Below are 72089 nucleotides of genomic sequence, written 5' to 3' on the forward strand. Positions count from 1 at the left end.
GAGACGGAGGAGAGGGAGCTTCACTTAGCATTTCCTCACTCGCTCCTTACTCTCCCCCCCCCCTCTCCCTATGTTTGTGTCATCTCTCGCTCCTGCCTTCATATAGAGAGGAACACATCTATATCCAGGTCCCAGAGGGTCCTGTAAAAAGAGAGCACTCGATGGAAATGAACATGTGCGCACACACACAGACAAAGACACACACACAGACAAAGACACACACACACAGCTTTATTTTCATTACATTTCTCTTGACGTTTTAGGGAGTAAAAATGTTTGACCGTTAAAAATCCTATTTTCTCTTAACCCCTAACCCTAAACCTAACCCTAGCCCCAGGCCTTAACCTAACCTTAACCCTAATCCTAACCTTAACCCCAAAACCCTAAACATAACCCTTAAGCTTAAAATACCATTTGAACAAATTCAGGACATGAAAAAAGTCCTGACTTTTCAAAAAAGGTATTATTTTCCAGCTTGTCAGGACATTGGGGTCTTGATAAGGTAGGCAAGTGTACACACACAGACTGCGGCTTGAAGACATATTAGAGATTGGGCCTATATAAAACACCTTTGATGGACATCAGCTCTCTTCTCCTAGCTTTAGCATTGAACAGATCACACTAACCAGCATGATGGCACACTAAAATGACTTACTGTATGTCAAAACATATATTCATGTACTCTTACAGCCCACACTGTTGAAACATCACTGGGGAAAGCACTGGCAAACATAGCAGATAGATGCAGGTGCCGAAAGTAGGCAGAATCAGATACAGGGGAGATAGGAAAGTGTAAGATACAGTAGATATTGCAGAGTGCTGCACCATTGTGTTGATAACTTTGGGTTTCCAATCTTCTTTCAATGGTGAGTGTACCATCATTAGACAGCAACCAATGTTATCAAAGTACCAGATACACTACATCACCAAACATATGTGGACACCTATTCGTCGAACATCTCATTCCAAAATCATGGGCATTAACATGAAGTTGGTCCCCCTTTGCTGCTATAACAGCCTCCACTTTTCTGGGAAGGCTTTCCATTAGATGTTGGAACATTGCTGAGGGGACTTGCTTCCGTTCAGTGAGGTCGGGCACTGATGTTGGCCGATTATGCCTGGCATATAGTTGGTGTTCCAATTCATCCCGAAGGTGTTTAATGGAATTGAGATCGGGGCTCTGTGCAGGCCACACCGATCTCGATAAACCATTTCTGTATAGACCTCGCTTTGTGCATGGGGGCATTGTCAACAATGTTGGAAGCACAGGATCGTCTAGAATGTAATTGTATGCTGTAGCGTTAAGATTTCCCTTCATTGGAACTAAAGGGCCTAGTCCGGACTTTGAAAAACAGCCCCAGACCATTATTCCTCCTCTACCAAACATTACAGTTTGCACTATGCACTGGGGCAGGTAGCGTTCTCGTGGCATCCGCCAAACCCAGATTCGTCCATCGGACTGTCAGATAGAGAAGCGTGATTCATCACTCCAGAGAACGCGTTTCCACTGCTCCAGAGTCCAATGGCTGTGAGCTTTATACCACTCCAGCCGACGCTTGGCATAACACATGGTGATCTTAAGCTTGTGTGCGGCAGCTCGGCTATGGAGTCCTATTTCATGAAGCTTCCTATGAATAGTTCTTGTGCTGACCTTGCTTCCAGAGGCAGTTTGGAACTCAGTAGTGAGTGTTGCAACCGAGGACAGACAATTTATACATGCTACGCGCTTCAGGACTCCCAGTTCTGTGAGCTTGTGTGGCCTACCATTTCGCAACTGAGCCGTTGTTGCTTCTAGATGTTTCCACTTCACAATAACAGCACTAACAGTTGACCGGGGCAGCTCTAGCAGGGCAGAAATTTGACGAACTGACATGTTGGAAATGTGGCATCCTATGACGGTGCCACGTTGAAACTCACTGAGCTCTTCAGCAAGGCCATTCTCCTGCCATTGTTTGTCTATGGAGATTGCATGGCTGTGTGCTTGATTTTATATACCTGTCAGCAACGGGTGTAGCTGAAATAGCTGAATCCACTAATTTGAAGGGGTGTCCACATACTTTTGTATACATAGCGTATATCCCCGCTAGACTCTTTCTCTCGATAGTTAACATCTCTGCTCAAATCTGAGATCAACATTCCTCCATGTGGCTGGCTTCTCTTTTATTAACCAGGGTTTTCAGCTTATTGGAGAGAGCGACAGTGTTCCCGACGTCTGGAGGAGTTGATGACCTCCACCAATCAAGGTTTAATTATCAGTGGGCGTTTAATGAGTTTGGTCATCACCCGTGTGATAATTAGAGGGAAGGGCATGCACATCTGTCAGAGCCAGTGTCGGAGTGGTATAGGGAACCGGAGCTATAACACCCCATGGTGTGACATGCTGGATGTATTTGTCTGTCTGCTTGCCTGTCTGCCTATATCAGTTTCTATAACAGTTACATTTCTGCCATGTTTTCTGTCCTAGATCCTGGTCAGTGGCCAACATAGTCTCATCTCCCTGCAACTTGAGGAGACAAAGATTTTTCATTTGTATATGCCCTGTTTAACCCATTCATGTCCATAACGGAAATGTATAATTTTCTTTAGTGCACTTGTTATCTGAGCTGATTGATGGACAAATCTGATAAAAATTGTATCGGCCAAAGTGTTTCTATACAATGTGTGTTGTAACGTTGTACTATATGTGACCAACCTGCTCGATTCGGTCTTATGTAGCAACATTTGAAAAGGTGTTTTTTACATTTGATAAAAGTAGAGACTCAGAGCAAGAAAATGGTATATCATACAGTACAGTTGAGGAACAATGGGAAAGTCATTCTGCTTTGAAAGTTGATAAACTTGTAACCCCACTTTTGAGAAAATGGCCCTTGAATGTTTTGGTACACCTACTGGAGAGCTCTTCTTTGTCTACACCAATTTAGAATCGTTCACACCCTCTTAAGATTTAGTCCCACCCATCTCTTTAAGGATTCACATTTGAGGCCATGTGCTAGACAGAGTGAGTATGGTACTGTACTAAACAACCAAAGATTTTAAGACTGAAGGTTGGTTTATACACTACGTCTATCGACATGTCAGTAGACAGTTGTCGCAGTGACATGACATTCTATTGCTGTCCGACGTTATGGAAAAGTATAAACACAAAAACGACAGGCTGGTGGTCCAAAATAGCATAACTGGTTTATTTTAACACCAATAAACACGCCCATTTAAAAAGGAATTTAGTAAATGTCAATCTAGCAAACCAGGCAACTTCCTAAACAATGTTTTGGGTTGTTTCTAGCTTGTTAGCTAACTAGCTAAAGTTAAGTTATCTGGCTAGCCAGTTCAAATAATGACCATATCATAGCTGACAACATCTTAACTTTAGCAAATTGTTATTTATTATTACAGGAAAATAAATTCACAAGATAACAAATTACAAGTTAATGGTTAGCTAATTACAGAAAATAGCTTACGGTTGTGAGTGTGACGAAAGAAAATCAGGGCATTCTACCAGAGAATTTTAGAACTTGGACACTGTCTTATTGGCCTAATGTTATATCCTAATTTTACTTTGGTGAAGGTCATGTTCTTCACAGTACTGTCTCTGGTAAACACACACTATAAAATCTAAGTTTATTTGTCACATGCAAAGGATATGGATACAGAAGGTTCTAACCAGAATAGAAAGAGGAGTGGGAGGCCCCGGTGAACAACTGAGCAAGAGGACAAATACATTAGAGTGTCTAGTTTGAGAAACAGAAGCCTCACAAGTCCTCAACTGGCAGCTTCATTAAATAGTACCCACAAAACACAAGTCTCAACGTCATCAGTGAAGAGGCGACTCCGGGATGCTGGTCTTCTAGGCAGAGTTGCAAAGGAAAAGCCATATCTCAGACTGGCCAATAACAAGAAAAGATTAAGATGGGCAAAAGAACATACACTGAACAGAGGAACTCAGCCTAGAAGGCCAGCATCCCGGAGTCGCCTCTTCACTGTTGACGTTGAGACTGGTGTTTTGCGAGTACTATTTAATGAAGCTGCCAGTTGAGGACTTGTGAGGCGTCTGTTTCTCTAACTAGACACTCTAATGTACTTGTCCTCTTGCTCAGTCGTGCACTGGGCCCTCCCACTCCTCTTTCTAGTCTGGTTAGAGCCAGTTTGCGCTGTTCTGTGAAGGGAGTAGTACACAGCAATTTCTAATTTCTCAGAACAAGGATAGACTGACGCATTTCAGAAGAAAGTTATTTGTTTCTGGCCATTTTGTAGAGATTCCATGAAAAAAATCAGCCATTTCCAGCTACAATAATCATTTACAACATTAACAATGTCTACACTGTATTTCTGATCAATTTGATGTTATTTTAATGGCACAAAAAATATGCTTTTCTTTCAAAAACAAGGACATTTCTAAGTGACCCCAAACTTTTGAACGGTAGTGTAGATTGTCCACACACACACACACACACACACACACATACACACACACTGTAGCATTGACGTGCATTGGATTTGCTTATACTGTATAATCTACTCTAGGAGTGTGTGTGAGTGTGTGTGGATTTCTTCAAATATTGTTTTTATATATATTGGTCCAGACTTAAGATTTGAACATGTTTAAGATCTGAGAAAGAGAAACAACGCTGATCATGCTGAAACATGAGGTAATGGCGGCGTCTGAATGGCATGACAATGGGCCTCAGGATCTCGTCACGGTATCTTTGTGCATTAAAATTGCCATTGATAAAATGCAATTGTGTTCGTTGTCCGTAGCTTATGCCTGCCCATACCACAACCCCACCCCTACCATGTGGCACTCTGTTCACATCGTTGACATTAGCAAACAGCTCGCCCAGACAACAGTGGCTATGTGTTGTGTGACAAAACTGCACATTTTAATAGCATTTTATTTTCCCCAGCACAAGGTGCACCTGTGTAATGATCATACTGTTTAATCATCTTTTTGATATGCCACACCTGTCAGCTGGGTGGATTATCTTGGCAAAAGATAAATGCTCACTAACAGGGACGTAAAACAAATGTGTGCATACAAATTAGAAAAAAATACGCTTCTTCTCCGTATGGAACATTTATGGGATCTTTTATTTCAGCTCATGAAACATGGGACCAAAACATTACATGTTTTTTATATTGTTGTTCAGTGTATATATTGGTCTGGACAATCTATATAGCAAAAATTATTAAGATCTGATCATTTAAACATGTAATCACATGAATTGATTGATTTGTGAAATGTGTAAAATAACAGTAACCCTATGCGCCCAACGACTAAATATACTACAATACAGAAATGCCTGTAGATCTCAAACGACAATGAGTTTAATCATATATTTGGCATATTTGGATTTAAAGCACATCAAATAACAATACTATATGTTTTTAAACACTTTAATTCTGAAATGTATTTAATATGCTGAAGTCTTCTCAAAATCCCAACTTTGATTGTTGTTCTGCCCTCATGATGTGTGAGGTACAACACTTGGTAGACAGCTAACAAATCTTAATTAAAAGCAATTTGTAAAACTGTAAAATACAGAATAAAGAAAATATTATTAGAAAATGATCTGCGCACATTCACAAAATACAAATGTATAGAAATAATGAATAGCTAATATGACATTAAACTAACCATCAAAGGCTAACAATAGCCCAGCTATGCAGTACAAATAATTACTTGTAGAAATTGAACAAATTGTATGACAGAAAATGTCCCGTTAAATGACTGTTACATAATTACAAGGGTATAATCACGTAACTTAAGGATATCTAAACACTTGAATTAGCTACATTAAAAACACAGAAGCTAAATTGCAAACCCAAAAGATAGATAGCAGGCTAACAGTCAATGCAATCCCTATGTGAATAGTTACACACATTAGCTCAGCATCATCGCAACTTAAAAGGCTAGAAATAAACATTTCAAAAAGTAAATCTTCCAGAAAGCACTGCTTGAATTAACAAAAGCATGTACAAATGACTCAAAAACAAAAGGTGCCTACTTACAGACTTATCTTTATCCAAGGCCTAGTAAGGAAGAAAGATGGAGCTCATCTGAATGTTGACTCTTCACATTGCTGTGGGAATGAATTCTGAACAGGAAGTTAGCTGATTTTAAGCTGTAGTACCCAAGTAGAGGGTACTATGTACAGATAGACGTACAGGTATCAGAACAATTGTCATTATTTATCATACTTCCAGTGTCAATCTTAAAATGTCATTGTGGCCTCTATAGACACTAGTACTAACTATGTTGACACCAAATGTCATGCATTTACACCAAACAGAATTTGTTCAGTGGTGCATTTTGATATTGTACTAAATCCAATAGAAGTACGTGAATGGATTAATCAGCATCATTTAAATGTACCTCAGGTTTTCCAACATCCTAGCCCCTGAGAATCCGTCCTTAATTTGAACTTTGAGCAGCTACAGCTAGTTTTGGAATTTCACTTAACTTTGGGGGCATGTCGGTCTGTTTTTACACTAAATTGAATGAGTTGCTTCCTTAGAGCTCCTTACTATTGGCCCTGGCAGGTCAGCAGCTGGATTCAAACACATAGTTCATTCAAGGGAATATGGAAGGCTGTAATCTGTAGCCTGCTCCCTACACCGCTGTTGAAAGTTTACATTAAAGTGGCTTATTAGCCAGCGAGCCCATCCAATTGCTGATTAATAAAGTATGAGAATACTGTAGCCTATGTGCTGCCAATAGTAAATAGAGCTCCCTAACTGATGTTCTTCTCACTGCTAACCATATTATACTATGAGGGGAGAGCTTTTTGTTGTTGTTGTTGCTCAGCCCTTATTCAATGTGCAGGGGTACTGGAGTGGTTGAGGTAGCTTTATACATAAAAAGTGATCGTTAGTAGGATATACATGTAAACAGGGCTGAAACGTGACTGGTAGCAGGAATATATAAATACTTAAGGTAATATACTAATGGTAGTTGATAAGGGAATTTATATGTTTAAGGTAATGACTAAAGAATTCCACCCTGAAACGTAATTATTCGATTATGTAACATGTATAATGAATAATTAGACAAACGTAACTATTAGTAATTATTAGATTATGTAACATCTATAATGAAGAATTTGAGTGATAAACTTAAGTCCAATAAGGTTTGGTCGAGACAAGTAAGGGAGAGAAATGTGTGTGTGTGTGACTAAGAAAATACAGAGGACAATTAAACTTTTGCAGAAGCTGAGTCTTTATCTAATTATTATTAAACCCAGGGTCTGACAAACCTCGGGGATTGGTCAAAGCTTAAATATTTGTTAGTTATCATCATTGGGATTGAAAATTCTTGTGACAGTAGTACATACATGTAAACAGCAGAAATAATGACCAGTAGCAAGATAAATAGATAGATACTAATGGCAATCAATGAACAGCAGTGTAATAGTAGTAATAAATCGAATCAATAATAATTTTTGCATCAGTGTAGGTGAGAGACGGTGTATGCGTGTGGGTGTAAGTGTGTGGCCTAAGTAATGAGTGTGTGAGTATGTGTGTGTGTGTGAGTAAAAGTGACAGTAAAGGTGTGTGGGAAGAGACCTGTGGATGGGCATGAGTCGGTGTGGATCGTCTGTGGGAGAGGAAGAGCAGTAGTAGTTAGCCATTTAACAGTCTCATGGCCAGGGGATAGAAGCTGTTTAGGAGTCAGTTGGTCTGAGCCTTGATGCACCGGTACCACCTGTCGGACCGGAGCATGGAGGATGGTCCATGTCTCGGGTGGCTGGAGTCTTTGGCAATTCTTCTGGCCTTTCTCAGACACCGGCTGGCATGTACGTCCTGGATGGCTGGGAGCTCGCCCGAGTGATGTGCTGGGCCATACGCAACACCCTTTTTAGGGCCTTCTGGTCGAGGGTGGTGCAGTTGCCATACCAGACTGTGATACAACCAGTCAGGATGCTCTAAAAGTTCTTGAGTATCTGAGGGGCCAAATAGTTTCAGCCTCCTGAGGGAGAAGAAGCACTGCCATACCTTCTTCACGACTGTGCTGGTGTGAGAGGACCATGTGATGTGGACACCAAGGATCTTGAAGCTCTTGACATGCTCCACTGAGCCCCGTCGATGTGGATGGGGGTGTGCACCATTTCATGTAGTCCACAATCAGCCTTGCAAGTGTTGACCAGATTAAAAGCCTTAATCATGTCGGCCTTGGAGAGCGAGATCACCAGTCCTCTGGGACGGTGGGACCCTCATGCATGGCTCTGTGTTGTTTTTGTCGAAGCCTGCATAAAATGCATTGAGTTCGTCTGGTAGAAAGGCATTGTTGGGCAGATCACAGCTAGGTCTTCTTTTGTAATCTGTAATGGACTGAAGTCCCTGCCACATGCTTCAAGCGTCGGAGCCGGTGTAATAGGATTCCACCTTGTTCCTATATTGGCTTTTTGCCTGTTTTGATGTCTCTGTGGAGGTCGTAGTGGTACTTCATGTACGCGTTCATATCCTCTGGGTTGGCTGCGATAGCCCTGTGTGCGGTAGCTCTGTCCTTTAGATTAGCGCATTCCTCATTGGTAATCCAGGGCTTTTGATTGGGGAAGAAGCAAACCTTCACTGTGGGGACAATGTTGGCAATGCATTTCCTGATGAAGCTGGTGACTGAAGTAGTTAGCTCGTCGATGCTATCGGCAGAGTCCCGGAACATATTCCAGTCAGCGCGGAATAAACAACAACCATAATGGAAATGAGTTTCAGTAAAATACTAATTGAAGTCACTTTTCTCTTACATCTAGATGTTCCGCTAGCGGAACACCACTCCAATATCCAATAATTGGGCGTGGCGCGAAATACAAACTCCTCGAAAATCCGAAAACTTAAATTTTTCAAACATATGACTATTTTACACCATTTTAAACACAAGACTCTCCTTTATCTAACCACACTGTCCGATTTCAAAAAGGCTTTACAACGAAAGCAAAACATTAGATTATGTCAGCAGAGTACCCAGCCAGAAATAATCAGACACCCATTTTTCAAGCTAGCATATAATGTCACAAAAACCAAAACCACAGCTAAATGCAGCACTAACCTTTGATGATCTTCATCAGATGACACTCCTAGGACATTATGTTATACAATACATGCATGTTTTGTTCAATCAAGTACATATTTATATCAAAAAACAGCTTTTTACATTAGCATGTGACGTTCAGAACTAGCATTCCCACCGAACACTTCCGGTGAATTTACTAAATTACTCACGATAAACGTTCACAAAAAACATAACAATTATTTTAAGAATTATAGATATAGCACTCCTTTATGCAATCGCGGTGTCCGATTTTAAAATAGCTTTTCGGTGAAAGCACATTTTGCAATATTCTGAGTAGATAGCTCGGGCTAGCTATTTTGACACCCACCAAGTTTGGTACTCACCAAACTCAGATTTACTATAAGAAAAATTGGATTACCTTTGCTGTTCTTCGTCAGAATGCACTCCCAGGACTTCTACTTCAACAACAAATGTTGGTTTGGTTCCAAATAATCCATAGTTATATCAAAATAGCGGCGTTTTGTTCGTGCGTTCAAGACACTATCCGAAGGGTAATGAAGGGTGACGCGCGGACGCGGATCGTGACAAAAAAAATTGAAATATTCCATTACTGTACTTCGAAGCATGTCAAACGCTGTTTAAAATCATTTTTTATGCGATTTTTCTCGTAAAATAGCGATAATATTCCGACCGGGAGTCGTTGTTTTCGTTCAAAGACTGAAAAAGTAAAATGGACTCTTCACGTGCACGCGCGCGCCCGTCTCATTGTTCTCAGATTGACCACTTACCAAATGCGCTACTGTTTTTCAGCCAGTAACTGCAAAGTCATCATTCAACGTTCTGGCGCCTTCTGAGAGCCTATGGGAGCCTTAGAAAGTGTCACGTTACAGCAGAGATCCTTTGTTTTGGATAGAGATGACAAAGAAGACCAAGAAATGGTCAGACAGGGTACTTCCTGAACAGAATCTTCTCAGGTTTTGGCCTGCCATTTGAGTTCTGTTATACTCACAGACACCATTCAAACAGTTTTAGAAACTTTGGAGTGTTTTCTATCCAAAGCTACTAATTATATGCATATTCTAGTTTCTGGGCAGGAGTAATAACCAGATTAAATCGGGTACATTTTTTATCCGGCCGTGAAAATACTGCCCCCTATCCATAACAAGTTAACCTGTCTGGGCTAGGGGGCAGTATTTTCACGGCCGGATAAAAATGTACCTGATTTAAACTGGTTACTACTATTTCCCAGAAACGAGAATATGCATATTATTAGTAGATTTGGATAGAAAACACTCTGAAGTTTCTAAAACTGTTTGAATGTTGTCTGTGTATAACAGAACCCATATGGCAGGCAAAAACCAGAGAAAATTCCAAGCAGGAAGTGGACTGTCTGAGAAATTGTAGTTCTTCTTTCTAGTTCCTTTCGAAACTACAGTATCCGTGGGGTTACGTTGCACTTTCTAAGGCTTCCATTGGCTCTCTAAAGCCTTCAGAAAGCGGATTGAGGCGTCTCCTGTCTCTGGGCAGAGTATACTAGCACAGTTTGTCAGTGGTCTGCCTAGTGACAAAGAGATTGGAGATGCGCGGTCCCGCGACCATGCTGTTTTTTCTTTTTCTCTTTGAATGAATACACTATTGTCCGTTTGGAATATTATCGCTATTTTACGAGAAAAATACCATAAAAATGGATTTTAAACAGCATTTGACATGCTTCTAAGTATGGTAAAGGAACATTTAGAATGTTTTTGTCTTGAAATGTGCTCGCGCATTACCCTTTGGATAGTGACCTGAACGCACGAACAAAATGGAGGTATTTGGACATAACTATGGATTGTTTGGAACCAAAACAACATTTCTTGTGGAAGTAGCAGTCCTGGGAGTGCATTCTGATGAAGATCAGCAAAGGTAATACAATTTTTCTAATAGTAATTCTGAGTTTAGGTGAGCTCCGAAGTTGGCGGGTGTCAAAGTAGCTAGCCGTGATGGCTGAGCTATGTACTCAGAATATTGCAAAATGTGCTTTCGCCGAAAAGCTAAAATCTGACATAGCGATTGCATAAAGGAGTTCTGTATCTATAATTCTTAAAATAATTGTTATGTATTTTGTCAACATTTATGGTGAGTAATTTAGTAAATTCACCGGAAGTTTTGGGTGGGAATGCATGTTCTGAACATCACATGCTAATGTAAAAAGCTGGTTTTTGATATAAATATGGACTTGATTGAACAAAACATGCATGTATTGTATAACATAATGTCCTAGGAGTGTCATCTGATGAAGATCATCAAAGGTTAGTGCTTCATTTAGCTGTGTTTTGGGTTTATGTGACATATATGCTTGCTTTGAAAATGGCTGTGTGATTATTTGTGGCTATGTACTCTCCTAACATAATCTAATGTTTTGCTTTCGCTGTAAAGCCTTTTTGAAATCGGACAATGTGATTAGATTAACGAGAGTCTTGTCTTTAAAATTGTGTAAAATAGTCGTATGTTTGAAAAATTGAAATTATTGCATTTTTGAGGTTTTGTATTTCGCGCCACTCTCTTCCACTGGCTGTTGAATGGAGTGGGACGGTGACGTGCCACCTAGCCCATAGAGGTTAAGAGAAGAGTAGAGATAAGTAAAGCCATAAGACTTGTGAGCACTAATTCCAATGTCAATTAAGGGTCCATCCTATCACCGAGGCTGCATTTAGACAGGCAACCCAATTCTGATGATTTTTTTCAGTAATTGGTCTTTTGACCAATCAGAACAGCTTTGAAAAATATCTGTAGTGAAAAGATCGTAAGTGATTGGTCAAAAGACCAATTAGTATAAAACATATCAGAATTGGGCTGCCTGTGTAAACACAGCCTTACAGATCTAGCTGCTGGGACTCCTGTGGGCTTAGGATCTTTGTTCTGAGACAATAATTCTTTATCCAAAAAAGGCAAGAAAAAGAAACAGCAAATATCAGGTAGCTGCGCTAGGGTGGCATGACTTTGAGAGGATATTATTCAATTTCCATTTCATATTTAATAAAATAATGTCTTCAGAGAGCATCGATTCATCTTCCAGCAAGATTAAACTGGGCCGTACTGGATTTGCAGTTTGCACGTGGAGGAGGGAACAGTATTGACTTTTAGTTTGGTGTGAGACTCTGAGCTGAATGTTAGATAAACACTGTGCTCAAAGCCAGATATTCAAACTAGATGGGAGAAGAAAATAAACATAGCTGGAACTTATAACAGGTGCAAATGAGGGTACCTAAAACTTTATGGTCCTCTGTGCATTGTGTACTGTGGTCATAGGCTACTTAGGTCATACAGTAGGGTTGTGGTAAGGGGGTGTTCACTGTACACCCATTTTGAGATGATGTATTATTATTTTAGATGCACCATGACTTGTGAGATTCTCTCAATATCCTGCTCATCCTGAAAGCAGCAAATTGGAACATTGGTAGATGATCTGTTGAGACTAAAGTAGTAAAGTTTGATATTCCCCCAAATTAACAATGTGCATCGCATATTATGACCATATGCATTTCTCTTGAACTGAGGAAATCTTTGCTCTCTGGGAAATACTATTTTGCTGAATAGACAAAGGCCTTCTTGTAAAGTTATATAAACTCTTCCTGAATTCTATTAGTTATTTAAAAACAGATGCTACGCTTCTAGGAAAACGACCACTAACTTTCCATGTTCCCTTTACTGGGCCGCCAACCCCCTCCCCTACCTTAGCATCAAGGTCTTCATTTATTCATGAGGTTATTTTATAGCAGCCTCTCTCTGAAGGGTTATTGGGATTCTTACAGGGGATAAAACTCATTTGGGATGGGCTCTGCCTGACTCTGTGTTGTGGAAACAAGTAAGAACTTCAGGCTCACTATGATTTACAGGATGTAGGGGAACGGATGATCTCCGCATGTGTGGTTCCCACCATGAAGCATGGAGGAGGATGTGTGATGGTGTGGGGGTGCTTTGCTGGTGACACTGTCTGTGATTTATTTAGAATTCAAGGCACACTTAACCAGCATGGCTACCACAGCATTCTGCAGCGATACGCCATCTCATCTGGTTGAGCTTAGTGGGACTATCCTTTGTTTTTCAACAAGACAATGACCCAACACACCTCCAGGCTGTGTAAGGGCTATTTGACTGAGAAGGAAAGTGATGGAGTGCTGCATCAGATGACCTGGCCTCCACAATTACCCGACCTCAACCCAATTGAGATGGTTTGGGATGAGTTGGACTGCAGAGGGAAGGAAAAGCAGTCAACAAGTGCTCAGCATATGTGGGAACTCCTACAAGACTGTTGGAAAAACATTCCAGGTGAAGCTGGTTGAGAGAATGCCAAGAGTGTGCAAGGCTGTCATCAAGGCAAATGGTGGTTACTTCGAAGAATCTAAAATACAAAATATATTTTGATTTGTTTAACCTCTTGGGGCTAGGTGGGACGCTAGCGTGCCACCCGTGGTGCACTCCATCAACAGCAGGTGCATTTCAAGAGCGGCAAATTTGAATCCAAATAAATGTCAAAATTCAAATTTTTCAAAAATACAACTATGTTACACCATTTGAAAGATAAACATCTCCTTAATCTAACCACGTTTTACGATTTCAAAAAGGTTTTACGGCGAAAGCATAAATTTAGAGTATGTTAGGACAGTACATTTACAAGAGTTGTGTGTAATGTTTTGTCAAGTCAAAGACAGGGTCACCAAAACCATAAAACCAGCTAAAATGATACACTAACCTTTTACAATCTCCATCAGATGACACTCCTAGGACATTATGTTAGACAATGCATGCATTTTTAGTTCTATCAAGTTGATATTTATATCCAAAAACAGCGTTTTACTATGGCATTGATGTTGAGGAAATCGTTTCCCTCCAATAACCGGCAGTCAAGTCAGCGTCACAAATTAAATAATTAAAATTAGAAAACATTGGTAAAATATTATATTGTCATTTAAAGAATTATAGATTTACATCTTTTGAACGCAATCAACTTGCCAGATTTAAAAATAACCTTACTGGGAAATCACACTTTGCAATAATCTGAGCACTGTGCCCAGAAAAATACGCGTTGCGATACAGACTAGACGTCATGTTGGGGAGATCTAAAATCGAAAATACTATGTAAATAATCCATTACCTTTGATTCTCTTCATCAGATGTCACTTCCAGGTATCACAGGTCCATAACGAATGTAGTTTTGTTCAAAAAAGCTCATCATTTATGTCCAAAAATCTCCGTCTCGTTAGCACATGATGTAAGCCAGCCGGACTTCTCGTCATGAACGAGGGGAAAAAATATATTTCCGTTCGTTCAAACATGTCAAACGTTGTATAGCATAAATCATTAGGGCCTTTTTTAACCAGAACATGAATAATATTCAAGGTGGACGAATGCATACTCTTTTATAACATATTGGAACGAGGGTACCCAACATGAAGTAGCGCGCCAGGTGTCTAATGGGACATCATCGTTCCATGGCTCTTGTTCGGTCAGATCTCCCTCCAGAAGACTCAAAACACTTTGTAAAGGCTGGTGACATCTAGTGGAAGCAATAGGAAGTGCCAAAATATTCCTAAACCCCTGTGTTTTTCAATGGGATAGGTTTAAAGTCAATACAACACATCAGGTATCCACTTCCTGTCAGAAAATGTCTCAGGGTTTTGCCTGCCAAATGAGTTCTGTTATACTCACAGACACCATTCAAACAGTTTTGGAAACTTTAGAGTGTTTTCTATCCATATATAATAAGTATATGCATATTGTAGTTACTGGGTAGGATTAGTAACCAGATTAAATCGGGTACATTTTTTTTATCCAGACGTGCAAATGCTGCCCCCTAGACCCAACAGGTTAACACTTTTTTGGTTACTACATGATTCCATATGTGTTATTTCAAAGTTTTGATGTCTTCACTATTATGCTATAATGTAAAAAATTGTAAAAAATAAAGAAAAACCCTTGAATGAGTAGGTGTGTCCAAACTTTTGATTGGTGCTGTACGTTACTGACCTTGGCATTGCACTGGTAAATTATGCTCCTGCTAATTGTCTCTGTGCTGAATTGCTGTAGTAGGTCTTGGGCTGTATAGTCTCAATTACACCCGGTTGACACCCCAACGTGTACACAGTTCCATGTAGAACCCTCTATGGAAAGGGTTTAACATGGAACCCAAAAGGGTTTTACCTTGAACCAAAAACGGTCCTTCAAAGGGTTCTCCTATGGGGATAGCCGAAGAACCCTTTTAGATTCTAGATAGCATCTTTTTTTTCTAAGAGTGTAGCAATACAAAACAATATGCACATAATCCAAAAAGTAAAAAGAAAGAAATTAAGAAACATCAGAACAAGCAATGTCAGTCCGAAATATACAGTTGAAGTCGGAAGTTTACATACACCTTAGCCAAATATATTTTAAAGCAGCTTTTCACAATTCCTGACATAAATTCCTTGTAAAAATTCCCTGTCTTAGGTCAGTTAGTTTCACCACCTTTTTTTATATTTTATGTGTTGTTTTTCTTCCCTTTATTTATTTTATTATTATTTATATTTTTTTGTCTTTTTTTTTTGTCATTTAGCAGACGCTCTTATCAAGAGGAACTTACAGTAGTGAATGCATTCATTTCATACCTTTTTTTTGTTGCTTCGTACTGGTCCCCCGTGGGAATCGAACCCACAACCCTGGCGTTGCAAACACCATGCTCTACCAACTGAGCCACACTTCATTTTAAGAATGTGAAATGTCAAAATAATATTAGAGAGAATGATTAATTTCAGCTTTTATTTCTTTCATCACATTCCCAGTGGGTCAGAAGTTTACATACATTCAATTAGTATTTGGTAGCAATGCCTTTAAATTGTTTAACTTGGGTCAAACGGTACCACAATGAGTTGGGTGAATTTTGGCCCATTCCTCCTGACAGAGCTGGTGTAAACTGAGTCAGGTTTGTAGGCCTCATTGTTCGCACACACTGTTTCAGTTCTGCCCACAGATTTTCTATAGGATTGAGGTCAGGGCTTTGTGATGGCCACTCCAATACCTTGACTTTGTAGTCCTAAAGCCATTTTGCCACAACTTTGGAAGTATACTTGGGGTCATTGTCCATTTGGAAGACCCATTTGCGACCAAGCTATAACTTCCTGACTGATGTCTTGAGATGTTGCTTCAATATATCCACATAATTTTCTTTTCTCATGATGCCATCTATTTGTGAAGTGCACCAGTCCCTCCTGCAGCAAAGCACCCCCACAACACAATGCTGCCACCCCCGTGCTTCACGGTTGGGTTGGTGTTCTTCGGCTTGCAAGCATCCCCCTTTTTCCTCCAAACATAGCGATGTTCATTATGGCCAAACAGTTCTATTTTTGTTTCATCAGACCAGAGGACATTTCTCCAAAAAGTCCGATCTTTGTCCCCATGTGCAGTTGCAAACCATAGTATGGCTTTTGTTTATGGTGGTTTTGAAGCAGTGGCTTCTTCCTTGCTGAGTGGCCTTTCAGGTTATGTCAATATAGGACTCATTTTACTGTTGATATAGATACTTTTGTACCCGTTTCATCCAGCATATTCACACGGTCCTTTCTGTTGTTCTGGGATTGATTTGCACTTTTCCCACCAAAGTGCGTTCATCTCTAGGAGACAGAACGCATCTCCTTCCTAAGCGGTATGACGGCTGCGTGGTCCATAGTGTTTATACTTGTGTACTATTGTTTGTAAAGATGAACGTGGTACCTTCAGGCGTTTGGAAATTGCTCCCAATGATGAACCAGACTTGTGGAGGTCTACAATTTTATTTTTCTGAGGTCTTGGCTGATTTCTTTTGATTTTCCCATGATGTCAAGCAAAGAGTTTGAAGGTAGGCCTTGAAATACATCCACAGGTACACCACCAATTGACTCAAATGATGTCAATTAGCCTATCAGAAGCTTCTAAAGCCATGACATCATTTTCTGGAATTTTCCAAGCTGTTTAAAGGCACAGTTAACTTAGTGAATGTACACTTCTGACCCACTGGAATTGTGATACAGTGAATTATAAGTGAAATAATCTGGAAAAATTACTTGTGTCAAGCACAAAGTAGATGTCCTAACCGACTTGCCAAAACTATAGTTTGTTAACAAGAAATTTGTGGAGTGGTTGAAAAATGAGTTTTAATGACATAAGTGTATGTATTCTGACATTTCACATTATTAAAATAAAGTGGTGATCCTAGCTGACCTAAAACAGGGAATTTTTACTGTGATTAAATGTCAGGAATTGTGAAAAACTGAGTAAAATGTATTTGGCTAAGGTGTATGTAAACTTCCGACTTAAACTGTAAGTATTCAGACCCTTTACTATGAGACTCGAAATGAAGCTCAGGTGCACCTGTTTCCATTGAGATGTTTCAACAACTTGATTGAGTCCACCTGTAGTAAATTCAATTGATTGGACATGATTTGGAAAGGCACACACCTTTCTATATAAAGGTCCCTCAGTTGACAGTGTATGTCAGAGCAAAAACCAAGCCATGAGGTCAAAAGGAATAGTCTGTAGAGCCCCGAGAGAGGATTGTGTCAAGGCACAGATGTGGGGAAGGGTACCAAAAAATGTCTGCTGCATTGAAGGTCCCCAAGAACACAGTGGCCTCCATTATTCTTAAATGGAAGAAGTTTGGAACCACCAAAACTCTTCCTAGAGCTGGCCGCCAAACTGAGCAACCCAGGGCGAAAGGCCTTGATCAGGGAGGTGACCTTGAAACCCGATGGTCACTCTGACAGAGCCTCAGAATTCCTCTGTGAAGAACTTTCCAGAAGGACAACCAATCAGGCCTTTATGGTAGATTGGCCAGACGGAAGCCACTCCTCAGTAAAAGCACATCACAGCTCACTTGGAGTTTGCCAAAAGGCACCTAAAGGACTCTCAGACCATGATAAACAAGAATCTCTGGTCTGATGAAACCAAGATTGAATTCTTTGGCCTGTATGCCAAGCGTCACGTCTGGAAGAAACCTGGCACCATCCCTACGATGAAGCGTGGTGGTGGCAGCATCATGATGTGGGGATGTTTTTCAGTGGCAGGGACTGGGAGACTTGAGAATCGAGGGAAAGATGAACAGAGCAAAGTACAGAGAGATCCTTGATGAAAACCTGCTCCAGAGCGAAGGCTGGGGCGAAGGTTTACCTTCCAACAGGACAACAACCCTAAGCACACGGCCAAGACAACACATGAGTGACTTTGGGACAAGTCTCTGGATGTCCTTGAGTGGCCCAGACAGAGCCCGGACTTGAACCTGATCAAACATCTCTGGAGAGACCTGAAAATAGCTGTGCAGCGACGCTCCCCATCCAACCTGACAGAACTTGAGAGGATCTGCAGAGAAGAATGGGAGAAACTTCCCAAATACAGGTGTGCCAAGCTTGTAGTGTCATAGCCAAGAAGACTTGAGGCTGTAATCGCTGCCGAAGGTGCTTCAACAAAGTACTGAGTAAAGGGTCTGAACACTTATGAAAATGTAACATTTCAGTTTTGTATTTTTAATACATTTGCAAACATTTCTAAAAAACTGTTTTTCTTTGTCATTATGGGGTATTGTGTGTAGATCGATGAGAGAAAGAAACATTTAATCATATTTTAGAATAAAGCTGTAACGTAACAAAATGTGGATGAAGTCAGGGGGTCTGAATACTTTACGAATGCTCTGTATATATGTAATGGTGTATAGACAGTACGACAGTATATGAATATAAAGATGTGTACAACAGTAGTTTAAGAGGATGATGAGCCATGACTGGAATACAGTATATACATATAAGGTGCCCAGAGTTTCAAGCACAAGGAAATGCACTTGAGAGGCATCGCTCGTCGTAATTATTGGGAGGAGGACAATGCATTTCTGTTTTGCTGTGGACAGAAGCTCCAATTGTCTCTCATTAAGTACCTGTGTAAATTGGTAGAAAGAAAAAGAGAAGGAGTGAAAGAAAAAGACAGTAAATCACTCAATGTATGACAGTGAATAGAAATGGTCTTTGCAATAATAACACTTCAACGCCGCACACAAAAGGCTTTCTCTATTTACCTGAGACTCATACAATGGGCTTCTGTAAAGCGAGACGCCTCCTTTCAGAATTCTGGTTAATGGAGGAGCAGATGAGTACTACTTCGGGGAGAGCAGACAAGGAATATAAAAGTCAACAATGCTAGTTAGTGTCTTTTTCATAATCTACTCTGTCTCTTATGCAAATACAACTAACTGTAATAGACTACTGAAGTCTATCAAGTCCAATTCACAGAGTTTTCAACTGGAGAAGTATCATTATGACACTTGGATGTTTCGTTATGAGTGTGACAATTATATGGATTAAAGATATGGGTGTTACCAAGTATTTTGGCTCTGTGCTGGCGTAGTGTCATTAAGCTGGCAGAGTGAGTGCACTGAATGCACCCTCGTTGACTCAACATCAGCCCAGAGTGACGGGCATGACACTGATTGATCCTAGACCCTGGCATTGGAACATCTTCTGATCTGAGGAGTAATGGGAGAGGATGTTTGTGGTTTTTGCCTATGCCTCATACAGTGTGGACAGTTATCCCACTGGGCACAGACGTAAATTCAACATCTATTCCACGTTGGTTCAACATCATTTCATTAAAATGATGTGGAAACAACGTTGATTCAACCAGTGCATGCCCAGTGGGATGTGTAGGAATCGCCTCTGCTTCAAGGTGACAGGATAGACCATATGGTGCCTTCAGGCCCTGTATATCCATGCAGCTTGGTCTATACATGTGCTGGGTAAGCCTGTTTTTCTTCAAACATCTATTCAAGAGGTAGGGTGGCACTTAGATTTATAGACGTTGGTGTTCTGTTTAAAGTCCACTCTTGGAACATAATCTCTTTGGAATGACTTGCTCAAATGTAATACATATCAGCTTTAGTTTTGATGTGCGAGAGTAATTCACATTCTCAACGTTAAGCCTCAAATTCATGTGTGTACAACCGAGCGCTATGGAGTGGAATGGTTACGTAAAACAGAACGCCTGAAAAATGAAAGTGCGGAATTGCCATCAATCTCCCTAGTTTGTCATAGCCAACAGCCCAGCTAACAATTATAGTGTGAGAGAACGTTTTTGTAATGTTAACCGTAATGTTCCCCTAATGTTTGAGTGTCCAGTTTTCCATTAGTTAGGGGAACATTATATCCATGTTAGCAGAAACCTTCTAAGAACATTTTTTAGCATGTTTTGGCATTTGAGTTGGGAGAACATTCCCTTAATTTCCAGCAGAACATACCCAGAATGTGGTTACCATGTTCTCAGAACATACAATATTAATGTTCTAGACACTTTTCATGGGATGTTGCAAGAACTTTCATGTATCCAGTTTTCTGAGGGTTAGGAGAATATTCCAATCAACGTCAAACCAAACATACACAGAACATGGTTGCCATGTTCTCAGATTATAAGATAATGTTCTAGACTCGTTTCTTGAGAACGTTGCAAGAAAATTCATTTTTGTGGCTTAAGAGAACATTCCATTAGCATCCCACCAAACATACACAGAACATGGTTGCCATGTTCTCAGAACATAAGATATGTTTCATGGGAATGTTGCAAGAACATTTATGTGTCCAGTTTTCTGAGGGTTAGGAGAATATTCCATCAATGTCCCACCAAACATACACAAATCAAATCAAAATGTATTTGTCACGTGCGCCGAATACAACAGGTGTAGACCTTAAAGTGAAATGCTTACTTATCGGCCATAACAAGCAGTACAATTTTTAAGTAAAACATAGATATTAGATGAACAATAGATAAGCAAAGAAATAAAAAAACAACAGTAAAAAGACAGTGAAAAATAAAAGTACCGAGGCTATATACAGGCACCGGTTAGTCGAGCTAATTGAGGTAGTATGTACATGTAGTTATGGTTAAAGTGACAATGCATATATGATAAACAGAGAGTAGCAGTAGCGTAAAAGAGGGGTTGGGGGGGGGGGACACACAATGCAGATAGTCCAGGTAGCCATTTAATTACCTGTTCAGGAGTCTTATGGCTTGGGGGTAAAATCTGTTGAGAAGCCTTTTGGTCCTAGACTTGGCACTCCGGTACCGCTTGCCATGCAGTAGTAGAAGGAACAGTCTATGACTGGGGTGGCTGGGGTCTTTGACAATTATTAGGGCCTTCCTCTGACACCGCCTGGTGTAGAGGTTCTGGATGGCAGGCAGCTTAGCCCCAGTGATGTACTGGGCCGTACGCACTACCCTCTGTAGTGCCTTGCGGTTGGAGGCCAAGCAGGTGCCATACCAGGCAGTGATGCAACCAGTCAGGATGCTCTCGATGTTGCAGCTATAGAACCTTTTGAGGATCTGAGGACCCAGACCGAATCTTTTTAGTTTCCTGAGGGGGAATAGGCTTTGTCGTGCCCTCTTCACGACAGTCTTGGTGTGTTTGGACCATTCTAGTTTGTTGTTGATGTGGACACCAAGGAACTTGAAGCTCTCAACCTGCTCCACTACAGCCCCGTTGGTGAGAATGGGGGCGTGCACGGTCCTCCTTTTCCTGTACGTTGAGGGATAGGTTGTTATTCTGGCACCACCCGGCCAGGTCTCTGACCTCCTCCCTATAGGCTGTCTTGTCATTGTTGGTGATCAGGCCTACCACTGTTGTGTCGTCTGCAAACTTAATGATGTTGGAGTCGTGCCTGGCCACACAGTCGTGGGTGAACAGGGAGTGCAGGAGGGGACTGAGAAAGCACCCCTGAGAGGCTCCAGTGTTGAGGATCAGCGTGGCAGAAGTGTTGCTACCTACCCTCACCACCTGGGGACGCCCCGTCAGGAAGTCCAGGATCCAGTTACAGAGGGAGGTGTTTAGTCCCAGGATCCTTAGCTTAGTGATGAGCTTTGAGGGTACTATGGTGTTGAACGCTGAGCTGTCGTCAATGAAAAGCATTCTGACGTAGGTGTTCCTTTTGTCCAGGTGGGAAAGGACAGTGTGGTGTGCAATAGCGATTGCATCATCTGTGTATCTGTTTGAGCAGTATGCAAATTGAGTGGGTCTAGGGTTTCTGGGATAATGCTGTTGATGTGAGCCATTACCAGCCTTTCAAAGCACTTCATGGCTACAGACGTGAGTGCTACAGGTCTGTAGTCATTTAGGCAGGTTGCCTTAGTGTTCTTGGGCACAGAGACTATGGTGGTCTGCTTGAAACATGCTGGTATTATAGACTCAATCAGAGACATGCTGAAAATGTCAGTGAAGACACCTGCCAGTTGGTCAGCACATGCTCGGAGCACACGTCCTGGTAATCCGTCTGGCCCTGCGGCCTTGTGAATGTTGACCTGTTTAAAGGTCTCACTCATGTCGGCTACGGAGAGCGTGATCACACAGTCGTCCGGAACAGCTGATGGTCTCATGCATGCCTCAGTGTTGCTTGCCTCGAAGCGAGCATAGAAGTGATTTAGCTCGTCTGGTACGCTCGTGTCACTGGGCAGCTCGAGGCTGTGCTTCCCTTTGTAGTCTGTCATAGTTTGCAAGCCCTGCCACATAAAACGAGCGTTGGAGCCAGTGTAGTACGAATCAATCTTAGCCCTGTATTGGCTCTTTGTCTGTTTGATGGTTCATCAGAGGGCATAGCAGGATTTCTTATAAGCTTCCGGATTAGAGTCCCGCAGCTCTACCCTTTAGCTCAGTGCGAATGTTGCGTGTAATCAATGGCTCCTGGTTGAGGTATGTACGTACAGTCATTGTGGGGACGACGTCCTCGATGCACTTATTGATAAAGCCAGTGACTGATGTGGTGTACTTCTCATTGAAATCAGAAGAATCCCGGAACATGTTCCTGTGATAGCAAAACAGTCCTGTAGTTTAGCATCTGCTTCATCTGACCACTTTTTTTATAGACCGAGTCACTGGTGCTTCCTACTTTAATTTTAGCTTGTAAGCAGGAATCAGGAGGGTAGAATTGTGGTCAGATTTACCAAATGGAGGGCGAGGGAGAGCTTTGTACGCGTCTCACATTCTTTATATTAAGCAAACATGCACCATTTGCTTATTTTTTTAATTCACGGTTAGCCAGGGGAACACACCAACACTCAGAAATTTACAAATGACGCATGTGTGTTCAGTGAGTCCGCCAGATCAGAGGCAGTATTGATAACCAGGGATGTTGTCTTGATAAGTGCATGGAATTGGACCATTTCCCTGTCCTGCTAAGCATTCAAAATGTAACAAACACTTTTTTGGGTGTCAGCGAAAATGTATGGAGTAAAAAAGTAACTCATTTTTGGGGGGAATATAATGAAGTAAAAGTAAAAGTTGTCAAAAATATAAATAGTAAAGTACAGATACCACAAAAAATGACTTAAGTACTACTTTAAAGTATTTTTAGTTAAGTACTTACACCACTGATTATTATTATTATTATTATTATTATTATTCAACAGTCCTGACCTGGGATTTTAACTCACAAACTCTTGGTTCAAAGTACGCCAATCATCCTGCTTCGCCACCATGTCCGTGTCATGTATCGGTTAATCTATTCTCATCATTCTGGGTGCAGTCTATCACAGTGCCATCCGTTTTGTCACCAAAGCCCCATACACTACCCACCATTGTGACCAGTACGCTCTCGTTGGTTGGCCCTCGCTTCATACTCGTCGCCAAACCCACTGGCTACAGGTTATCTACAAGTCTCTGCTAGGTAAAGCCCCGCCTTATCTCAGCTCACTGGTCACCATAGCAGCACCCACTGGTAGCATGCGCTCCAGCAGGTATATCTCACTGGTCAACCCCAAAGCCAATTCCTCATTTGGTCATCTTTCCTTCCAGTTCTCTGCTGACAATGACTGGAACGAACTGCAAAAATCTCTGAAGCTGGAGACTCATATCTCCCTCACTAGCTTTAAGCACCAACTGTCAGAGCAGCTCACAGATCACTGCACCTGTACATAGCCCATCTGTAAACAGCCCATCTATCTACCTACCTCATCCCCATACTGTATTTGTTTTTTTATCTTGCTCCTTTGCACCCCAGTATCTCTACTTGCACATGCATCTTCTGCACATCTACCATTCCAGTGTTTAATTGCTATATTGTAATTACTTCGCCACCATGGACTATTTATTGCCTTAACTTACCTCATTTGCACTCACTGTATATAGACTTTTGTTTTCTTTTGTTCTACTGTATTATTGACTGTATGTTTTGTTTATTCCATGTGTAACTCTGTGTTGTTGGATGTGTCGAAATGCTATGCTTTATCTTGGCAAGCTAAATGAGAAAGTTGCAAGAACATTCATGTGTACAATTTTCTGTGGGTTACGAAAATATTCCATCAATGTCCCACCAAACATACACAGAACATGGTTGCCATATTCTCAGAACATAAGATATTAATGTTCAAGACACGTTTCATGGGAGGGTTGTAAGAACATTCATGTGTCCAGTTTTCTGTGGGTTTGGAAAATATCCTATCAACGTCCCACCAAACATACACAGAACATGGTTGCCATGTTCTCAAAATATACTGCTCAAAAAAATAAAGGGAACACTTAAACAACACAATGTAACTCCAAGTCAACCACAGTTCATTGAAATCAAACTGTCCACTTAGGAAGCAACACTGATTGACAATACATTTCACATGCTGTTGTGCAAATGGAATAGACAACAGGTGGAAATTATAGGCAATTAGCAAGACACCCCCAATAAAGGACTGGTTCTGCAGGTGGTAACCACAGACCACTTCTCAGTTCCTATGCTTCCTGGCTGATGTTTTGGTCACTATTGAATGCTGGCGGTGCTTTCACTCTAGTGGTAGCATGAGACGGAGTCTACAACCCACACAAGTGGCTCAGGTAGTGCAGCTCATCCAGGATGGCACATCAATGCGAGCTGTGACAAGAAGGTTTGCTGTGTCTGTCAGCGTAGTGTCCAGAGCATGGAGGCGCTACCAGGAGACAGGCCAGTACATCAGGAGACGTGGAGGAGGCCATAGGAGGGCAACAACCCAGCAGCAGGACCGCTACCTCCGCCTTTGTGCAAGGAGGAGCACTGCCAGAGCCCTGCAAAATGACCTCCAGCAGGCCACAAATGTGCATGTGTCTGCTCAAACGGTCAGAAACAGACTCCATGAGGGTGGTATGAGGACCCGACATCCACAGGTGGGGGTTGTGCTTACAGCCCAACACCGTGCAGGACGTTTGGCATTTGCCAGAGAACACCAAGATTGGCAAATTCGCCACTGGCGCCCTGTGCTCTTCACAGATGAAAGCAGGTTCACACTGACCACATGTGACAGTCTGGAGACGCCGTGGAGAACGTTCTGCTGCCTGCAACATCCTCCAGCATGACCGGTTTGGCGGTGGGTCAGTCATGGTGTGGGGTGGCATTTCTTTGGGGGGCCGCACAGCCCTCCATGTGCTCGCCAGAGGTAGCCTGACTGACATTAGGTACCGAGATGAGATCCTCAGACCCCTTGTGAGACCATATGCTGGTGCGGTTGGCCCTGGGTTCCTCCTAATGCAAGACAATGCTAGACCTCATGTGGCTGGAGTGTGTCAGCAGTTCCTGCAAGAGGAAGGCATTGATGCTATGGACTGGCCCGCCCGTTCCCCAGACCTGAATCCAATTGAGCACATCTGGGACATCATGTCTCGCTCCATCCACCAACGCCACGTTGCACCACAGACTGTCCAGGAGTTGGCAGATGCTTTAGTCCAGGTCTGGGAGGAGATCCCTCAGGAGACCATCCGCCACCTCATCAGGAGCATGCCCAGGCGTTGTAGGGAGGTCATACAGGCACGTGGAGGCCACACACACTACTGAGCCTCATTTTGACTTGTTTTAAGGACATTACATCAAAGTTGGATCAGCCTGTTGCGTGGTTTTCCACTTTAATTTTGAGTGTGACTCCAAATCCAGACCTCCATGGGTTGATAAATAGGATTTCCATTGATTATTTTTGTGTGATTTTGTTGTCAGCACATTCAACTATGTAAAGAAAAAAGTATTTAATAAGATTATTTAATTCATTCAGATCTAGGATGTGTTATTTTAGTGTTCCCTTTATTTTTTTGAGCAGTGTATAAGATAAACGTTTTCTAGACACTTTTCAAGGGAATGTTGCAAGAACATTCAGGTGTCCAAATAAAAATTGTCTTATTTATTTACATATTTATTAACGTTTTAGTACTTGTGACAAAAATCAAGCATTCCGATTCTTGCATAGATTCTAATGGACACATACGGTGTGTGTAAAATACTTTTTTGAAGAATATACTGATTATGGTAAGCTAATGCTAAGCTATTTGCCGGCTATTGTGGAGTCATGTTTGTTGTAAAGACTGTGTTTGTGCAAAATGTTTCTGTGAAAAAACAGTGTGACCAGTTCAAACGCTGACTGTTGCGTCAGTTGTAACAATACATTCTAATAAAGTTTTCTAATCACACCAGTTTGAACGTGCGCTGCAGGGATCACTGTAGAATGATCACACCCGTGTGGTCGTACGCGTCAAAGGGTTACTATCTTAAATTCTGAGAACATGGTAACCATGTTCTTGGTAAGTTCTATTTGAAATGAAGGGAATGGTTCCTTGCACATCACAGGAGCATTCCTATGAAAACTTTAGTTAATGACCTAATGAGACTCTTAAGGGAACATTCTATAAAGTTGTGGGAATGTTTGTTGTTAGCTGGAAGAACTAGGCTGGGATAACACAACACTCGTTGGTGGCTAATCTTGAATTGGAATGAATACACAGCATGGGAACATAATGACCATATTTAGCTATTTTGAATAAGACACCTTATGAAGTGTTTTTTTTTGTGGTTCCAATGACTCAGTGAGAGCATAATGCTGGCAACACCATAGTTGTGTTGGACTACATGCGTGCGTCACTGTCAATGTCAACAGTTCTGCAAGTCGCCTGGATAAAAGCGTCTGCTAAATGTCTATATCCATCTATATCTAAACAGAGAAACATTAGGAGCTAATGTCAATGGTTCGGATCATTTACAAGAATTCTGTTGTAGGCTGTTGAGGAGGCAGATCCTTCGGATCTCTCTCTCTGTTGGTGCTTGAAGGGAGGTAGGATGGGAAGACAGCTTTGGATCGATACCCCAGCATCTCTGTGACTTTGGGAAAATGAAGTGTCAGGGATCCGGCAGTCTATTCCTGGAACGCAGATGGGATTGCTTTTGTAATTAGCAATGCGTGAGTCCTTGACGGTGTGGCGCGTCAGTGGGTAAACAGTAGGGAGGACAGAGCTCTCTCAATGAAGGACAGCCTCAATTGTTTGTCCCTCGAGTTGAGACCTCTCTGTTTGTGTCTTTTATCAAAATCATCATACCCCATTGTTCGGCACCAATGGCAGAGTGCAGCTCTCGTTATCTCTCTCGGAGGGTCCCTAAGGGTCCCTGTTTCACCTGGGGAGTGTTCAGTAATCTCAAAACATTAGGAAACGCTTTGAAACAAAGTGAAACAGGGAGGTTCTACCAGGAAGTGTCCAATAAGAAATTCACATTTTCCTTTTCTGCTTCAAAATATTTTTCTACGGTGTGCCCTACTGAACAAGACCCAGGCCTCCCCTAGTGGCCCATACTTGTCTTTTATCATTAGAGGGAGCAGCAGCTGTCTTTGAGTGAATTAAAGGTGTGGGGTTGTGTTGCTGAGTTTCTCAGGGCAGATTTCCTCATATCCATTACTTTGATTGATAGCCTCGACATGAGAGGCTCATTTATCTGCGCTGATGTGTGGTAAACAGATTAAAAACAATACATTTGTTAAATGTGCCAGCCCCCCTCCGCGTTCAGTTGTTTCCCTCTCATATACTGTGGTGTTGTCAAATGGGCAAGAAGCGAAGCAGCCTGAAAAGAGAGGGAATTAATGAATTTTGAACACAGGGAACGCCATGCATTCAACCACTAAGTAAAGCTCAGTCAATGTATTGGACTTCTGTCCTACAGTGGTTAATGCAACAAGTCACCCAGCAGCAATTTGACTCCACTGTACATGAGACAGCAGTCAATTGAGGAAATGAACCCGATCTCATGAATTACACATTTCCATCGTAAATAACAGTCCATTTAAAGATGCTCTATGCAGAAATCGCTTTGCCATTTCCTGGTTGCAAAAATTCTAATAGTTGCTTAATTTCATTTTATGTGACAAACAAGTATAGTGTAGAGAATCATTGTACCATTTACACTGCTGTGAAATATATTTTCCAAAACCACAAATATTGTGTTTTCAGCTGTTTGAAGCTGGTGTTCAAAACCGAAAGTAAAAGATGCAAAAACGTAACTTCAAAACGGGGAGCATAGAAATAGAGCAAATAAAACAGTTCTGCCGCTTCTTAGACTTGCTTCCTATGCAAATGTTGTCGGGTCCTTGTCGGGTCTCCCAAAAAGTTACATATTGCAGCTTTTAATTGAATTTCAGTTTGTTCCTTAAAGGGACAGTGCAGTTATTTTTTTCTCTGTTGTTTTTAAAATTATATTTCCACATTTTGAGGTCAAAATACCACCCTGAAATTGTGAAACACCCAGAAAATCTGGTGTTTCTATGTCAAACAGTTCTGTTATATTTCAGTCTTCTGTGATGTATGTCATGTGTAATATTGGGATTCAAACTCAAATACAACTCTTTATCTGTCCTGGTACAGTTGTCTTCTTTCTTGTAAACCCATAACTATGTTTGTGAGGTGTATACTTTTGTTTCAAAGTAGATTTGTTTAAGACTTCCAAGAAACACTGCGTGACCGTGGTTTAGCACAATGCCGTAAAAGGTTAACTGCCCATGCAGAACTAACATCAACAACATGCATGCCAGTCTTACCTGGTTAAGGGTGAACAAGAGATTACATCGTTGGTTCGTAATGGACAGAAATGAGCACGTGAGAGCATTCAATTACACATTTAACCAAAACTGTTGCCCCTACAAAGTTATTCAGCCTGCAAGAGGGCAAGTCTAATGGTCACAGTGTCCATAAAGTGACCATGAGACTTGCCCTCTTGCAGGCTGAATAACTTTGTAGGGGCAACAGTTTTGGTTAAATGTGTAATTGAACGCTCTCACGTGCTCATTTCTGTCCATTACGAACCAACGATGTGGTACCTTTTTGTAGCATTTCTGACAATGCTAACATCCATTTTAGCTGAAGCTTAGACTTCTAAAACCAGGTTGGTTGCTCGGCAACAACACAGCTGTTTGCACCAGGCTGCCAGTCATAAGAAGTGTATGCGAACAAACCTAGGCTATTGTAGATAGCTAGCTATATGGTGGTATTCAAGCTGTTAATCAAAAAATCCAAACACCTGTTTTGATTAGCTAGGTAGCTAGCTAAAGTTAGGTTGCTTGTCCAAAATTCAGCAGCTACATGTGGCCTCTGTAGCTAGCTAACACCAGTCAGCTCGAAGCTAGCTACTTAGCTAACAAACTGGCAAAGAAAGGTAGCTAGACAATTTTAATGTGGTTTTGTTTTGATTAGCTAGGTAAGTTAGCTAGCTTGCCGTTTTACTCCATATTGGCTTAAACGGGTTTCTGGTTTTCCGCATTTGGGGGTGTCAGTGTCATAGTAATGGCTACAGCATCACCGGCCTGAATCTATTCAGTAGTCCCTCTATTAGCATATAAATTACTTCTCGCCATATGTTTATTGAGTAATGATATTTTATTTAATTCACAAACTACGTACAAAACCTAGTGGATATGTTGTTCATTAGAATCGTGGGAACCCCTCTACCATATCAAGAGCTGTTACAGAAGTCTGAAGCAGTGGTCAGACACCAGTCCAGCTTCAGAGTAATGGAGGACACTTCAATGAGGTTGGTCACATTTGATCTGGTCAATGGTCGAAATACTATCTGTCCTGGAATGGGCCTAACCACCATTGATAATGTAATCAATGCTGTGTGTATATGTGTGTGTTGCATGTTAATAGGAGGTTCCCCCTTCCACTGTGCTAATGAACTATTCCTGGGCCTGAGTGAGTAATGCCAACCAATCAGTGCCATGCGGTGACACATTATGCGGTATTGTGTGTAGATTGATGAGGGGAAAAAATACATTTATTCCATTTTAGAATAAGGCTGTAACTTAATTTAACAAAATGTGGAAAAAGTCAAGGGGCCTGAAAACTTTCCGAATGCACTGTATCTGTGACAAGAGGGGCCTACGCTGCCATGCCCATTAGGCATTGGCAAACCTCAGAAGGGACAAAAGGTGATTACTAATAAGACAGGAAGGTATAATATTTGCCCATTGTTAAATTGACAGAACACCGTTTCTACAGTATTATGTGAATTGTTGTTTATTGTAAATGGAACTGTCACACTTGAAAGCAGATTTTGTATTTGCAAAGGAAGGCGGATTAATGGTCTGTATTATGTTGTATAATCTGGAGATTGTGCCCTTCAGATAAGGGGATCTAAGCACCCCTCGACTGGATACTTAGTGGGCTTGAATGGAAATGAAGGGATTTTTTTGGGCAAAGCGAAGTAGCTGGAGGTAACAATGTTGGTGCGAACAGAAGCCACTGGGGACGAGTACAAAATCTTAATCCAGGAAAGGAATGACGGGCCAAACCCAAATCTCTCTAGTATTGTAAATAGATATTCCCACTCAACCCGATTCGAAGGCTTTTTCAGCATCAAGAGAGATGACGTCCTCTGGCTGCAGAGTTGAGTGGGCAGAATAAAGAAAAGTAAATAGCCGACACATATTATAGAAAAAATGCCTACCTGAGATAAATCTGTTTTGGTCAGAGTTAATTATATTAGGCATCACTGTCTCTAAATGGAGCGAGAGGACCTTAGTGAGAATTTTATAATCGCAGCACAAAAGGCTTATAGGGCAGTATGAGCCACAGATAAGGGGATTCTTGTCTTTTTTAAGCAAAACCGAAATAGTTGCCTGGGTAAATGTCTGTGGCATTTTCTGACTAGAAATTATGTCATTCTACATTGAGCTGAGGATAGGGGATAATTTAGAGGAGAATGCTTTATAAAATTCAATAAGGAAGCCAACAGGCCCAGGGGCTTTACCGCTCTGCATGGACTGGATTGCCAGAGTAGCTTCATCATCATTTATTTAGGCATCCATGTTGGTTTGCTCATCTGAATTGAGACAGGGGATGTCCAGATTGTCTACAAATGCATGCATACGAGATGTGTCAGGAAAATCATCTGACAAGTAAAGAGCACAGAATTGCTTAATTTGATTGTTGATTTCTTTGGGATTGGTAGAAGTTAAATCAGCTGCAACACAGATTTCAGGTATGGTGCTGCTAGCAGCGGATTGTGGAAGCTGGTGAGATAACAACCTGCCAGCTTTCTCTCCGTGTTCATATAATTTTTGCCTTGACTTAAACAGAAGCTGCTCCGTTTGTTTGGTGGAAAGATTGTCAAATTTAGATCGGTGTAGCAGTCTCTGTAGAGTTCCGGAGATGGATAAGAGGGATATCTGTTGTCCACATCTAGAATGAGTTGAGATAGCTTCGATAAGCGTTTGGTGTGCTGTTTGTTGTCATATGCTTTGTTTGAAATTATTTGTCCCCTTAGATATACTTTAAATGACTCCCACACAGTAGAGTGAGACACGTCAGCGGTGCAGTTGATCTGTAAAATGACATCAATGTGAGTTGATATGTATTTTTTTTTTAAAGGCATTCCAGGATAGTAGTAGTGGGTCAAGTCGCCATGCGCGTTGTGACACAGTACTCTCCAGAAAGCGGATATCTAGCTGGACAGGGCTATGGTCTGACATAACAATGCTGGGATATTGGCTATTAGTTACAAAAGGAAGAATTCTATTGTCCGGCAGGAAAAAGTAAATCCTAGAGTTTAAGCGGTGGACTGGAGAAAAAAAAGGAGTACTGTTTAGCAGTGGGATTGCTCCTCTATGGATCAGACAAATTACAGGATTCTAGAAATTAGTTGATTACTGCGCCTGATTTTGAAATTACATTGTTGGGCTTCGGTCTGGATCTGTCTAGACTTGGATGCAATACACATTTGAAATCTCCGCCCAATATCCAGTGATGAGAGTTGGGAAGGTCGGGAAGTGTTGCAATGAGGTCAGAGAAGAATTGAGCGTCATCCCAATTAGGACCATAGAGGTTAGCCAGAATAACCTGTGTGCTAAACAATTTCCCCATCACTATAATATATCTGCCATTAGTATCTGAAATGACTTTGGAGGAGACAAACGGGGTGCCTTTACTGATAAGGATGGCTGCCCCTCTGGCCTTAGCACCAAAGTTGGAGTGAAATATTTGCTCTACCCATCATCTCTTTAGTTTATCATGGTCGCTGGACTGGAGATGGGTCTCTTGGAGAAAAACAATGTCCGGATTTAAGGACTTAAGATGAGCATACACTCGGCTACGCTTGACCACCTGGTTAATTCCTTTCACGTCCCAGCTGATAAAGCATGTGGAGACTAGAGTATGTGAATTAGTCATAGTCATCAGAAATGAATATTACTATGATCACAAGGCCAGTGTCATTACTCTCCTGTGACGATCTGAAGGATCAGGTTACAGTGAGTCCGCTCTACAGCGTGCTCTATCTCGTAGAGGGGGAGAGCGGGAAGTCGGCTGTTTTATGGCAGTCCTAAAATACGCTGCCTCTATGTTCTGTAGTGTTTGAGATTGGAATGTAAACTGCGGAACGCAGAGACCCTTGTATATCAAAAGTTTGAATAATTAAACAATATTTATATTTTTGAGAATGTGGGAGTGGTCCGTGGACACTTAAGGGACAATCATGATGAGCGTGTTTCATTTGGTGATCTCATGAAGGACAGGAAACACTCATTATTGTGTCTTTGGTTGTGTACACTTCTTAATTATGGGGTTTACATATAAATATTGTGAAGCGTATGTGATTAAACATGAAACAATTTGTGAAAAGATGTAATGTGATGTTAACCTGTTGGGGCTAGGGGGCAGTATTTGCACGGGTGGATAAAAAAATGTACCCGATTTAATCTGGTTACTAATCCTACCCAGTAACTAGAATATGCATATACTTATTATATATGGATAGAAAACACCCTAAAGTTTCTAAAACTGTTTGAATGGTGTCTGTGAGTATAACAGAACTCATTTGGCAGGCAAAACCCTGAGACATTTTCTGACAGGAAGTGGATACCTGATGTGTTGTATTACCTTTAAACCTATGCCATTGAAAAACACAGGGGCTGAGGAATATTTTGGCACTTCCTATTGCTTCCACTAGATGTCACCAGCCTTTACAAAGTGTTTTGAGTCTTCTGGAGGGAGATCTGACCGAACAAGAGCCATGGAACGATGATGGCCCATTAGACACCTGGCGCGCGAGTTCATGTTGGGTACCCTCGTTCCAATACGTTATAAAAGAGAATGCATTCGTCCACCTTGAATATTATTCATGTTCTGGTTAAAAAAGGCCCTAATGATTTATGCTATACAACGTTTGACATGTTTGAACGAACGTAAATATATTTTTTCCCCTCGTTCATGAAGTGAAGTCCGGCGGGCTTAGATCATGTGCTAACAATACGGAGATTTTTGGACATAAATGATGAGCTTTTTTGAACAAAACTACATTCGTTATGGACCTGTGATACCTGGAAGTGACATCTGATGAAGAGAATCAAAGGTAATGGATTATTTACATAGTATTTTCGATTTTAGATCTCCCCAACATGGCGGCTAGTCTGTATCGCAACGCGTATTTTTCTGGGCGCAGTGCTCAGATTATTGCAAAGTGTGATTTCCCAGTAAGGTCATTTTAAAATCTGGCAAGTTGATTGCGTTCAAGAGATGTAAATCTATAATTCTTTAAATGACAATATAATATTTTAACAATGTTTTCTAATTTTAATTATTTAATTTGTGGTGCTGACTTGAATGCCGGTTATTGGAGGGAAACGATTTCCTGAACATCAACGCCACAGTAAAACGCTGTTTTTGGATATAAATATGAACTTGATAGAACTAAAAATGCATGCATTGTCTAACACAATGTCCTAGGAGTGTCATCTGTTGGAGATTGTAAAAGGTTAGTGCATCATTTTAGCTGATTTTATGGTTTTGGTGACGCCTGTCTTTGAATTGGCACAACATTACACACAACTCTTGTAAATGTACTGTCCTAACATACTCTAAATTTATGCTTTCGCCGTAAAACCTTTTTGAAATCGTAAAACGTGGTTAGATTAAGGAGATGTTTATCTTTCAAAGGGTGTAAAATAGTTGTATGTTTGAAAAATTTGAATTTTGACATTTATTTGGATTCAAATTTGCCGCTCTTGAAATGCACCTGCTGTTGATGGAGTGCACCACGGGGGGGACGCCTGCGTCCCACCTAGCCCATAGAGGTTAACCTTCTAAATGAGAAAGTATGAGTTTTCATATAAAGTTACCCAAATTAGTGGCCACGCCCAAGTGAGCATAGACATTACATCGGCGTCATGACAGCCCTTTTCTCAGGAGTGTATAAAACCCACTCCTGACGAAATTTACACTAGACTAGAAAACATGGAGCTGACGCTACATGTTGAAATGGTTATGAACTACAACTCTATAGGGCCAGGAGACTAGACAGCGTGTACTGTTGGTAACACGGCTGGAAATGGTTCAACTATGATACTGTCGATCACTACAGAATAAGAGCAAATCCTAGACGTAGAATTACTAGTCTGCAGCTGGAAATTACATTAGTATAAAGGCACAAGGCGAGACCCAGATGCAGATACAGGAGGCAGATGGTTAGAGTCTTGCAAGAGAATGGTCATGGACAGGCAAAAGGTCAAAACCAGCATTCGAAGGGGGATAGTCCAGTAGCCAAGCAGTGGAGAGTGTTCCTGGCATATTCCACCCAGACCAGTTGCTGACTCCAGGTGGTGATTTTACTGGCAACAACACACCGGAGTGCCATCTCCATATCTTGATTAGCTCGCTCCAACTGGCCGTTGGACTGGGGATGAAATGCGGAGGACAGGCTGGCCGATGACCAGATAAGGGTGCAGAACGCCTTCCAGAATTGGGATGAAAACTGAGGACCCCTGAGACAATGTCGACTGGGAGTCCATGGATTTGGAAGACGTGCTGCTCCATGAGCTGGGCCGTCTCCCTGGCGGAAGATAATTTAGGAAGAGGGATGAAATGGGTGGCCTTGGAGAACCTGTCAACCACCGTCAGGATGGTGGTGTTGCCATCTGACGGAGGAAGCCCAGTGACAAAATCCAGGGAAATATGGGACCAGGGGCGATGAGGAACAGGAAGTGGCTGAAGGAGACCAGACCGGAGCTTGCCACAGAGTCTTGCTTTGGGCACACACCATGCATGCGGCGACAAAGGCCGAGACATCAGGAGCCATGGTGGGCCACCAGAAGCGCTGTCGGAGGAAAGCCAGGGTATGACATGCACCAGGATGACAGGTAAGCCTGGAAGAGTGAGCCCATTCCAGGACTTGGGACCGGACCGAATCAGGAATGAACATCTGGTTAGCCGGGCCTCCCCCAGGGTCCGGCTGGGAACGTCGTGCTTTGCGAACCAGAGCCTCAATACCCCAGACAACCGCAGCTGCCAAACATGAGGCAGGGAGAATGGTCTCTGATTCCGAGAGTGTGGCAACGGAACTGTACAGGCGGGACAGGCCGGCCGGCTTCACATTTTTGGACCCTTGGCGGTATAAAATGGTGAAATGAAACCTAGTGAATAACAGAGCACACCGGGCCTGCCTAGAGTTAAGGCGATTGGCTGTGTGGAGATATTCCAAATTCTTCTGGTCGTCCAAACCAAAAATGGATGTTCCGCCCCTTCCAGCCAATGCCTCCATTCCTCCAGGGCCATCTTTACTGCTAGGAGTTCCCGGTTACCAACGTCATAGTTCCTCTCCGCCGAGTTGAGACGATGGGACATGAAGGCACAGGGATGATGCTTTTGGTCCTGGACAGATCGCTGGGAAAGAACGGCCCCTATTCCCACGTCGGAAGCATCAACCTCCACCACAAACTGACGGGTCAGATCCGGATGGATGAGGATGGGGCAGTGGTGAATCATTGCTTGAAATCCACAAATGCCTTGTTTGCTGCTGGGGACCTTGTGAGCAGTACCTTGGGAGAGGGGAGTGCAGAGAGGGGAGTCGCCAGGTTGCTTTTGCCCCGAATGAAATGGCGGTAAAAATGAGCAAACCCCAGAAACCGCTGTAGCTACACCCTGGACGTGGGTTGGGGCCAATCCACCACCGCTCTCACTTTTTCCAGATCCGTCTGAACATTCCCTTCAGAGATGATGTATCCCAGAAAACTAATTTTGGAGCGGTGGAACTCGCACTTCTCTGCTTTAACAAACAACTGGTTCTCCAGAAGGCGCTGAAGAACTTGGAACATATGGAGAACGTGTTCCTGGGCAGAACTAGAGAAAGCCAGGATGTCATCGAGGTATACAAAAACAAACCGATTCAACATGTCCCGGAGCACATCGTTAACCAGAGCCTGGAAGACAGCAGGAGCGTTAGTGAGTCCAAACAGCATGACCAGGTCCTCATAGTGTCCACTTGCTGTATTGAAAGCAGTCTTCCACTCGTCTCCTTCGCTTACCCGAACAAGGTGGTAGGCATTCTGGAGGTCCAGTTTAGAAAAGATGGTTGCCCCCTGGAGAGGTTCAAAAGCCGAGGAGTGGTAGCGGGTACCGGTTCTTGACTGTGATGTCATTGAGACCCCATTAATCAATACATGGACGCAGGGTCTTGTCCTTCTTTCCCACAAAGAAGAACCCTGTGCCGGCAGGCGAGGCCAAAAGGCGAATGCTTCCAGCCGCCAGAGAGTTATCAATGTACTCATCCATGGCCTTGGTCTCAGGGCCAGACAGGAAATAAATCCGGCCTTGAGGCAGTGTGGTGCCCGGGAGGAGGTCAATCGCACAATCATAAGGATGATTTGGAGGAAGGGAGGTAGCACGATCCTTACTGAAAACATTCCGGACGTCATGATACTTTGTGGGAAAAGCAGAGAGATCCGAGGCCGAACTTAACCAAGCAGGCAGACGTTTAGGGGAAGGCTGCGACGCCTTTAGGCAGTGTGAGTGACAGAACAGGCTCCAACCCAGGATTGAACCTATGGTCCAGTCAATACTGGAATTGTGCTTCTGGAGCCAAGAAAATCCCAAAACCACAGGGATGTGAGGAGACTCAATGACAAGCAGCTGTATTGACTCACTGTGGTTACCAGATATCCGCAGAGTTATAGGAACTGTGCTGTGCATGACTCTGCCAATGGAACGGCCGTCCAGTGCTCTGCCATCCATGGGAATGGAAAGGGGTTGAGTGGGAATAACTAGTTCAGATACCAGGGTAGCGTCTATGAAACTCTCAGCCCCAGAGTCAATGAGCACCCGAAAAGACTTTAACTGGTCTCCCCACAGAATAACAGCAAACGGGGGGATCTAGGTCTCCTTACTGGACAGGTAGCAATTAAATGCCCCACAGCACCGCAATACAGACAACTGTTGGAGCTTAGCCTATGCGAACGTTCCCTAGGCAATAATCTAGCTCTTTCCAGTTGCGTAGGTTCTGGGTTATCTGACTCACCCGTCGTCAATGATTCTCGAGGGAGCTCGGGTGGCTTCGGATCCTCTCGGAAAAACCAGCCTTGGGGACTTCCGGGTTCCCTCGAAGGTGAGCGAGCTACTGTGGATGAACGAGTGTGCCCGAGACCAGACCTCCTCTCATTCCTGCGTTCCCTTAGGCTTCCATCCATTCTAATGGTGAGGTCGATGAGGGAGTTGAGGTCCACAGGTAGTTCCCGAGCAGCTAGCTCATCTTTTATCACCTCAGATAATCCGTGAAGAAAAGTATTGAAAAGAGACTCCGGATTCCAGGCAAACTCAGCAACCAACGTGCGAAAATCAGTCACGTAGTCTGCCACACTACGGGAGTTTTGACATAATTCAAGAAGTTTACTGGCCGCCTTTCTTCCGGATACCGGCAAATCGAATACCTTCCTCACTTCTGCCTTGAAATCCTCCAGATGACAACAACTGGTGGATTGTTGTTCCCAAACTGCCGTAGCCCAGACGAGCACCCTTCCCGACATTAGCATAATAACATACGCTATCTTAGATCGGTCTGAAGGAAACGAAGATGGCTGTAGCTCAAAAATATGAAAGCACTGAGAAAGAAAACCCCGGCAGGTACCAGGATCCCCAGACTATTGCTCCAGAGCAGGTAAGCGGGGTTCTCGGGGAGCCGGGGTAGGCTGTACAAGCTCACTACTAATAGGGAAAAAATGACTGGGTGGTTGGGGTTTCTCAGAGGTAGCAGGCAGCCTCTGAGCTAACTCCCTGATTTTCTCCATAATCTCCTTAAACCCTTGCTTGTGGCGTTCCATCAAGGAACGGAGCCCTTCCAGAAGGTCTTTACGTTTACGTCATTTAGCAGACGCTCTTATCCAGAGCTACTTACAAATTGGTGCATTCACCTTAAGATATCCAGTGGAACAACCACTTTACGATAGTACATCTATATCTTTTTTTTGGGGGGGGGGGGGTTAGAAGGATTACTATATCCTATCCCAGGTATTCCTTAAAGAGGTGGGGTTTCAGGTGTCTCCGGAAGGTGTTGATTGACTCCGCTGTCCTGGCGTCGTGAGGGAGCTTGTTCCACCATTGGGGTGCCAGAGCAGCGAACAGTTTTGACTGGGCTGAGCGGGAACTGTGCTTCCGCAGAGGTAGGGGGGCCAGCCGGCCAGAGGTGGATGAACGCAGTGCCCATGTTTGGGTGTAGGGCCTGATCAGAGCCTGAAGGTACGGAGGTGCCGTTCCCCTCACAGCTCCGTAGGCAAGCACCATGGTCTTGTAGCAGATGCGAGCTTCAACTGGAAGCCAGTGGAGTGTGCGGAGGAGCGGGGTGACGTGAGAGAACTTGGGAAGGTTGAACACCAGACGGGCTGCGGCGTTCTGGATGAGTTGTAGGGGTTTAATGGCACAGGCAGGGAGCCCCGCCAACAGGGAGTTGCAGTAATCCAGACGGGAGGTGACAAGTGCCTGGATTAGGACCTGCGCCGCTTCCTGTGTAAGGCAGGGTCGTACTCTGCGAATGTTGTATAGCATGAACCTACAGGATCGGGTCACCTCCTTGATGTTAGCGGAGAACAACAGGGTGTTGTCCAGGGTCACGCTGAGGCTCTTAGCACTCTGGGAGGAGGACACAATGGAGTTGTCCACCGTGATGGCGAGATCATGAAAAGGGCAGTCCTTCCCCGGGAGGAAGAGCAGCTCCGTCTTGCCGAGGTTCAGCTTGAGGTGGTGATCCATCATCCACACTGATATGTCTGCCAGACATGCAGAGATGCGATTCGCCACCTGGTTATCAGAAGGGGGAAAGGAGAAGATGAATTATGCAGGGAGACAGTGTGACGGAGCTGGTCCAAGTCTGCTAGGTCTGTCATGGCCAGTTTGTACTATAAAGGCGCAAGGCGAGACACAGATGCATACACAGGAGGCAGATCGTTAGAGTCTTTGTAGTTTATTTAGAATCCAAAAGGAGGAGGCAAGAGAATGGGCTTGGACCAGCAAATGTCAAAACCAGATTCTGAGTCCAAGAGGTAAAGAGTGGCTCGACGTCAGGGCAGGCAGAAGGGTCAGGCAGACGGTTAGAGAGTCCAGAAAAAAGAGGCAAGGGTCAAGACCAGGAAGACTAGAAAAAAATAATAGAAAACCGGAGCACGGGAAAACACGCTGTTTGACTTGAAAACATACAAGACGAACTGGCACAGAGAGATAGGAAACACAGGGATTATTATGGAGGCTAGAGTTCATGCAGATATCCAAGGGTTTGCGACGTTCAGTAATGAGAACTGAACTGAAATGGCAGTCTTCACATTTAATGATAGTCACAGACACGACACCAGTGTGCTGAAAGGTCAGAGTAATAAAATATAAAGAAAATAAAAAACTGCTAAAAACAACAAAATACCCAGAAGAAAGCCTTTGAGCCCTATGCTGGGAAGGGATTCTGGAGGGAACCACCTCAGCTATCTAAGGTATTTTATGCAATATGCAAATATGCATATTTGAAGGATAGTAAAACAATATTTAAAAAAAGGATGTATAGGTATGTCGTCGTCCCCCCCGACCAACCCCATCCACTTGGGATGAGTTAACACACACACACACACACACACACACACACACACACACACACACACACACACACACACACACACACACACACACACACACACACACACACACACACACACACACACACATATGTATATATATATATATACACTGCTCAAAAAAATAAAGGGAACACTTAAACAACACAATGTAACTCCAAGTCAATCACACTTCTGTGAAATCAAACTGTCCACTTAGGAAGCAACACTATTTGACAATAAATTTCACATGCTGTTGTGCAAATGGAATAGACAACAGGTGGAAATTATAGGCAATTAGCAAGACACCCCCAATAAAGGAGTGGTTCAGCAGGTGGGGACCACAGACCACTTCTCAGTTCCTATGCTTCCTGGCTGATGTTTTGGTCACTTTTGAATGCTGGCGGTGCTTTCACTCTAGTGGTAGCATGAGACGGAGTCTACAACCCACACAAGTGGCTCAGGTAGTGCAGCTCATCCAGGATGGCACATCAATGCGAGCTGTGACAAGAAGATTTGCTGTGTCTGTCAGCGTAGTGTCCAGAGCATGGAAGCGCTACCAGGAGACAGGCCAGTACATCAGGAGACGTGGAGGAGGCCGTAGGAGGGCAACAACCCAGCAGCAGGACCGCTACCTCCGCCTTTGTGCAAGGAGGAGCAGGAGAAGCACTGCCAGAGCCCTGCAAAATGACCCCCAGCAGGCCACAAATGTGCATGTGTCTGCTCAAACGGTCAGAAACAGACTCCATGAGGGTGGTATGAGGGCCCGACGTCCACAGGTGGGGGTTGTGCTTACAGCCCAACACCGTGCAGGACATTTGGCATTTGCCAGAGAACACCAAGATTGGCAAATTCGCCACTGGCGCCCTATGCTCTTCACAGATGAAAGCAGGTTCACACTGAGCACGTGACAGACGTGACAGAGTCTGGAGACGCCGTGGAGAACGTTCTTCTGCCCGCAACATCCTCCAGCATGACCGGTTTGGCGGTGGGTCAGTCATGGTGTGGGGTGGCATTTCTTTGGGGGGCCGCACAGCCCTCCATGTGCTCGCCAGAGGTAGCCTGACTGCCATTAGGTACCGAGATGAGATCCTCAGACACCTTGTGAGACCATATGCTGGTGTGGTTGGCCCTGGGTTCCTCCTAATGCAAGACAATGCTAGACTTCATGTGGCTGGAGTGTGTCAGCAGTTCCTGCAAGACGAAGGCATTGATGCTATGGACTGGCCCGCCCGTTCCCCAGACCTGAATCCAATTGAGCACATCTGGGACATCATGTCTCGCTCCATCCACCAACGCCACGTTGCACCTCAGACTGTCCAGGAGTTGGCGGATGCTTTAGTCCAGGTCTGGGAGGAGATCCCTCAAGAGACCATCCGCCACCTCATCAGGAGCATGCCCAGGCGTTGTAGGGAGGTCATACAGGCACGTGGAGGCCACACACACTACTGAGCCTCATTTTGACTTGTTTTAAGGCCATTACATCAAAGTTGGATCAGCCTGTAGTGTGGTTTTCCACTTTAATTTTGAGTGTGACTCCAAATCTAGACCTCCATGGGTTGATAAATTGGATTTCCATTGATTATTTTTGTGTGATTTTGTTGTCAGCACATTCAACTATGTAAAGAAAAAAGTATTTAATCAGGTTTTCTTTCATTCAGATCTAGGATGTGTTGTTTAAGTGTTCCCTTTATATTTTTGAGCAGTATATATACTCTGAAAACATTTAATTAAATAAGTAAATAGGAAAACAAATCCAGTAAAATTCTAAATTTGTATAAATGTAACCGTCTGTTGAACATCTTAACAGGCCAGAACACCGAAAATTGACTGGCAAACGCTTGGTAATTAATACCCGTCCTGCAGTGTTCACTCGGCTATACAACCTGTAAACCCGTGCCATCTGCCACCAAGCAACAGATCGGACCAACCAGTCAAATAGTAAACAATAATACACATGATCCATTGGGAGTATAAACTGATATGTATTAAACATGCTCACAGTATGTTAGTAGGGTATCCTATTAAGGCATGGAAAGAGAGCTCAGTGATTAGCCTTAGGTAGCGACTAGGCTAATTATTACTGTGCCACCTAGCACCGTGGCTGTACAGACGCAGCTAGTTGGTAATAGCTAATTGTGCCATGTACTGTAAATAAAACACTATTCAAACTATATTGTCCTTGTGAGAACATATTACCCTATACCATCATTGCTCATAATGTTAAGTTACTGGATGAATAATTTCAATTTTTTTAGGCTGCAGGGTGGAGTCACATTTCTAATCAAAATATGAATTCACTAGTTGGTCCTTGGTCGCATCAGCACGGCTAGTGCAGGGTCATAGTATGAGCCCACAATGACTAGTTAGTTTTATGTCGCCTGTCCTCCTGTGGATGTAGTTGCACTACAATGTATTCTTTGGCCTTGTTTGGGTCTAAGAATGTCTTCTGCTCGCCGGAGGGAGTAGTGATCTTCAGTACAGCTGGGTAAAGAATGCCGAACTTGGTGTCCAGACAGCAGTGTAGGAGCCCCCTCACCTCGTTGAAGGCTGACCTCTACTTCATGACTGCCGCCGTGTAGTCCGGGTAAATGCAAATATTCTGGCCATCGTAGGTGATGGGTCTGGGCGGCTCCCCAGTCTTCGGTGCGGACTGTATGCTTCTGTGCACACGGTCAAGGGTGGGGGCATAATCAAGGCTTAGCTATGGACAGGGTAGGCCAAAAATGTGACCGTTCCCCGGCGCTGTCTGTTCTCGAGGTCCTCAACCTTGGAAGTGAGTTTGACGACATCTGATGATAGCCGGGTGACTTGCTCTTCCAGTGTCACCACTTTATCTGAGTAAATATTTGCGCCATCTTCCAGGCTATTCAGACGGGTGTCATGTCTCGCCAAGTCTTCGTTTAGGAGTCGATCTTTATGTTGACCTCAGTGGCGAGAATAGTTATTTGTGCGCATAGCTCAGTGGATAGTGACTCCACCTTAGCCAGCACAGTCAGTTCAGATTGAATGATAGCTGCCATTACCATGGCTAGGTCGGGGGGGATCAGAGTCCATGTCAGATGAGCCTGAGGCTTCAGCAGAGGCCTGCTCCTTTGTGGCCAGCGGCCATTGTTGTCTCGACATTTTACGATTAAAAGGCCAAAAATGTCAACAAAAAAAGGCAGATTAGTAAATTGGGTTCGATTCCAAATAAAATGTTACAAAATGAACATGGTGGGGAAGGTGTTGGTCAAGTATTAATAGCAAATTGTTCACCCGGGATCGGAGCACCGAGAAAACGCGTCTTCACATGTTGCTGCTCACCAGCGCCCCCTCCAGCTGTGGGTTTCTAGGCTCCTCTCAGTTCACACAGACATTTAATAGAACAGAAATGTCTTACTGTTTAGTCAAATATCCAACAAATCAGGAAAATATGTAATTTTTCTATCACAATGGCTACTTCAGGAATATGAACCCATCACAGCCAGAAAAGGTGCTGAATTTAATCTGCAATGGTTATGAAAAATAAAATAAATAGGAAATAGATTCCTACTTCAAATTATTTTAGATTCCAAAAATAAAATACACTTGATTTTCACTCTTCTAACCAATGGCAAATGGCTGCATCTTGCTATGTTTTTATGAATAAGCGTGCCATCATATCCCACATGTCCACAAAACACTATGGCCTTCTTGCCTGCTTGCAATACAATACTTCAACCACTAGAGATGTGCGTCTGCTTGGTCTAAAGTTTGCATGTCAAGTTTGCGTTAAAACTGGCACACGCACATTTTGAGGTATATTTTGTATGTACGCGCGGTTTATAAATGAGGCCCCTGGTAGATGTGATGGACTACGCAGGCTGCAGCATCACTGTTCTTACCGCCCAGATAGCCCCAGCCCCAACTGACAAAGCTCCTATAGGCCAGATACCTGTAATAACTACCAATGTCTTCTATTGGTCATACAGACAATCACAGATAGACGAGTAACCACCCCCTGTCCATTAATAATTCCTAATAAGTCTGTCAAAGGGCATGGTTCAGCCATTAGACATTTTATTATAAGTTATAATCTCCAGTATCATCAAAGTCTATTTCATAAAATGATGTAATAGACTTTGTGATGATACTGAAGATTATACCATATAGTTGCCCTGTAGATAATCATGGCATTCTGCAAGGAATAGATGGCAAACAGGGGTATAGGCCAGGATGGTCCACAATGCAAACAGGATGTTCTGGTCCTGCATCTTCTGCATCTTCTGGTGACCTACTTAATAATCCGGATGACCTATTGAAAACTGTAAAAAACAATGATATAGCAAATGAATGCATTATGTATGCTTTTTGTTTTGGTGACAAAACATAGTAGCCTACACACCTGTGGAAGTTCATCGCTTGAATGGTCCAATTCCAGCTCCAACGGACATTTTGAATACCATGTGCCTTTGTTGTTGTTTTTTGAAGGGGTGAAGGGGTGGACACTAGACGATTCTATCAGCCAATCAGGGATGTGTATATATAAATATATATTGACATGTGTATCCCCATGCCCACACAATTGGACTGAGCATTTCAGTGGCCCAAGGAGGCTTAGAGAAATAAATTATAACACATATATTTTGGAGACACAGTTATTTATTAGACATAAAAATACAATTAAAAAGACTTCATGGAGCTTTAAAAACTAAAGACCGCAGACCTGCAGTGGAACACACAGCATGCATGCAAATCAAATAGAGAGGTGCCAGGCTAAGCATTTCTGCCTGCTCCACTCCACTGGGAAACCACTCAAAGAGCTCTTTTTTGCCTCCCAATAGGAAAGCCAATGGAAACAGTCCAACAAGATACAGAGCTTACAACCTCATCTTAACAAAAACAACTCTGGGCAAGGGTCCCTCACCCTCCAAACGATTACAGCGAGAGTGGGGGGAACTCTGAGTTGACACCAGCAATAAAACGGAGTGAGAGAGGTAGAGGGAGAGAGAGAGAGAGAGAGAGAATATACTGTAAGAGATGGACTGACAGGAATGGAGGGACCAACACGCCGAGGGGAGGACGGAGAGAGAAAAAGAGAGTCAGCGATGGAAAAGTTCCCAAAAAGGAATAGAGATGGAGTGATAAAGAAGATAATGGAAGTGAGAATGGGAAAGAGCTGCCTGCTTCACCTACTACAGTAGCAGTGTGGTCCATAGACCAAGGGAGAGGGAGAGAGCTCAGAGTACAGGGGGTGACCTCTCCTCCATTTACAGGGGAAGTGCTGAGCAGAATCCATCCGCGGAGTGGTTGGACAAAATAATAATACATTTATTTTATATAGAGCTTTTCATTACTAACAAGAATCTCAAAGTCGCTTTGAAAACAACAAAAAAATTAGGAATCTGGCAGTTCATGGTTGATGGTCTTCCACACAGTGTGTGTCGTCAAGAACCGGCCTCACATTTTCAGCTCCAGTGCTCCTGTGTCACAACAGCCCAAGGTTCAGCTGGGGTTTGTTTACCATGTGGCTCGCTGTTTTACCTCAGGTGATGTGTGACCGACAGGCTGTGATGGTCTGCGAGACTCACCATATCGCATTATGCTACACTTACTATGCGTATGTAACATGGCACATAAGACTCTGTCACATTGTTTGTAAATATGCTATTATGTTCCTCAGCATGTAGGCCCTGTCCCGCCACACTAGCTAAATTTAGCAGGGCATTGTATACAGTTTACTTAACGTTTAGTCGGTGTGTACTGTCTACTGAAACCCTCTGCCAACCCGGTTTCCTCTGTAATGCTGACTCTAATGTAAGAGGATTCCCCCCCCCCATCCTCTCAGCAGAATACAATCTTTGTTTTACCGTCCCGCAGAGAAGGAAGTTGCCACGCATTAGTCATCCTTTCTCACCGGTCTGACTGAGTGTTAAAGCCAGAAACTAATGGGATTGGTGACACGTCCTGGGAGGATTCCACTTGACTGGAGCCACCATCACCAGCAACAAGGCATGACAAATCAAGCCTGAGTGTAATTTGTCACCAAGGAAACGGGGAGGAGATGGCCTCCACTTAGAGCACTGATGTGAACGCTCTATACCCAGCGGGCAAAACTGGTTACAATGGCCTCTTCTATGACATCATGGTTTGGTTGTATAAGGACGTTTGTTGATGTATTTTTAGCAACCAGTAAATCACCCAAGATGTGACGTCTTTCCCATGATGGTTTGATGTCGTCGAGGAAAATAATTATGTCTTCACCTGGTTATGAGAGGCCGGTTGGTTACAATCAGTATGACGTCTTCTAAAGCAGAAAGACAGTTTACAACCACGTGCCAAGTGTTGCCCGCTGGACAGCTTGGGATAATCTTTGGTCAATCCAATTTTATATGATTTAGACTGATAACACTGGGCTGAGAAAAAGGAGAGTGAAGGATTGCCTCTTATCTCATCTAACAAAATACACCTTATATTTAGTGATAACAGACCCAAAAACGGGTTAATTGAGATTTCTCATAAAAATACATGGTGTATGGATGGCAACAGATCTCCAGCTTAAATGGTCTCATATGTGATTTTGGTCTACTGCAGTATCAGTGACTCCTCTCCATCTCAAGAAAAAAATAAGATCAAATGCATGAGAGCGTTTTAGACTCTCCAAGCTCATTGGAGGAGACAGAATGATGTCTGAATACGCAGTGAAGATTTAACCCAGATCCTAAATTCCATTTGAAGTCAACAGCCCCTTGGGAATCGAACAGGGGAATTACCACCTGCCTGGATGTTTGAGAATTAAGCAATTACTCAACACTTTCCCAGGGTAGAGACAAAACAATTTGTGGCTTGAGAAGTGAGACGGAATGAAACATCCATCTTAAGGCTGTTCTGATGGCTCTATCGCATGCCACCACCACCGGTGACCCGTAGAATCAGAACTAAGCTAACATGACATGCTCTGCATCTCTTTAGATCATATGGTCAAAGCTGCCACAACATGAAATAGATACACCAGAATCAACCCACAAGGCTTTGCAGTATTAGCAGAAATCAATAACCAACTTGGAGGGAAATCAAGTTTCCAGTTTATTGTAATTACTAGTTATGTCAGCATCCTGCTTATAACCCATAGGGAGTGAGGGAAGAGACCTTTTTAGCCCTTAGACCAATACTAGTTAGAGCAAGTCAATAGATGTATTCTGCTTCGGACTATTGGGAATGTTTAGCGGAAATACCCAATGGTTTTCAATTTCGAAGAGCATCATTAAATATCAACCAAAATCGGTCTCTCGCTGCTTAGTCCCAGCCACAAATGGTATGTACAGTATGAACCAGAAACTCCTGATTGGTGCACTAAACAGGAATACATTATTATTATGGTCTGCCTTGGAACACACACACACGTAACTATTAAGCTATGATCCTTGTTGCTTTAGATGCTGTTTCAGCTAGATACAGAGGGAGACCTTGACTTAGGCTGCTACACTTAGCTGGGTAATATTTAAGGGAAAATGTGAAAGTTTTGCACTGCTTCTGGTGTCAAATATATATCAGATGGTAAGGCTTTTTTCCATTCTATATCTAAATTAAGTGGCAGATCAGGAGGGAAGCCACCCTGTAGGTAGCATATAAGTGCACCATGCTGAGATGGTGGTTTGAAATGTCAAAGTTGTGCTCACTTAATGTCTCCAGTACCAGCATATCTAAGGACTGCTTATAACCCACGGGGAGTTAGCGAAGATACCTTTTTAGCCCTAAGACCAATATCTGTTAGAGCAAGTCAATAGACATATTCTGCTTTGGACTATTGGGAATGTTTAGCGGAAATACCCAATGGTTTTCAATTTCGAAGAGCATCATTAAATATCAACTAAAATCGGTCTCCCGCTGCTTAGTCCCTGCTTGCGTTACAAGTCTAAGCCACAAATGGTATGTACAGTATGAACCAGAAACTCCTGATTGGTGCACTAAACAGGAATACATTATTATTATGATCTGCCTTGGAACACACACACACACACACACACACACACACACACACACACACACACACACACACACACACACACACGCAACTATTAAGCTATGATCCTTGTTGCTTTAGATGCTGTTTCAGCTAGGTACAGAGCTTTCCACACCTGCATTGTGCAATATTTTCCAATTATTCTTTTCTAAATTCTTTAAACTCTCTCAAATTGGTTGTTTTCAGGCCTTGCCGTAGATTTAAGTCAAAACTGTAACTCGGCCACTCAGGAATATTCACTGTCTCGTTGGTAAGCAACTCCAGTGTAGATTTGGCCTTGTGTTTTAGGTTATTGTCCTGCTGAAAAGATGATTCATCTCCCAGTGTCTGGAGGAAAGCAGACTGAACCAAGTTATCCTCTAGGATTTTGCCTCTGCTTAGCTCCATTCAGCCCTTAACGAATTCAAGCATGCACATAACATGATCCAGCCACCATTATGCTTGAAAATATGAGGGGTCACGACTTCCGCCGAAGTCGGTTCCTCTCCTTGTTCGGCTGCGTCCGGCGGTCGACGTCACCGGCTTTCTATCCATCGCCGATCCACCTTTAATTTTTCCATTTGTCTTGTCTTGTTTTCCTACACACCTGGTTTCAATTCCCTCAGTATTAGACGTGTGTATATAACCCTCTGTTCCCCCCCATGTCTGTGTGTGGAATTGTTTGTTGTTTCGTGTATGTGCACGCTAGACTGGTTTGCGTCAACCCATATTGTGTTTAGTGTTCTTAATACCGTGTGTTTTGTTCGCCGAAATAAAAGGCTCCTTTGTCTACCCAACTTCTGCTCTCCTGCGCCTGACTCCCTTACAGCCAGTTACGCATACCTAACAGAGAGTGATAGTAATGTGTTGTGTTAGATTTGCCCCAATCATAGCACTTTGTATTTAGGACAAAGAGTGAATTGCGTTGCCACATTTTGTTCAGGATCACTTTAGTGCCTTCTTCCAAACAGGATGCATGTTTTGGAATATGTTTATTCTGTACAGGCTTCCCTCTTTTTACTATGTCAATTAGGTTAGTATTGTGGAGCAACTACAATGTTGTTGATCCATCCTCAGTTTTCTCCTATGACAGCCATTAAACTCTCCGGAAACTGAGTTAGGAAGGACACCTGTAGCTTTGTAGTGACTGGGTGTATTGATGCACCATCAAAAGAGTAATTAATAACTTCACCATGCTCAAAGGGATATTCGATGTCAACATCTGTGATTAAAATTCACTGCTCGACTGAGGGACCTTACAGAGAATTGTATTTGTGGGGTTCTGTGATGAGGTAATCATTCAAAAATCATGTTAAACACTACTATTGCACACAGAGTGAGTCCATACAACTTATTATTTTACTTGTTAAGCACATTTTTACTCCTGAACATATTTAGGCTTGCCATATCAAATGGTTGAATACAATATGAAGATGGACAAAAATAGCTAGGCTATGCCCACACAGTACTCCCACAGCGCTCCAAGGGCTACTACTCGTGGACGTGAGAAAGCTACTCGTCTCTCACTCGCCGATTGCGTCCACCTTCAACGTGGATTGATGAATTGTGGTTGTTTGGCACCCATCTCGGGGCCCACAAGGTTTCCATTGACGTCACAGCGATAATTAAAACAGCCAATCCAGTGACCTTCCTCTGGCTGTGCAGTTTCCCACAACCCCAAAATTTTGCAGCAGCCCCTCATTGATAGCCATGGTAACGCTTCATCGACAGCAAGCGTACATGTAGCATGTGTGACACGGTCATCAGGATTTCACGCTTGACATATTGGATTATGATATCGAACCTTGCATTTACTGTATGTCTACTGATTTAATCTCTTCACAGTGCAATGATAAAAGGTTCGATTGCAGTTCATATGTCTACAGTGCCATATGTTTCAGGATGGAACATGATTTAGAACAGGGGTAAGCTGTAATGTCAGAGGGATTTACTTGGGTAATATGGGAATCTATTGTTGGCTTTATGAGAAGTTTCTCAGAGAGTACGGTAGACATCTTCATATTGAGGATGGCCCATTTTCCCCGCCGTAGTATTATCTGCTCAAGACATGTCCCGTTCTTAGCCTTGCCTTAGAAATGAGCAGTATCCTGGGGTCAAGAGGGGTTTGGCAACAGTGGAATAAGACAAACAATTTCACTTGGTGCAGAGCGAAGAGAAATTGCAAAGAAGAGTGAAGCTATTTTGCGATCAACGCAAAAGTCCAATTTGACAACAACTGAGTCAGTCTTTTCCACACCATTTCTCCTTGCTCAACTCCTTGGGAGAGAGGACGCACAGAGGAGAAGATGTGTAAGAACCCAGTGGGGATTGAAACATCATTCCTGTGAGCAACAGGTGCACATTTCTTTGTTTATAATTTTTTTTATTTTGAAGCTCTTATGGAAAATAGTAAAACATTTATGTAACGTGAATGTCTATTGTTTTCCAAAAGCTGACAAAGGCTGCCGCCGAAACGTGTCCATTTGTTCTGACCTTTGCTGCTAAAAAAATACATTCAAACATAAAGAATATTTCAGGGAGTGCGGGTTTTTCCTTTATTCAAGTATAGTGCTTTCAGAAAGTATTCACACCCCTTGACCTTTTTTAAATTGTGTTGTGTTACAAATTGGGATTCAAAGGAATTTAAGTGTAATTTTTTGTCAATGATCTAGACAAAATACTCTAATGTCAAAGTGGAAGGAAAAAAAATATATGTAAAATAGAACACTCATTTATCTTGATTAGATAGGTATTCAATCCCCCGGAGTAAATACATGTTAGAATCCCCTTTGCCAGTGATTACACCTGGGAGTCTTTCTGGGTAAGTCTCTAAGAGCTTTGCACATTTGGATAGTACATTTGGTTATTATTCTTAAGAAAATTATTAAAACTGGCCTCCCGAGTGGCGCAGCAGTCTAAGGCACTGCATCACAGTACTTGAGGCATCACTACAGACCCATGATTGATCCCGCAGCCGGCCGCGACCAGGATACCCATGAGGCGGCACACAATTGGCCCAGTGTTGTCCGGACTAGGGGAGGGTTTGGTCGGCCGGGATGTCCTTGTCCCATCGCGCTCTAGCAACTCCAGTGGCGGGCCGGGCGCATGCACGCTGACACGGTCGGCAGTTGTACGGTGTTTCCTCCGACACATTGGTGCGGCTGGCTTCCGGCTTAAGCGAGCAGTGTGTCAAGAAGCAGTGTGGCTTGGCAAGGACGCGTTGGCTCTCGACCTTCGCCTCTCCCGAGTCTGTACGGGAGTTGCAGTGATGGGACAAGACTGCAACTACCAATTGGGGAGAAAAATAAATAAATATTCTTCAAGTTGTCACAAGTTGGTTGTTGATCATTCCTAGGCAGACATTTTTGAAGTCTTGCCATAGATAGTAACTAGGCCACTCAGGAACATTCAATGTTGTCTTGGTAAGCAACTCCTGTGTAGAGTATAGTTGGCCTTGCATTTTAGGTAATTGCCCTGCTGAAAGGTGAATTGATCACCCAGTGTCTGTTGGAAAGATGACTGAACCAGGTTTTTCTCTACGGTGTTGCCTGTGCTTAGCTCTATTCTGTTTCTTTTTATAAACAAAAAACTCCCTAGCCCTTGCCGATGACAAGCATACCCATAACATGATGCAGCCACCTCCATGCTTGAAAATATGAAGAGTGGTACTTAGTGATGTGTTGTGTTGGATTTGCCCTAAATATAACGCTTTGTATTCAGGACAAAAAGTACATTTGTTTGCCACATTTTTTGCAGTATTACTTCAGTGTCTTGTTGCAAACAGGATGGATGTTTTGGAATGTTTTATTCTGTACATGGTTCACTCTGTCATTTATGTTAGTATTGTAGAGTAACTACAATGTTGTTGAGCCATCCTCAGTTATCTTGAAATTCACTGCTCGTCTGAGGGACCTTACAGATAATTGTATCAGCGGGGTTCAGAGATGGGATAGTCATTTAAAAATCATGTTAAGCACATGCAACTTATTATGTGGCTTGTTAAGCACATTTTTACCCGTGAACTTATTTAGACTTGCCATAACAAAAGGGTTGAATACTTATTGACTCAAGACATTTTAGCATTTCATTTTTAATTAATTTGTGAACATTTCTAAAAACATAATTCCACTTTGACATTATGGGGTATTGTGTAACACAAAATGACACAAAATCAAAATGCAATCCATTTTAAATTCGGGCTGTAACACATGAAAATGTGGAAAAACTCAAGGGGTGTGAATACTTTCTGAAGGTACTGTATATGACTTTTGACCACGGCACCCGAAGACCTTTTGTCACTACAAAACATTTGAGCTGAGCACGTCAATTTCTCTTTCTATGATTGAAAAATCATCACATACTAAGACAAACATTGTTTGAGTATTCCAATAGCGTACCAGGGTTATTATTTATCTAAGACAGTATGAGTGCCACGGTTCCACGGCAAGGGATAGTTGAATGGTGGTGCAGGTTGGCAGAGGTGCCAGGCATTTATCTAAGACCAGCTGACCATGCCATCTGTCACCTTGGCATGCTGCGACAGAGGTCAGAGCAGATGCCGTGGGTGGAATGAGTAAGGCCTTGCCATTGGCTTTTGTCTATTGGCTACTGGAAACCAATGCTCAATGCTACTCCAAGGAACAGAGCCACTCTGGAGAAGTGGTTGGGATTGAGGTCAAGATATGGTCACTGAAATGGAAGTGATGGAGTGGAGGTTAAGTTGAAGTCTATAAGATGAAGTGGAGCAGTTGAGGTTAAAAAGCTGGAATCCTTAATGGTGAAACAGCCATGTCCGTTTGCGATACAACAACAAATAAGTTATTGCAAACAACAAACACTCTGTCTTCCCCTTGGACATCATTGCATGCACGCAATTTGTTTTACCATGCTGCGCCAAGCTCCTCAGCAAAAACAATAACAACGTGGTGGGGCGGCCTGTGGCGTTGTTTCCCCTATTGCGGATTTCATCTTTAAGTTCAGGATGTTGAAGATGGATTGGTTAGTTTGTGGTCCAATTGATGTGCTGGAACATTTGACCTGATTGCTATGCAACATCTCTGTATTGTAGATTGGGCAGTGTGAGTTAACTGTTCTCAGAAAAAGAAGATTCAGACCAGCTGGAAGTTCTCAGAAAAGGAAACCAACTGAAATAGAATAGGTTTTCCATTAAATGGAATTCAATATCAAACCCTCCCTCTCCCTCACCATATTCTCTCTGTCCATGACTTTATTTGCACAGACACAGCGTCTGTTCTCCCTCTCTTTCTTTCCCAAACCAGGCTCCGGTCTCTTAATTGCTTTGCGTGCGCACGTGTGTCATAATCCAGGTCACTTTGATTTATGGAGTCGGTTATGATAGTGCCCTTGGTCTACGGACCACACTGCTACTGCAGTTGGTGAAGCAGGCAGCTCTTTCCCATTATCTTCTTTATCACTCCATCTCTATTCCTTTTTGGGGACTCTCTCTCTCCCTCCCTCTCTCCCTCTCTCCCTCCCACCCACCAAGCATTTACTACCACAAGCCAAACCCTGGCTTTCGTCAGAGCCTTAAAAGCCTACAGAAGATAATTAGTGAGGATGACGGAGTCACAGTCACACACTTGCATCTATAAACATAGTTTGTCATTGATTTAGCATACCTTTCTGTATGATGATAGGAATTACTCTGGATTAACAATACTGTATAGCAAGTCCCATGACCATTTACATCTTAAACGTGACATTTAAACAACTTCCTCTACCACTGCTTATTACTTAAAGCCAGAGAATATTTTCTACAAAGCGTGTAAGCCACAATCCACTTTCCTGTCCAATTCTCCTGTAAACGTTAAGGGACCTACAGTACCTCATTATCAAAGAAGATTTCATGAAAAGGTCAATGAGAACATCCTTACAACGGCATGCTTCAATGGGATTAGCCATTAGCCATGCACTACAAAGCTTGTGAAAAAACTCTGAGTGAACCATACCTGGACGATTGTCACGAAGTGTGCATGGTTTTTTGATGTCACACACTGAGGTCTGTACAAAGAGAGCCCCCCGTGAAGGCTAATTACAGAGCAGAATACATGGTAGCTCGTAAATACCACAATAAGCTAGTTAGCTTCAATGCTAACAATAAATTGACTATGGAGACTAATGATTACCAGGAGTGCAGCTGGTGTTTCATGTTTGGAGGAGGTCAAACTTAGGTCAGGGAAAGGACAAAGGTCAAGGCACCAGAATGTGGATTCTGTGTATGATAGAATTTTAAAATGTTTTATTATTTATTAATTCATTATTACCATCCAGGCATCAGATACATTTGTGGCATTGATTTGTTTTTAGGACAATCACAGATAGAATATTTCTTGCTTTGATCCAAAAAGTACGTGCTTCATCAATCAATCAAATGTATTTATGTATAAAGCCCTTTTTACATCAGCAGATGTCACAAAGTGCTTATACAGAAACCCAGCCTAAAACCGCAAAGAGCAAGCTATTCAGATGTACAGTATAAGCATGGTGGCTGTGAAAAACTCCCTAGAAAGGCAGGAACCTACGAAGAAACCTAGAGAGGAACCAAGCTCTGAGGGGTGTCTTCCCTGTGGCTCAGTTGGTAGAGCATGGTGTGTGCAACGCCAGGGTTGTGGGTTTGATTCCCATGGGGGGCCAGTACAAAAAACAAAAAAAATGCATGAAATGGAATGTATGCATTCACTACTGTAAGTCGCTCTGGATAAGAGCGTCTGCTAAATGACTAAAATGTAAAATGGGTGGCCAGTCCTTTTCTGGCTGTGCCTGGTGGAGATTATAAGAGTACATGGCCATTAACCTCTAGCTGACCTCTTCCCGTTCTTATCCCATTAACGGGATTGATTTTGACAACAGCCAGTGGAAAATCAGAGCGCCAAATTCAAAACAGCTAAAATCTCATAATTCCATTTTCTCAAACAATCAACTATTTTACACCATTTTAAAGATAAACTTCTTGTTAATCCAACCACATTGTTCGATTTCAAAAAGGCTTTACGGCGAAAGCATAAAATTAGATTATGTTAGGACAGTTCCAACACAAGAAAAACCACACAGCCATTTTCCTAGCAAGGACAGGCGTCACAAATACCAGAAATCCAGCTAAAATGATGCACTAACCTTTGACGATCTTTATCAGATGACACTCCTAGGACATTATGTTACACAATACATGTATGTTTTGCTCGATAAAGTTCATATTTATATCCAAAAACAGCATTTTACATTGGCGCGTAATGTTGAGAAACGTTTTCCCTGCAAATCTTCAGGTGAATGAGCACAATGAGCACAAATATTACAGAAATACTCATCATAAACTTTGATCAATATAGAAGTGTTATGCACAGAATTATAGATACACTTCTCCTAAATGTAACCGCTTTGTCAGATTTCAAAAAAGGTTCACGGTGAAAGCACAATTTCAATAATCTGAGTACAGCCCAGAAGACACCAATAACAACCAAACGGAAACCCGCCATCTTGGAGTCAATAAAACTAAGAAATGACATTATAAATATTCACTTACCTTTGATTATCTTCATCAGAAGGCACTCCCAGGAACCCCAGCTCCACAATAAATGTTCGATAAAGTTCATATTTATAATCCAAATAATCAATTTTGTTCGCGCGTTAGGTTCACTATCCAAATCCACAACATGCATGCTTACTTAGTCCAGACAAAAAGTCAAAAAAGTTATACTACAGTTTGTAGAAACATGTCAAATGATGTATAGAATCAATCTTTATGTTGTTTTTATCATATATCTTGAATATAATTCCAACCGGACCTATCCGTTTTCTTTAGGAGTGAATATAAACTCAGCTCGCTCCCAAGTCCTTGCCGTTGACTGAGCCGATGCCTTATAATGGGACACCTACTTCCTTGTGCTGTTATTCCCATCAAATTCACCATAGAATCTTCAAACACCGTTCTAAAGACTGTAGACATCTAGTGGAAGCTTTAGGAAGTGCAAAATGAACCCTAAGTCACTGTATACAGTCAAGGCAATCACTTGAAAAAACTACAACCTCAGATTCTTCACTTCCGGCTTGACTTTTTCTCAGGTTTTTGCCTGCCATATGAGTTCTGTTATACTCACAGACACCATTCAAACAGTTTTAGAAACTTCCGAGTGTTTTCTATCCAAATCTACTAATAATATGCATGCCCCCTAGCCCCAATTAAGGCCAGATCGTTCTTCAAGATGTTCAAACGTTAATAGAGGGTCAAATAATAATCTGTGGTTATAGATGGTGCAACAGGTCAGCACCTCAAGAGTAAATGACAGTTGGTTTTTCATAGCCAAGCATTCAGAGGTCGAGACAGCAGATGCAAGAGAGAGAGAGATGGGGGGTCAAAAAAGCAGGTCTGGGATAAGGTAACAAGTCCATAGCTGCAGGCAGAATAGCAGAAACTGGAGCAGCAGCACGACCAGGTGGACTGGGGAAGGACCACCAGGAGTCGTCAGGCCTTGAGGTATGGTCCTAGGGCTCAGGTCCGAGAGAGCAAGAGAGAGCGAGAGAGAGAGGTGGGAGAGAGAAAGAGAGAGATGGGAGAATAAGAGTGAGCATACTTAAGGTCACACAGGACGCCAGATAAGACAGGAGAATTACACTAGATAGGACAGACTGACACTAGCCCCCTGGCACATAGACTATTGCAGCATAGATACTGGAGACTTGACTGTATCCCCGTTTGACAATACCCCCGGACAGAGCCAACCAGACAGGATATAACCCTACCCACTTTGCCAAACCACAGCCCCCAGACCACCACAGGTATCTCAACAGACCCCCAACTTACTACCCTGAGACATGGCGGAGTATAACCCACAAAGATCTCCCCCAACGCACGAGCCCGAGAGGGTGCAAAACCGGACAGGAAGGTCACGTCAGTGACTCAACCCACTCAAAGTCGAGTATAGCTAAAAAAGCCTGGCAAGATGTAGGGACGGCATGGGAGAGCACTAGCAAGCCATAGGGTCAGGCAGAAAATCCCAGTTGAGAGTAGGGTGCCAGCCAGGCAGAGAAAGTAAGGGTGGTTCATAACTCCAGTGCCTTGCCATTCACCTTCGCACCCTGGCCCAGACTACACTCAATCATAGGACCTACTTAAGATAGTCTTCAGTAAAGAAATAAAGGTTGAGACCGAGTCTGCGTCTGCGTCTCTCACAAGTATCGGCAGACCACACCCAAAAAATGTAGCTCTATAGGAGAAAGCTTTGTGGGTTAGAAGTAAAACCATGAAATCAGCCCTTGCCTTAACAGGAAGCCATTGTAGAGAGGCCAGCACTGGAATAATATGATCGAAATTATATATTTTGGGGTTCTAGTCAAGATTCTTGCAGCCATATTTAGCACTAGCTGAAGTTTATTTAGTGCCTTGTCTGGGTAGCCAGAGAGTACAGCATTGCGTAAGTCTAATTTTGAAGTGACAAAAGCATGGATTAGTTCAGAGTACAGACTACGCCGAGGTCCTTCAGTTGTATTTGAGACGACTGTACAACCATCGAGATTATTCATCAGATCAAACAGCAGATCTCTTTGTTTCTTGGGACCTAGAATTAGCATCTCTCTTTTATCAGAGTGTAAAAGTAAAACATTTGCCGTCATCTACTTCCTTATGTCTGAAACACATGCTTCCAGGATAGGCAATCATGACTGTGAAACCGCAATAAACTTATCGCAGGGACTTGCAAGGGGGTGGAAAATACGTGGTTATCAGAGAACTGAGGACTGGGAGAGATAAAAAGGGACGGGTGGAGGGGAGAGGGAGCACCGAGTTCAAAGGGAAGAAAAAAATGTTGCGGAAACACACTATATAATTGATGGAATACTATTTTTACTGCAATGGGGAAAACACATCTACTCGTAGTTGTTTCTAGGCAAAGAGAGTAAAGAGAGCAAAACACTAGTAATAGCTTCAGTAAAGGTGCTGCAACCATGTTGAGAGGGTTGTATTGAAAAGCAATGGCATGATGTGCTAAATCTATTACACTTTTGTGTCTGCAACCAATGAGAAATTGGTTGCAGATCTACTGCACCAGAATAGAGCTCTGATCCAGTCTATGAGGGAGTAGATGTTTTCCTTATTGTTATTACTTTCACAATGAAATTAACAGGGGCAAAGGAGCTGTAAAACACTTAACTAGATGAATGGAATGGAACATTGTGTATACTAGCAGAATAAACATTTATCTCAGTCACACACAGACCCTTCATCATGATAACAGCCCTGACATTCTTCCCCCTCCCACTACTCCTCATTTGCCCCCACGTGTTGAAAAAAACACAACCCCCTGTTTTTCACTCCTCATCTCAACCACACTCCTCTTTCTCCGTCCTCCTCTCCTTCTGTGGCCAACCATGTCCCAAACCCACATAAACTGGTGTCTTTCAGGACAAAAGATTTCTGTCCTCCATAGATATATCACTAGCCTTTTTCCTCTGCCTCACCACCCGGCCCATGCTCCTCCCGCACTCTCTCGAGCAGGCGAAATTATGGATCCTGACGAACACAACAATATCTGTCCCGCTTTATCCCGTGTGGCTTAGCTGCGACTGGGATTTTTCACTGCTTCTTCCCAGGCAGGGAGCGAAACATCAGATGAGATTTTCCCATTATGAAGTAAAACACTGTAAATGAAGGTTGCCATGGACAGATGATATTTGTCATGTAGATATTGACAAAGTGCTGGTCTCAGCACGAATAATCCCACAACATAGCGATATGCTTGAGCAATGCACCAAGTTGCACAGGAATACTGATTAGGAGTTATGGTTATGATCATGATTTGTGAATTAGGCTTATGCCATCAGAAAACAAGGATGGATTAGGAAGCCACTAAAGAATGGCAGATGTATTCTACTATGCAAATAAAAACAAATATGATATGCTATATTGGACTACCATGTATTACAATAGAACACCATGTTGAATTTTCCTTTCATAAAATCAACAAACTATGTCAGCATTACATGAACTTAACCAAGAGTTGACCCATAGTGCAGTGTTTTAACTAAATGGCCTATCACTCAGTGACCTCTCAGTAGGCCAATATTGACAATCCGATTGATCTGAAACATCCATCTCACTGTGCAAACTGTGAGAGGCTTATTCAATCAAATGGTATACTGTAAAACACAGCAAAAATTGCCATTTTGCACATACTTGATAGTGAATAGAATGACAAGTTCAAAAGGTTAGCTCACTGTCACATTGGATTGGTGAAGACCAAGTCACATACTACTATAGTGCTTTGTCTATGTATTATATATTTATTTGATTTATAATTTATTCAGCAATTATAAGCAAAGCTTCAGTAGAGTAAGGATTTTGTTCGTGCTCCCATTGATATGATACTCTGGTCAGCTCACTGACTAACTGATGCTGTGAGAATCTCTCAGGTTTTTTAAAAGAACATTGGTGCAGTGATATTACAATATCAGGGCCTGCCTCAGTAGAGCAAAGTGGTATTGATAAATGGAATGTATAAAAGTGTGTATTCTTATTTTAAATGTATGCAGTTCTGTCCTTGAGTTGATACTTAAGTATGTACTGATGTGTGTATGTGTGTGACTAATTTGTTACCTAGGTACTGCGTGCCAATTCATGTAACCTTATTGTAAAGTCTTAGCTATCTCTCCAGCTCTGTCACATCCCTCCAGGTAATAAGACCGGCTGAAGAAGTTTCTCTCGTCACTCCTCGTGTCATGTGCACAGACCATTTTAGATCATTTTTCTTCCCAGCAGTTTGAAGCAGTCACCTTCAGATAACATCTGAGGAAAACATCACCAAATGACACAGAAAAATAAGACTGAAATAACCAGTGGTGATGGTTTGGAGTGGGTTAGAGAGACAGGAAACATTTGAAGAGCCTGCGGAGGAAGATAAGAAACAGTGTTTTATGTAATATCTTTCTGAATTGATTCACTCCTGTAAAAAAAGAAAACCATCTCCCTCTCCAAAAGGGTTTTGCTTCATGACTATGTTGGAATGACATTGCAGGTGTCTGAAAAACTCAGTAGTAGTTTATGGTTGACCCAAAGAGTGCCTCTCACAAGGGAAATTGCACTCTCTCTGTATCTCTCCCTCTCTCTCTCTGTGTATGACTGACAGCTCCTGATGATGAAACAGGAAGAAGGGACTCAAGGCATGGTGCTGTTAAAGACCCTCACGGCTCTCTGTTACGGACTGTGACTCAGAGCGCTGTGTTCTGGCGTCACATGACCTTCCTATATCAAGGTCAAACATTCCCTTTGTCTAACTCAGCTACTCTATCTGCCACCATCTCCATCCTCCACAGTTGAGGTGCCCAGCGGGACAAGTCCCCTTGTGAAGAGACAGCATCCCACAAGACGTGACGGAAAGAGGCAAGGAGGCTTTCTGTTAGGCGCAAGAAGACAACACACCACAAATGCACAATGGCACCCAAGTTCTTGACTTTGGAACACAGGCTCCAATGAAAGTTACAGGCTCATTAGAACCGTCAAGATGTGAAGATAGCCTGAGCCAGCCATTAACTTTCAACTGCATGGCTAATCCATTACTCCAGATCTGGCTGCTCTGGCTGACAACCAGCCACATGTTAATCAATACAACTCTCAGAGGTATTGGAGTTTTGGATCAAGATCCAAATGACGATCTCGTAGATCCTGATGTGGTTTCTTATGTTAATCAACATTTTATGAAATGCTGCTGGTGCTTATTCTGTTAAAACCACTTTGGCTGTCAAGTTGACACAGTAACATGCCATGGTATAAGTTTAAAAAGGGCAGCAGAGATGTCCGGAAGGTTCACATGGTGAATGCCATTAAAACAAACAAAATGGATCCTTAGGCTCCCATGAGTTTTTACTTGCTATGAGTATCACTATAAGTCTCTTCTATGACATCATCATTGTCCTATCCGTGTTTCATGATTGTAAGGACAGACGCTGGAGACGAGAAGCAGGTACAGGGAGTGAACATTTAATGAAACAACGGACATATAACAAAACAAGAACAGCGTCTGGACGGGAAGGGGGGGGGACAAAACAACATTAGGACAATAATGCTGACACGGGGAACAAAACTGAGGAACAGACAGATATAGAGGGGCAATCAACAACGTGAAGAAGTCCAGGTGAGTCCAATGAGCGCAGATGCGTGTAATGATCGTGATAGGTGTGCATAATGAAGGGCAGCCTGGCGCCCTCGAGCGCCAGAGAGGGAGAGCGGGAGAAGGCATGACAATGTCATTTATTGGATAATGAACAATAGCATTGCATCATGTAAACAACAAAATATTATTTTGCTAAGCTCAGTGCTCTCTACACCTTTGGTGAATACAAATCAAGTTGAGATATTTAACAGGAGCAGATTTCAAATTAGATCAAATTGAATATTACCCAAATCATTATCATCATCGGTTAGAGTGTTGGGTCAGTAACCGAAAGGTCGCTGGTTCAAATACCTGAACCGACAGGGCGATGTGCCTTTGATCAAGGCACTTAACCTTAATTTGCTCCAGGGCCGCCGTACTACTATGCCTGACCCTGTAAAACAACACATTTCACTGCACCTATCCAGCGTATGTGCCCCCCCCCCAAAAAAAAAAAAAACTATTGACAACATGGACAAGAACTGGACTAAACCGGACATTTTTGATGAGACATCACCTTGATCTTGTAGGGGTCAACCAGCTCAAAGCTGTCGCTGTCTTGAGGCCTCCGCACTGATAAGAAGCTCTTCCACACCCCAACAGTTCCTTTCCCGAGAGGCCTCGCTGGGAGGCAATTTAAGGTGCAAAATGACAAATTATACCACTGTAGTTGGGACAAATGGGGCCAAGGTGCACCGACACGGCGATTTGCACAGTTCAGCTGCTACTATTAATGAGACGCTGTAGTTAATTTGGAGCAGGAGGGGCATGTGCATGTGTGCATATGTGCATATGTGCGTGTGAGTGCATTCATGTGCGTCCATGCGTGTGTGTAGGGAGAGATAATACTGAGGAGAATCCATCCCCCTCTCCTTCCAAAACCTGCTTCCCTGTATGGAAAACACATGGGGGTTCTGTGCTAACAAACAATACAGGAACACTTGGCTAACCCTGCCAATAGCCAATTTCATTTAGTCACCGGATTTTCACATGAGATATGCTGCCTAGTGTATCGCCCTCTCTTAGTTACAAATATTATGAATTCTCAATGACTGACAAGTCCGCGAGCGTGAATAATAATTGAGAAATGTTTTAAAGTGCAGTGATGTGTTATGGTTGGTGGCTGGGGGTTGAGTTGGGTTGGGTTTGTTGTTGTCTTCAAGCCGATAGTCACGATGACGGTACACTAATGGTGAAGATCGGATGAGTGATCGCATCGACTGACCTTTGTTACTTTTGAAATGATCACTCCATTGTCAGGGAATAACTTAATCCATATTGCTGTCATTTCTGCTCCGGTAGACTCAGAGTGATGATTATACAGCCAGACGGCTAGCCTGCTTGCTACTCCACATGGATCCCCTGATGAAATAACAAAGAGCCCTGTCTATTGACTGCCAGTCATGTCACAGTCAGTTCAGAGATGTCCAATGGGAGGGAGAGAGAGATGAGACAAGACGAGCAGGCAAAACAGCTCTCCAATGACCTATCGATGAGCACAGAGGTGACCCCACAACCCTTCTCCTCATCCTCCACCCTTTCACCAAGAGCGTCCCACTCCTTCTTCCCTGCCACCCCAATCCCACCACGCCTTCCTGCGACGTTCCAGCCAGGATTATGACAGGAGTCTCAGAGCATTGCTCTGTTGTGATGGATGGGCCAGGCCTTCCTCTCAATAATTCAACAGAGGGGGAATTCTGCCGGGACTCTAAAGCAGCACAAACACAAACCGGACATGACCTCTCAATTGTCAAAAACTGCATTCAAAATTACTTTCCAAGAACTGCCTTTAAATTGAGACAGTTGAGGCAGTGTACAGTGACAGTCTCTAAATGGTAGCTAAGTACGTTGGGGTGGGTCTGGTAAGTCCTCAAAAGAGAATGGGTTACTTTTGTCTCAAGATCATCTCGAGATTTCACTCTTGCTACTTGGCTACAGTGTGTCGTGGTAGGCCCTGCTCAAGCAATACTAGTAACTGTGAGTTTCTTGAGGCAAAGATATGTTTTTTACAAGAGGGTAAATAATGTATTTGAATGCCTTTTACCTTTCAATGATAAACATCGTTGAATTCATTGAATGACCATGACTATGCATTCACACTATGCATTCTCATCAAGGACATTCCCAGGTACTGATTTTCATTGAGTAAATCTGATGGCACTGTAGCATTACATGCAGGTTTGTGAGGACATCTGAACCGTGGAGTCTACGCAAAGCAGTATCAAGCCACTTGAGATCTGCAAAAGTTAAACTAATGCAACAGAAAGCAACCCACATGAGAGATGCATCCTTCCGTCCTTCATCATTAGACCACTGACTGGAGAAACAATTGGGTACATTTAAAACATCATGGGATATAAGTAAGTAATACAATGGGAACCTTGCTTACACCCACGCAGCTCTACTACTGACGATCAGTGATCCTTTCAGAGACGTATTAAGGACAGTGGCTGAGATCTTTTTCCAATGTCTTCGCTCAACCCCACACGTTGATAAAGACGTGCCATGCCAGTGCACTCCACTACTCTTTCCACTGTAAGGCCACAACTTCAGTTTGAATACTTTTCACTGATGACTTTTCATACAGGCTCATAAATGCGGTCTTGGGAAAATAGCCTGTCAGGCTATCACTCTATGCATACCTACATTGAACGCAGGTCGACACCGCTTGGTCTTTATCAGTTGATACAAATCTAATTTGCTCTGGGAACGCATGCGTCAGGAGTGCAATTAGCGGTTCAGTGTACTGTGTATGTATTCTGTGCTATTTCGAGGGTAGTACGGGGAGGAAGGGAGAGAGGGGCAACCTTGACTTGAGCAAGACACAGGTGACTGACCCTGTACACTAGAGGGGAGCCGGAGAAGGACAGATGAAAATAATGCATTGCTGCTTTCGTACCCCTGTGTTCGTGTCTCCATGGTGCAGAGGGTTTTTAGTTAGTCATTGCTTCTTATATAGAATATGTACTCCAAAACTTCTACCTGGTACAGCCAGAGGAGGATGCTATAGAAACCATTTGATTCATTTATTGATGGATCCCACTTAGGACTACTACCATGGGATTACTGCTGTCGTGTATCCTCCAACTCATGGTATCCTTTGCACACAAAGGTGACTTTGAGCTCAATCACTGAGGACTTAGGTCTATGTCCCTGTGTCAGAGTGACTCACCAAGGCCCTCTGGGACCTCATAGGCAGATCAGGAGATGATCCAGTCGTGTCCAGTCCTATCACAGGCCCTCCAAGTCTACAAGTTTCCACACCGTTCAGTGAACTCCGCCTTGTCCAACCTGTAAAACGACAAATGGAAAAAACACATCATGATATCAAGGGACTGGAATGATGAGGAGGAAAAAATAAAAACAGAAGGCTGAGTGACATCATGCATGAGTTCGATTTAACTTCATTGGACAGCTACTCAACCAAAACACCAGCATGAGAGATATTCCATAATAATTTTACCACAGGCTGATGCAGACAGGGAAGGAGCACAGATTGTAATCCAATATGATTTTCTAACTAGAGCGTGGACCAGTGAAATGAAATCCTCATGGAAATGATTGGGAAGCGTATCGAATAGCAGATAAACAGAGGGAGAGGGAGGTCAAGCGGTATGCGGGGATGGACAGAGTGGAGCAATGGGCTAAGAGTAAGAGAGGCCTCAAGTAAAGGGAAAAAGACTGTCTCCCCTCGCCAGAGAGGCTGTTAGTGATGAGTCTTAACATGCCATACACAAAGCTGTATTAGGGGCCATCTAAAACGCATTAAAGTGAGTATGCTAAGTTCTGTTATTTTCTGCAGTGAACGAGGATCAAATTTGAACCCCTTAATGTTGACATGCAGGAAAAGCTCATGCCAATATTCACATGAATGGGCTGAATATGTCAGAAAGGCCATAGCATCCATCCACTACCAGGAGATACAGTGATTGTTTCTGTTGATTGGGTAAGTAGTATGACTGTATATTACAAAATATTTATAGAAACAAACCATATTTAACTATATTTATATTGAGGACTGCGTCCTGCGAGTCTCTGCTGTTTGACAGACTAAGTAATTCCTCTGCCGTGGTAAACCAGGGCCCCTCTGGAAACCAGGGAGTCGCCATGACAACCACCACCTAAAACAAGATCCTCGGCGGGCCTTTAACATCAGATAGAGGCCCTTTGCCAGTAAGCAGCCACATCACTGCCAAGAGCTCATAAACAAGAGGGCCTTTATATGTTTGTCTGTCTGCCGGTTTGTCGGAGCACTCTGTCTGTATGTCTGTCTGTTTGTCTGCACACGCGTGCACACACACACCACCTTGGCTGTCCATCAAAGATTAGGATGATGATGATGATGCTCCTCTTGTGGATGGGGATAGGTGTGGGTTAGCACTTATGGCTGTGGCACCAGTGCACTTCATGTGGCTGTGGAGGCCGATGCAGGAGCCGCACGCTCTGCTGCACGCGGGACAGGTATATTGGGAGGTCGGATGGCATGATCAGCTTGGCGTTGGTGTCTCTGGGTGTGTTTCTCGCTTCTCCTCTGTAAGATGGCACCTTCGAGGTGATAAACCCCCTCTGGCTGAGACCTGCCAGGTGGACCTATCAAGTGCAAGGGTTTCCAAGGTTGAGGGATTGATGTAGCAGCGATTCAGCCGGTCCTTGAAGTGGTCTTTAAAACGATTTTCCTGACCTCCAGCATTTGGCTGCGCACGCACGCACACACACACACACACACACACACACACACACACACACACACACACACACACACACACACACACACACACACACACACACACACACACACACACACACACACACACACACACACACACACACACACACACACACACACAGAGTCTTCTATTAATCAGCAGCCCCCTTTCTCTGTCTCTCTCCCATCAAAGCCTTCTCTCTATGACACAGACAGAAACAAAACCTCTTGACCAGAAGTGGACAGGACATGAATCTATCTGACCCAGCCAAAAGTCCAGTGTTAGCAGTAACCTGCAGTATAACCCATAGAGTTCCAAGCTAATATGACTCAAAGCTAGCCCAATACATGCTAGCACAATGATGGTCCCATTCCCAGTTTCAAATTACTATCCAATAGTTTCTATACTATGATGGCATGCAAGCCAACTCATTGACACACTGCCATGATACACTGATTAACGCAACATCATTGCATAATTCATTCAAATGTATTGTAAACCTGCCAATTATAGAACAATACTAGGGTAACCACTTGTATGCGCAAAGTAAGGGCAACAACCGAACCGACGTTAAGGCATTACCGATGTTTAACATGACGCTACACTAATATCAGCCATTATTTACGTCCGCTTCCCATGAGGGTTGCGTTTAGCTGTCGTGACTGGACTCTCCGCACATTAAAAGCAGCATTGTCTCTCATCGGGTGCATAAGTGGCTCCCATGGGGCCGCTGGAGTGCTTTTTGAACCACATTAGCCTCTCATGACAACACTAGAAAAGAGCAGTGGTATCATAGCCTGGACGATTTGCCATTGAAGTGCACGTAGCATTATGTAAAACCACTTGTGTTAACAGATATCCACTGTGGAGTTTGTCTCTTCAATAGAAGCCATCCCTCAACAATAGGGATTGAAGAGGAGATGAAGAGAGGATGACTCAAAGGGAGAATAGACAGGCAGTTGTTGACAAGTGCAAAAAGAACAAAATACATAGGGGAGCGAGAAATACGAGCACACTGTTGTAGGCCGATAGAGGATGGAGATGCAGGGGTTCTGATGTGCCTAGAATGTGCATGTTGGTTCCAACATGTCATGTTTAAAAATACTTTGACAAAAAGGAAAAAGACAGAGCACCCAAAAGAGCCGTGATGACAACTTAATCCCTGCAGCTTTTCGGTTTGGAAAGGGATTTGCTTGAGATATGTGCCGTGAGAAGCCTAAAAAAGAGATGTGTGAGGCATGGATCAAGAGCATAATCTCCAAAGTGTTTTTGTCTCACATCTTGGTCTAAGCGACTTACCTAAATCTTGGCATGATACTCTTCTCCTTATGGACTTGCCAGCTCTCATTGATAAAGTTCATTTGGCACAGAATTGACAGTGTAAACTCAAGCTTTCTCTGCCTTGTTTTGCATTGTGGTCAATGCTGCTGCTAAGGATGTGTTCTAAATGGCATCCTATTCCCTTTATACTGTAGTCCACTACTTTTGAATGGACCCAAGTCAAAAGTATTGCACTATAAAGGGACAAGAGTTTCCTTTGGGACACATTACAGGAGCAGTTGAGTCTCATAGGGTCTGTGATTATAACACTTCACATACCATTAGCGCTAAATGGCCAGATGAGTGACATTTATGAAGAAGTTAAGCTAAATGATTTACATTTTAGTCATTTAGCAGACACTCTTATCCAGATGGACTTACAGTAGTGAGTGCATACATTTTCATTCGTACTGGTCCCCCGTGTGTCACATGTGCTCCCTCTACGGCCTCTAGGTCACCAGGCTGCTCGTTATGGCGCACACCTGTCACCATCCTTACGTGCACCTGCGCGTCTTCAGACTCACCTGGACTCCATCAGCTCCTTGATTACCTGCCCTATATATGTCACTCCCTTTGGTTCCTTCCCCAGGCGTCATTGTTTCTGTTCCAGTGTCATGTCTATGCGTTGTTTGTGTTTTTTGTTTTGTATTTAGATGCATTTTTTTATTAAATCACTCACTCCCTGAACTTGCTTCCCGACTCTCAACGCACTTGTTACAGAATGACGCCTCACCCGAACCAGAGCTTCCTGGGAGGCCTCAGCCGGTTTGTCAGGTTCCCCTGCCTCAGCTGGCTCGACGGGTTTCCATACCTCAGCGGGATCGATAGGCTCCCATGCCTCAGCTGGCTCGACAAGCTGCCATGCCTCAGTAGGTTCGATAGGCTCGCATGCCTCGACCGAGGAAACCGGAGAGGTCTCAGCCGTCCCATCAGGCTCTCACGCCTCAGCCAGTTCGTTAGGTTTCTGTGCCTCAGCGGAGGCGACCGGTCCGCTCCAGATCCCTGGGATCGTCCCTTTGGTTGGCGTCCTGCGGCTGGAGCCGAACGCACCGGGGAGGGGGTACCGTCACTTATGCTCTCTATCCGGCGCTCTAAGTCGCCATGCTCCTGCGTCTCAGCCGGATTGACAGATTTCCCACGGCTCTGCCGAGGTGACCGGTCCACTCCTGATCCCCGGGATCGTCATTTTGGTTGGCGTCCTGCGGCTGGAGCCGCGCGTCAGGGAGGGGGTACTGTCACGTGTGCTCCCTCTCCAGCCTCTTGGTCACCATGCTGCTTGTTATGGCGCGCACCTGTGCGTCTTCAGACTCACCTGGACTCCATCCTTGATTACCTGCCCTATATATGTCACTCCCTTTGGTTCCTTCCCCAGGTGTCATTGTTTCTGTTCGAGTGTCATGTCTGTGCGTTGTTTGTGTTTCTTGTTTTGTAGTTTCGTTAGTTGGGTTTATTTATCAAAACACTCACTCCCTGAACTTGCTCCCCGACTCTCAGCGCACTCGTTGCACCGTGGGAATCGAGCCCACAACCCTGGCATTGCAAGTGCCTTGTTCTACAAACTGAGCCACATGGGACCACTTATCCTAGCCAATCAACATTGAACCTTGTCGAATGACAGGACAGGACAAAAAAAAAAAACATTCTTCCTGTGGAATAAAGACACTTCATTTCTAGGGATGAGCATCTTTCCCTTTCAAGACGATTTGATACGCATCTAGATACGTTATAGGAATGATACGTTTTAGTTTGTAACAATTCGGTGCAATACAGTTTGATTAGAAAACGAATCGATGTGATTTGGTTCGATGCGATAAGATTCGATGCGCTCACATTAGTTGCATAAAGACATTCATTGTTCTACATTAAAATCTGCTGTTGATGGAGCTCATGGGCTGGATCTGTCTGAGCTGACTTTGTGTGCGTGCGTGCGTGCGTAGGTAAATAAGTATGCATGCCTATGGGGTATACTATGAACTGTAGGCACCTAATCTGAGCCACAAGGGAGACTAGGCATCTACCACCCCACTACCATTATGAGATTGGGAGGTGGGGGGGGGCAATGTAGCCTGTTTTTGTCGGCCCACTTTGGTTCTGAAATCATCATTACCCTCTAATTAACTTGTCATTTTAGAAGATAAAGTGTCTGAGCTAGTAATGTATCAATATTTATTGTTTACAAATTAGCTAGCCAATGAATGTACTGCATAGCACAACTTTGGATTTCATCTCATCTCAAAACCGAATGGTTTTGACCATTTGGATGTTTTTAGTCATCTTCTTTTTCCTCCTGCAGTGTGCCTCGCAAAAGTGATTCCTTGTTATGAAATGATCAGCTTTACCCTGTATACGTAAAAATGACCATATACACTGATAGTTTAATGCAAAACTTCCAAAACTATTGTTGGTGAACCTGAACAATCTAAATAAAATCTATTGTTTTCCCCGTTCAGAAGGTTACATGCTTAGTTTGACACTGAAGGAGAGGACGCATCAGTTGTCAAAAGGAACGTAGAAAGAAAGTGATATGAGCAACAACAAGAAATATGTGAATCGCCGCATCGGTTCTATCGTTACATCCTTATTTATTTCCTATACAGCTGAATTGCTTTTCTTTGACACAGGTAACATTTGACTTGTTGAATGTGTATACATGTGCATTATTGCTGTGCCAGAAGAATGTTATTTTGGACTTTAATGTTACTGGGCTTAATTGAATGGAGCTCTCAATGTCATACATTTTGTCACAGTTGTTGTCGGTGAATGAGGACCAAAACGCAGCAGGTACGTGAATGCTCATCTTGATTTTTAATTACTCTCAAAATGAACATACAAAATAACAAACACGAAAAACGAACCAACGACAATAACAGTCTGACTAGGCACACGGCTAAGCACAGAACAATCACCCACAAAACACACACACAAACACACCCTAATATATGAGACTCTCAATCAAAGGCAGATAGACAACACCTGCCTTCAACTGAGAGTCCCAACCCCAATTAACCAAACATAGAAACACACACACCAGACTAACCATAGACTACAAACACATAGACCATCAACCAAAAACCCGGAAATACTAAATCAAACACCCCTTTACACAAACACACCACCCCGAACCACATAAAACAAATACCCTCTGCCACGTCCTGACCAAACTACAAAAACAATTAACCTTATACTGGCCAGGACGTGACACATTTTCATAATGTTAGTCATTAATAAATGTTTCCTTGGTCAGTGTGCTTCTCAAACCGGAGTAAAGGTACATGCAGAGTTACGTAATCTAGCTCATAGGTTACTTGGGATAAAAGATCTGTAATGGCCGATTATGTGTTTAGCTGCATTCTTTGTAACCGATACAGTATATTGAGCAATTTTAACTGATGTCACTGATCTGTATGTGCACATTATTACTAAAAGCCAATGTTCATTTCATTTCTGACTTCAATTTGAATTGACCTCAACCCTGCTGTACTGAGTTTGGAATATAAGAACGATGGCCAGAATTCAATCAATGCACTATACATGCAATGTTCACATAAGAGCACAGAGGTCATATGCAATAAACAATGTGCTTAAACATACATGCGCTGTGACTTGACTCGAATGGAAACAGTATTGATGGCCTCCTTAATTGTTACTGTCTGCAGGACAGTGACACAGAGATTGGGACTGTCATTAGCCAATGAATTTCGACGGGCACAGAGGTCATTTGGATCGATACAACCGTCCATCACTGAGATGAGGAGGGAAAGAGGGGGAAAGAGAGAAAGATAGATGGAGAGAATAGAGAGAAATGAGAGCAAAGGTTCCATGAGATAGAGGTAGAGAGACAGAACTTTTAGGAGCCATACAGAGAGAAATGAGAGAGAAGGTACTGTGAGAGAGAGACAGAGAGAGAGTGACAAACAGACAGACAGAGAAAGGGGGGAAGAGGGGGGAGAGGGAGGAAGACAAACAGAAGTGGCTCAGTATACTACACCATCCTCACTAAGGTAGCCTGCTATTCTATTAAAGCTACACTGAACCAAACTATAAACTCAACATGCAACAAATTCAAAGATTTTACTGAGTTACAGTTTATATAAGGAAATCAGCCAATTTAAATAAATGTATTAGGAAAAAAAAAGTATGGGCATGGATCAGAAAACCAGTCAGTATCTGGTGTGACCTAGGGCTGTGGCAGTGAAATTTTGTCAGACAGTTTTTGGGTTATTGTCATGCAACAGCCTGCCGGTCTCACGGTAATTGACCATTAATTAACATAAACACCTTTAGCATCTCTAAGCCTCGTAAAAGATGCTGATCTGGGCATTTGGAACATATACATTTAAAAAACTATATAATAATAATCTATTTAATATACACTATCGCATTAAAGACATTTATTTTAGGCAGGTAGAAAGAAATATGATGATATGAAGAAAATGTATTTCAGAAGAACAGTATTAGTTGGCCAACTGTATGTTATCTGGCTATGCGCCATGCCATAGGCTGTAGGCTTGTTCAATTAGCTGACAAGATATGCTGATAAGTCCTGTGCCATTATTTTATATTATATGATTTTATAGTAAGAAGAATATAATTTAACTTAGCTGAATGAAATAGAAAGTATATTTATTTTCATTCCGGAGCAAGAGTGTGCATATGAAGTGGCTATGTTGAGCATAAAAGTGATCATTTCAAACAGGTCCTATATGCTAGATTTAGAGTTATTTGGCAACTTTAGTTGTGAATGATACAAACCTTAGAAATCAAAACATATATGGGCTCTGTTCCTTGCCTCAGGCTGCACAGCTGTTCTC

This window comes from Salmo salar, chromosome 21, assembly GCF_965601325.2.
Source record: "Salmo salar chromosome 21, fSalSal1, whole genome shotgun sequence".
Taxonomy (NCBI): Eukaryota; Metazoa; Chordata; class Actinopteri; order Salmoniformes; family Salmonidae; genus Salmo; species Salmo salar.